We start from the raw sequence: 66034 nt of genomic DNA, 5'->3' as shown, positions 1-66034 counted from the left end.
GTGCATCTATCATCATAAAAGTGCATCTATCATCATAAAAGTGCATCTATCATCATAAAAGTGCATCTGTACATGATAAAAGTGCATCTATCCATCATCAAAGTGCATCTGTCCATCATAAAAGTGCATCTATCATCATAAAAGTGCATCTATCCATCATAAAAGTGCATCTATCATCATAAAAGTGCATCGATCATCATAAAAGTGCATCTGTCCATCATAAAAGTGCATCTGTCCATGATAAAAGTGCATCTATCCATCATAAAAGTGCATCTATCATCATAAAAGTGCATCTATCATCATAAAAGTGCATCTGTCCATCATAAAAGTGCATCTGTCCATCATAAAAGTGCATCTATCCATCATAAAAGTGCATCTATCATCAAAAAAATGCTCCAGGGGTTAATAAAGGCCTGAAGTGAAGTCATGTGTTTGTGTAAGAAAATGATCCATATTTAAAATTTTCATCGACTAAAATAACGTACTCAAGTCGACTTACACCAAAGAACATTTGACGATGTACGATGTAGGATGTAGTAGTAGCGTAAGTTTAGACTTCTCTCGCGGTTAAAAAAACAGGGCACCACCATCAAGTTCAAGTGTTACTCTTTTGGCATAAGTCAACTTGCGTACGGCCGTTGTAGTTATTTTAGTCAATAAAGTTTTAAATATGGATAATTTTCTTACACTAACACATTGCTTCGCTTCAGAAGGCTTTTATTAACCCCTGGAGATGCGTGGAGCACTTTAATCATGAATAGATTTTTTATCTTTAATCACGCTTTGATGGACTTCCAAAAAAATATAAGCATTTACTCCCATTATAAAGCTTGGAAGAGCCAGGACATTTCTTTAATATCTAGGATGGCTTGAGGGTGAGTAAATCATGGGGTAAACTTTTTTTGGATGAAATATCCCTTTAAGAGACTGAATGCCAGTGGGCGGGGCCTATGATGTGATAATGTATAACTATTCGCTGATGTCCTGCTCTGGAGGCGGGCATATGCAAATGTATTTGCTGGTGTTATCAAGGATCCCGCAATATCAAAATGAGCTGTTTTAGGAGCTTGATTAAATAAATGCTTTGTTTTTAAGATCTATAACTTCAGCATCATTAGTATCTGTACATTTAGTTCCAATGACTCATGGGAGGAAGTCTCATGGTTTGCTGGACAAGATCTGTTACACACAGTGTCACACAAGTTTGATCCCTGTCTGAGAAACTCTTTCTGTTTGTTCTCCAGGTCAGTTTGTTGAGAAAGATGAAATCATGTCATTATTAGTGACGGTAGGACAACCTGTGACGCTACACACTGATATCACTGAAATACAGGATAATCAGCGGATATGCTGGAAGTTTGCTGACTCTAAAGAATGCAGTTGCGCTGAATTTACTGTCATCGCTAAATGGGATAAAACACATGATGAGGAATACTTATATAATGAAGAAAGATTCAAAGACTGTTTGAAACTGGATCACAAAACTGGATCTCTCACCATCACTAACATCACACCTAATCTCAGTGGACATTATAAACTCCACATCACCAGCGAGACACAGAAGATCTCAAAGACGTTCAGTGTTGTCGCTCTTGTGAGTTGGTTGAGTCTTTTAAAGTCATAATTGTCTTACTGACGTCTGTAACTGATCAACTATTATATATGGCAAGTGAATGTGAAGAAGAACCCCTAAAGGGACACGGTGGGGGGGAAATTTAGGATGGGAGAAAGAAATATTTTTCAAATCTTCCCTCGCAAAAACTGTTGTGAGCTCGGACAGAGACTTTAATGTCCCGCTGGGAATGTTTCAGAGCTCCATATGTTAACAATGGAGCGTTTCATTTTGAACTTGGACTCAAATATAAAGAAATGCAGTCAGTGCTTAACTCAAGGAGTTGTCCACCACCATGTCCCTTTTAGAGCCTCTGTAGAAACCATCTTTTTGAAATCAAGACACACATGATGATTGATGATTAGATTAATGGGAATATCAATTCAAAACACTTTCCCTGTTTTTACCTTTGATGCTTCTTTGTTTCCTAACAGGTTCCAATAAAAAGAGAGCGCAAACCCCAGAGGAGACTAACCTCTCCTTAACAATGCAGGAGGACCATAAACACTGGATATCCACATTTGAATTCCAAGAAACATTTCTATTTTTACAACCATCTAAAATCCTAAGTGACAAAATCAGTAAAGTTGAGCATGCAACAAAAGCTGACTTAAGAGAGTGTATGTTTTGTCACACTTAATGGTCAGGAGACAGTTTCAGTACTATAATAACCAACAGTATTATAAACCGCTGAACTCTTATCACACTATGAAAAGGCAAGATGAAATGCCTCTGTGTAAAAAAAGGGGGGGGGGGGGGATTCTCCATGATTAATAATTTATTGTTTACATTTTACATTTTATTCAATGCAAATTGCAAACTCAAGGTGCCCTGGAAAGGCAACATACAAAAAAGTAGTTGCGTTTTTCACTGTATAATTAGGAAATAGTTAGGCTGTTTAGGTTTTAGTTACTTTTTTTCTGATGAAATGCTCTTGATGATCATTGTTTTTCCATTAAAGAAAAAGCAAATCTGGGGGAAGAAAATATATTACCAGATGTTGACAACTTGTTTCGGAAAATCAAATCAACTGCAGTTGTTTAATGTGTTCATGCTATTTAGCATGTATAATTGTAAAACAATATTTGTAATATATATATACATTTTAAACTTTAAACTTTTTTCTTTCTTTAAATGTTTCATTAAATATATTTTCTAAATAAATATGCTATGGTTGTTTGTATGATAAGAGCCCCTAAAGGGAAATGGTGATGGAAAAAATATTAGATGGAAGGAAAAATTTGACCATTGCGTTTTCTCGCAAATGTTTTGTGTTCTCCCGAAAAACATTGAGCTCCCTCGCAAAAACACACACAGAAGTTTGATAATGCGTTGAAATGCAAATCAAATTGAATTGTCCTTTGAAAATTACATTTCACATATTGAAATAAAAAAATTGTAAAATGAAAGAAAAAACATTAATGTTGTTAATTGTTTGAAGAAATAAGTCTGTGTACAATTAATTTATTAATTGTTTAAAGTTTAAAATAAAGTTTAAAGTTTAAAATATTCTCTATTATAAGTTTGATCAAGTATGTTTATTAGTTGATGTGTCGATCAATCATAAATACTGTAGCAGACAGCACTGTTGCCCCTCCTACAAGAAGAGAGGCGGTGAAACAAATCAAGACAGTATACAGGTGCGAATTTCCTGAGATAAGAATCTACGGAGCCCCTAAAGGGACATAGAGGTGGGAAAAAAATTAAATGGGAAGAAAAATTATTTGGTAAAATGCTGTCTTTAATCACAAATGTTTTGCATCCCTCCGAGAAACTTTGCGTTCACTTGCAAATATTTTGTGCTCTATGTGAGTGAACGCAAAGTTGACCTCCTCCGGGGCAGGGGCGGAAGGACTAAAAAGGGCACTTTAAAAAAAAATGTATATATATATATATTTTTTAATAAAGCACCTGTATTTAAAGCAGTACCCATCTGTCTGTTGTGTTTTTATATATTTTAATAACTTCCTCACAATTATTTGGAATATCTCGCTCGATGGAGAGCAGCAGTCGGTCAGAGAGCCTCTCTTCATTACCAATGAAAAGATGTTGATTCAATTAGAATGCATAACACATCAAACAAAAATAGGGAAATGATGATAATATTACTAAATATTATTTACTTTACCAAACAAAACAGAGAATCAAGTAATTATGAGGAATTCATGTTTAGTTATGTTGATGTTATAAATTTAATGTATTAATTAAAGTTTTAGCAAAAAATCAGTGACACTTTAGGTTTCATTAGTTAAGTTTGTTAACATGAACTAATACGCTGACTTCACGCAGCCGCCATTTTGAAAGCGAAAGTGAAGGTGCGTTCCATTTGACCGTAAGTGGACTGCGAAGTGGACTTCACAGGGTATTCCGCCATCTTAAGTGAGATTCCAATCCGAAGGGAGCGAACATGTTCAGTTCGAAGGGCACTGCGCACGGCATAGGGAATAAGGGAACATCGATACATCACTTCACAGGAAGTGGAGAGCGACGATCGCCCAACTGTCATTTCGCGCACGTCATCACCAGTCAGAACGGTCATAACTAACGATGGTAATTCCAGCGGGCACCTTGATGTCAATTTGACGTCAAATATTAGACAAAATTTGATCAAGATGCTGCAAAACATAATTTCAAAGTCAGATTATACATCAAGTCCTTCTAGTGGTTAATTGGTGAAAATATTAGGTTTATCCCATACTGAAATTGATTATGTAGGTATATGGGCCAACATGTTTGACATTGAGTTGACGTCAAATCAACGTCGTGTTATAGGCGTTCAGTTGATGTCATATTGACATCACATTGATATCAATGTAAATAGCAATTTTTTTTCTTTACTGGGGCCTCAAAATGCATCCATTCGGCCAGTGGCGGTCTTAACATAGAGGCATAGGTAGGCGGCTGCTTGGGGCCCCCTACCAGCGGTCGTAGTAGGGGGGCCCCCAACCAACCTCAAAAAAAGAAAAGAAAAAAAGAAAAGAAAAAGCCCCTTATCATCATGAACGCTTCAAAAGCATGGTACATTTTATTAATATTCTTAAGAAATACGTTGAAACGTTGAAGTAGTTGTTAAAATTTCCAGTTAATGGTCATCTGTACCTACACATACACCCCCTACTTTCACAATGAAATGGACTAGCCCGTAATTGTGCGCGGCGCGAAAGATAAACACGCAGTGTGACAGGAGGACTGGGAAGTACAAAAACAGAGACGAAGCAAGATGAGTCTAAACCATAGGTCTAAACGTGAAAATGAAAAGTTTCCCAAGCGGCTCAAATAAAAAAAAAAGCGAAAAGACACTGATAAGTATTTGGCAACGCTGCCTAAAGATTACAAACTTTTTTACGGCTACTGTTGGGGATACAGACAGGAAGAACAATGTCCAAAGCGATGAACATGCTGCTAGCTGTGAAGTGGCTCTAGGTGAGGATAACGTTAACACACTCACATGGATATACGTGGATTTGCTTAGATCCAAATGCAGTGCACTTCTCCCCAGTTCGTCCCTCTTACCCCCTCTCACTCACTTAAGTTACTATAAATACTGTTTTGGCGCTTGTAAATGTGACGTGACCCGATCATCTCAACTAGCTAATAGTAAATAAAAACGAATGAACAATGTTGAAAGATACAGTTCAACTTAGCGAAATTCCTCATACATAATATTGATCAATCAGTGTTTTTCAACAGCGGAAAGGGGTCAATAAAACAGCTGGAGAACAATTGTCACATAACATTTACCTCAGGAAAGCCAATTAATGACCATAATATAGGCTATAGCAGGTTTGTTGGCTAGAAAAAAAGAGCTATATAGAGTATTTTGCTAAATATGTGTACTATACATATTTAATATATTTTTACTTATAATGCATTTTTATTACAATAAAAACTTTAATGATATGTTTAATTTGAGATATTTTTAACCTTAAATAATAATACTACCAGCTGATAGGGCTCTCTGTATGTTTACAGCATTATGTGAGTTTTTTTTTCTTGAGAGAAATTAACGCCTATCTTGTGTACCTAATATTTATCCAAATGAGTCAATATTGAATCAAATCACAAGAATTGAATTGAAATCGTGAAATTTGTGTCAAGCAATAATAATAAAAAAATTTAGCTTAGCAGAAATTGTACCATGTGAACATTGTAACATGTTTCTGTTTAGTTACTAAAATGTTTTGACAATCACAAAACTTATTGTGATGCAAGATTTTTCAGGTGATATCTGAAACCTTATTCTCTGTTGGGTTCCATCGTAACTATTAGTTTGTGTAGTGCTACTGTCTGTGTGTTCTCTGCTTTCCATCTTCATTTTGGTATAAATAAGTGTATGCAGGGTTTAAAGGGGAAGGTTTTTTTTCACCTCTCCAACCTTTACTTCCCCGTAGATTAGCTTTACCTGCCTATTCTTTACCTACCATTCAGTCGGTACAATATTTTTTTCGTTCTATTTTAAAGATCGAATGGGGGGCCCCATATATACCTTCGCCTTGGGCCCCCAATTTGCTAAATCCGCCACTGCATTCGGCACATGTTTTGAATCATATGTTCTTTGATTTCTGCATGAAAGTGGACTTTTGTAACTTCTGTGGTTAAAAACATATAAACAAAAACAAAAAACTATTTATAAATAAACATGTAGGCCTATGTAAATTACTGATAATGAAGAGGTGAATAGTATTATATTCTACAAAAAATATACTGATTTGCTTAAAATCAGTAAAAAAAAAAAAAAAAAAAAAAAAAAAAGTAAAGTAAAGTAAAAATAAAATAAATATGCAGCATTTTTGCTGTAACCCCACATAAAGTATGTGACGTGTATATCCTTATTTTTTATATACTTTAAAATTAAAATACATTTGCCATAATTGATAATGAAATTGTAATACCAAGTATATACATATTACAAGTTACAACTACATGTTAATTTATGGAAAATTTACATTTTTCATTAATGTTTTCATAGTGAACATTTTACAATTATTTCGATTTTCTTGTCTTTAACTGATAGATGCAAGGTTCTTAAAAAAAATCATATTTATTTTTCACAAATTCTATTTTCTTTTTATTATGAAAAATGTAGGGCCTACAATGCCCATTCATCTTCTCTATTCCTAATACCACCTGTTGATGGCGCCTTTTTCACATTCTCGGGTTTTTCTGCAGCTGAAGAATGGACTACAATTAATTAATTTATTTTTGTGTGCAATTTGATGCAAACCTAGTATGACATGTTATACATGTATACACGAAAAAAAAAAGAAAAGAAAAAAATATTTGGAGGATTTACGACGTTGATGACCGTTGAAATGCACGTCATCACGTCTTGCGTACAACACAGAGGCTAGTGGCAGTGCGCGCTGAAGTCGTGAAGTCGAAGCAGCTCGATGAGGTTGGCGCTTTTATCAGGTGAGTAATAAACATCTCATTAAATAAAACATAATTGGGTAACTTTGAAAACTTAGAAGATTGTGTTTTGATTAAATATTTGACGTTGCAATGAGTATTTTGTTCTTTTTGGTGAATTGAAATTTCCCGCCAGTTAAAGGGATAGTTCACTTTGAAATTAAATTTTGTTATGTTTTAGCTTACCTGAAGGGCATCCAAGATGTAGGTGTCTTTTTTTCCGCAGTAGTTTCAATTTTGATATTTTTAGGTCAAACCGTTCTTGTCTGTCAGTCATATAATGCAGGTCGATGGTCCCTGTCTCAAAACACAAGCACAGAGTCCAAATTAAAACAATTCCCCATCGTCCAAATTAAACAATTCCCCATCGTAAGTACACACTGATGGCCTAAGACACGAAACGAGCGGTTTGTGTGAGAAACCGAACAGTATTTATATCGTTTTTACCTCTTATAACACAACCACGTCGAAGTGATCTGAAGTCGCGGGCGCTTCCTGCTGTGTGACGTGTGCGCAGACTGGTGCATAGTGTATATACACTAGATGTCGCATTAAAGACATTCGTTCCAATGAACTGCCGTAGCCAAGGCGAAATCTAGTATTACATCTATGCACCAGTCTGCGCACACGTCACACAGCAGGAAGCGCCCGCGACTTCAGATCACTTCGACGTGGTTGTGTTATAAGAGGTAAAAACGATATAAATACTGTTCGGTTTCTCACACAAACCGCTCGTTTCGTGTCTTAGGCCATCAGTGTGTACTTACGATGGGGAATTGTTTAATTTGGACGATGGGGAATTGTTTTAATTTGGACTCTGTGCTTGTGTTTTGAGACAGGGACCATCGACCTGCATTATATGACTGTCAGACAAGAACGGTTTGACCTAAAAATATCAAAATTGAAACTACTGCAGAAAAAAAGACACCTACATCTTGGATGCCCTTCAGGTAAGCTAAAACATACCAAAATTTAATTTCAAAGTGAACTATCCCTTTAATGTACGTTACTGTGAAGGATTCTGAGGTAATTTAACAGAGTTAGATCCATTAAGCAGGTAACTATTGTTTTTTTTTAAATGTCTATTTTGAAATGTCACGAAATGCCCTAACGTTTGAATCTCTTTCCCGATGCGATTCGACAAAACGCAACAAACCAATTATAATTCAAAATTGTGTCCACTATGCGAAATTAACATGACGTACATCATTGTTATGTCTTTATCAGTGCAGTAGTTGGATCGTTGAATCGTCGTATACTGTACACAACGAGTTCGCCGGTAACATTGCGTTCAGAACGACGACTTGCAACTAGTGATGGCCAAATGAAGCGTTTCGAAGCATTATTGCTTTCTGATACAATTGTGTCGAAAATGGTTCATTACTCGAAGCTTCATTCAGATAGAAATTGCAGCACCATCTCCTGATGAAGTAAATGTAATACAACAAAGCTGACAACCATAACGCCCCGTTTATTACGTGTTTACCGAGGTGATCAAAGCTGAAACAGTGTTTGCTGTGAAACTCATTTATGTAGGTGAATTTTACAGATACTAATGAATTTCATGTGTTCACCTTGATAATAAAAGATTAAGCAGGATGTGTCTGTGTAATTATTTCTTTAGACAAGGACAGAAGATCAAAAAGTTTGAAACCATCACAGAAATTCTAATGGTTTATATTAAAATAGTAACCATTGGCTTTTTACCATTTAAACCACTACATAATTCTTTTTTGTAGTGTGTTCGGGACATATTCCATTAGGATTTAATGCCCCCACCAATACAACCCAACACATAGAGACCCACAGAGACTACAATTCCCATTACAACCAATAAATTCCCATGAAAAACATTAAATCCAATAGAATTTCTGTAATGGTTTCTATAGTTTTTTTTTTTTACCTTCACTTTTATAAGAAATACAGCCGCCAGGTTTCAAACCTGCCAACACTGGATTGGGCTGTCAAAGCAGCCATGTGGTTCACTACAGGAGTGAAGCAGTGTGTTTGCTTCAGACGTCATTTTCACGTGACTAGTGACGTAATGATACAAGCTCCGAAGCAGTGGTTCATTGCAAGGACCGTTCGAGTTTGAAGCAAGCTTCGGAGCGTTGGTGTCAGACGTAACATCACTACTTGCAACACGAATGACTCATTTGAACCGCTTCATTTAAGCTATTGAACTTTTCAGTCACTATACGGCATTTGGAGCAGCCATTTTGACGGTATCGCGAAATATTCACCTATTCTGGACGCTGGCGTCCAAATCAAAGAGTTGCTGACCCATCCGGACTCGTGATACCGATAGCCTGCTAAGCTTTTGTAAGCTTTTAATGAAGCTCCGGTGTAGCGTGATGGCAAGTGAATAAGGTAGCTGTAAATGTCACCGAACTCAATGTCAGTAAGTTTTTCTACACATTTAATGCCTGTAAAAAGAACTTGTGGTGCTTCATAAGGATCTATGATTCCTAATTCCTTTATCTTACTCTTGTATATTTCTTTTTGTGATGACATGACGTGAAGAGTTGCCTAGCTGACGGCCGCTGCGCTAGATAGTGGTCAGTGTTCGTCTAAACCAGTGACCGCGACGCTGAAGTGTGTGAGAACAAATGAATAACATAAGTGCGAACCACGAACATTTATTTATTTGGATTAAATATTTAAATATTACATTTTAATCGTTCTGTGTCATTTTTAATTCTCAATCTTTTCACTATTCACATGTTTATGGCCAAAATGCTATAATATTCAAAGTTGACTGTCGTTCTCCTCTACCCTGAGTAGCCTACATTAAATAGCCTAACGTTAGCCTATTTAACATCGTTACAGGCACCTCGCGAGCATTCTTTCATTCAACTATTTTAAAAGACTGGAATAAACACCAGCACACACAAGCAATCTTTTTTTTATTGTCAATTTAATTAAAAAATGTAAACCCAACAGGTATGAAATGTCAGAAAGAGAAAAAAAAAACTGTTAATGGGAAGACGAGCATATATAGGACTGCTGCAGCTTAGTGGATAAATATATTTAGCCTATTTTTTATTCAGATTGCACAGTTGGAAAGAAAATATATTTATAGGAACATTTCAGCAGGCTCAAGATAATTAATGCAGTTACCATTATTCATTATTTTAATCAATTCGCAGCCATAAAACGTGATAATCCGCATTTACATGTATGTAGGTGCGCTGAAGTATTCCGTCAAAATGGCTGACACGCGGCTAGGGGTCACGTGACTGGGAGATCCCTATAGGGAATATAAGAGAGAGAATCATTTAAAATGAATTACAGAGAATGCAAGATGTGAATGAGCTTTGATCATTTAGTAAGACTGGTTAATTCAGTTGGCCATTGTGGGCTGAAAAGTTAGTTGAAGATGATAAAAAGCTTTATTTAAAAAAAAAAAAAAAAAAATCCTGTTTGGTTGAATAAGCAATGTTTTATATAACTTATAACTATGGGATCAAATTCCCGCCAAATATATAGCGGTCGCGTATAAAAAAATAATAAGCGTAAATCAAAAATTTAAAAACACGTAAAAATATATTGCACAAACTGAAAAAAAGAATGCAAAATGATCAGAATAGCAAACAACGTGGTCACGGATCAAAATATAATAAGCGTGAATAAAGAAATAACAAGCATGAATAAAAACTTTAAACACATTAAAAGTTATTTTGCACAAAACTTAAACTTATGGTCATGCTTTGTTAAAAAGTATGGTTTTATTACTGTGTACTTTGTGCTTTCTTGCATTTTCTGCTCATATTTTACTCTTTTGTACGCTTGTGATGTTTTTCTCTTCGCTCTTCTTTCTATGTTCTGCGCTTGCTCTTCCAAATGTTGCAGTTCGAGTTTCATGTAAATTAGGGCGGGCTTAAGCGTCACCATTGGTCCACTAGTTCTAGATTGACAGATACTCCTCTAGCCAATCAATCGAAGAGGGGAGTTGACGTCACACCAATGCGACTCGTGGCTACTGATGCTTACTTGTTATACAGGGGAAGACGACCATCAACAGGACACCTTTAAACTGCATGTGTGCCTGCAACTCAAACTGTTGCCGGTATACGTATACCTGGCAATATGGTATAGTTAAATTCGTCATCCTAACAACGACCTGTTACAGTTATGCCTGTCTGATGATCCATCATTCACCTCTAATGCACTGGACCTGGCACCGCGAACGTCGATCTTCTCCAAGCAGCCACCACCACCTACTGGCCGTTTTACTTTCATATTTAAAATCATATTTAATCAATAACAAGGATGTGTAATGTCGGTCCTGACTCCTGGGTGCAGAGTTTAGCTCCTTCAACCCTAATCAAACACACCTGAACCAGCTAATCATCGTCTTTAGGATATTTAAGACAGGTGAGGTTTTTAATCGGAGTTGACGCTAAACTCTGCAGGACAGCGACACTCTAGAAACAGCGTTACCTATCGCAGATGGAGATGTTACTGTATTCAAATTTTAAGCTATATTTAAAACATTAATTCTAAAGTAATATGCAATTATGTAGCTATGTAATTAAACACAGTAAGTTTGTAATAAACCACTGTATTAAATTCAACTGGTTTCTCTATATCTTCTCTGTAACACAATCATTTTCAATAATCTTGTCAAATTTGGCGAGGTTAATAAAAAAAAGGTAGGCAATACGTAGCGGCGAAAGGTCAAAGTCCTAAAGTCTTCAGACAATGGCCGTTTTTAACTTAGTTTTTGCGACGAATTGTAGTGTTTCATAATTGCAGGATGTTTCGCTAACAGCAGCCTTAACATATTGGCATCATGAGCCAAGTAATATTGTTTAACACCAATTACCTGTGTGCACATTAACATTCTCATGTATCTAAAAAAAAAATGAATTTAATTATTTATGTCCAGAGTTCAGATATAGCTTTACTGCTTGAAAGTCTTTTGTAAAGTTAAATTGAACTGCCGTCTTCCCTTGTAAGTGTAGCACTCCTGAAAAAGAGTATAATGATTAAAGAAAAATGAAACAAAAGAGAGTGCAGCAGTGCTTCTTTGTTGTTATATTTACTCAGAATGAAGTGCTTCACGGGCGCGCACCACCCACTGAAGTGTGCGGTGACGTAATCACGCTGGTATGCCAAGCGAAAATAATTAATTTAATAAATGCACATATCAAAGCACAAATAAGAAATTGAACAGTATATAAAAGTATTAGAAAATAACATTTTAGTATATTATAATGGGATTGAAGAAATTGTACAAACATAAACAGCTTGTACCACGAGTCGCATTAGTGTGACGTCAACTCCCCTCTTCGATTGATTGGCTAGAGGAGTATCTGTCAATCTAGAACTAGTGGACCAATGGTGACGCTTAAGCCCGCCCTAATTTACATGAAACTCGAACTGCAACATTTGGAAGAGCAAGCGCAGAACATAGAAAGAAGAGCGAAGAGAAAAACATCACAAGCGTACAAAAGAGTAAAATATGAGCAGAAAATGCAAGAAAGCACAAAGTACACAGTAATAAAACCATACTTTTTAACAAAGCATGACCATAAGTTTAAGTTTTGTGCAAAATAACTTTTAATGTGTTTAAAGTTTTTATTCATGCTTGTTATTTCTTTATTCACGCTTATTATATTTTGATCCGTGACCACGTTGTTTGCTATTCTTATCATTTTGCATTCTTTTTTTCAGTTTGTGCAATATATTTTTACATGTGTTTTTAAATTTTTGATTCACGCTTATTATTTTTTTATACGTGACCGCTATATATTTGGCGGGAATTTGATCCCATATATAACTTAATAATTGTCATTTTCATCTAATTTTATTAGAAATAATAATTGGTTAAGCCACTTAAAGGTACGGTTGGCCTACGTGTGTGTACAAGTCAAGATCAGGATGACACCACCTCCGCCTCATTAGGTAATGTCTACTGTTATCCCATAAAACGCAACAAGCTCACAGACAGCTATCGCCAAAATAAAAACACATAAAACACAGATCCAATGTTATCAGCCTATAGCCTATGTGCTGTTTGGTGTAACAATGGACCGAGTTCCACATCTTTCCCCTCACCAAACACATAAATACTATTACGATTCTCATGTATTCGATTCGATTTCACAATGCGCTGCCACAGATCTTATATTATTTTATGTGACTAATTACATATTGATATTTGATAATATAATAATACATACAAAGTAATGCATGAGTCCCGCTCTTGACTTACAGAGACAGGGCAGAGCTACATAGGCAGTGCGTTCAGATTTTTTTTTAATGTAAATTATTTTTTTGTAAACACCAAAAAACAACAGCAATATATTCGATGAATGCCATAAGAAAACCAGCAGTAGGCTATAATCGATTATGGTCTGTTACTGGTGAAGTGTCCATGTCTGCATTGCAATGCATCGTAAAAATATTTATTTTAGCACCTCTATATGCTAAATTTAATTTATCGTTTAGGCCTAAGTGTCTATAGATGGATAATACAACTAACGTATTAAAATACTAACAAGGAAGTATCTGGTTTTGACTGAGGTTGAAGCAAAAAGTTCAGTATAGATTTTATTTATTATTTGTCTGTTAATTAATGATGGTATTCCTTACTGCTGAAATGCATGATAATTTGTTTTAATGTTTAAAAATATAACAAAGGCCCATGCATTGTCACTATTACACAACATCTTTGTAAATATATGTAAATGTTTTAGAGATCTATATGGATTCCTCTTATTTTGCAGCTACTTGTGACGCTAAATAATGGCATACCACAGAAACTGGAGGAAACGTCATGCTGAAGTGCTGTCTCTTGCAGATGATGATTCAAATAGCAGTGATGCAGATGGGTTACTGAGGGCTCGGTTCAGTGAGGATGAAACTGACTCTTTGCCACCTTCAGCCGATGGCAACATTTCAGATTATGACTCTGATGCGTTAGTGCTGTCTTCTGACACTGACTCTGAGGTTGCTGACAATTTGTGTGATGATTCTGCAGAGGAAACTGCTCCTGATCTGGGAGAGGAAATTGCAGCATGGGCAGCTACCAACAAATGCAAGCGATCTGGACTAAATGAACTACTTGATATTCTAAGGCGCCAAGGACATCGCCTCCCCAAGGATGCCAGAACCCTGCTGAAAACCCCTAAAAGAGTGGAAGTAGTTGATCTGTGTGGTGGACAATATGCCTACTTTGGTATTGCATCAGGAGTACTGAAGGTTTTATCCCAGAATCCTGTTTTCCATGAAGACCGAATAGATCTGTGCTTTAACATTGATGGCATTCCATTATTTAAATCATCAAGTCTGCAAATGTGGCCAATCCTGTGCAGTTTCCATGATTTTGCACCCTTCATTGTGGCACTCTACTGTGGAAAAGCAAAACCGAGCCCAGTTAAAGATTACCTCTCTGATTTTCTACAGGAGTTGCAGCAACTTATGCAAGATGGCATAGTCCATGGAGAGAAAGCACTGCAAGTGTCTGTAAAAGCCTTTGTTTGTGATGCACCAGCTCGATCATTCCTGAAATGCATAAAGAATCACAATAGCTACTTCGCATGTGAGCGCTGCACAGTTAAAGGCACCTATGTGGGACGAGTTGTTCTTGGTGCTACAGCGCCTGGTGTTGTTGCAAGGTCTGAAGCAGATTTCGGTAGACTTGCCTACAAAGACCATCAAATTGGGAAATCCCCACTGACACTAGCTGGAATTCCATGTGTTCGGCCATTTGCATTGGACTACATGCACTTGGTGTGTTTGGGTGTAGTTAGGAGAATGCTGCACTACATGCAGAGAGGACCCCACACATGCAGACTGTCATTTCAGCAAAGGAGTGACATTTCAGATAAACTAAAGGCATTGAATGGAGAACTACCTAGTGAGTTTGCACGGCAACCTAGGACTTTACTGGAATTGGACAGATGGAAGGCTACGGAACTTAGACAGTTTCTCCTTTATACTGGACCAGTGGTTCTAAGAAAAGTGGTTTCACCTGCTGTATACAAACACTTTCTTTCCTTGATGGTTGCGGTGTCAGTCCTTTTGAATTCGGATGATGCAGACCGTAAGGAACACTTAGACTATGCCCGAGAGCTACTCATGTACTTTGTGAAGAAGTGTGAGGTTATATATGGAAACACCTTCGCTGTATACAATGTTCATTCACTAATTCACTTACCAGATGATGTGGAACACTTCAACTGTTCACTGAATGGGATTTCATGCTTTCCATTTGAGAACTACCTGCAGACTCTAAAGAAAATGGTCAGACAATCTCGCAATCCTATAGCCCAAGTTGCCAAGCGTCTAGCAGAACTAGAAAATTCTACAAAATCTAAGCCTTTTACCAAAGAGAGCTTTACTCGCATATCCACAAGGCCAAGAGATTGTTGTTTCATCCTTCAGAACAAGGACTATGTCTTTGTGAAGGAAATGCATGAAGACGGCACCTTGGTTTGCGATGTGCTACGCCAATGCAACACAGAGAGTTTCTTCACTGATCCTTGTGATTCTAAACTGCTCAACATCGTCCGTGTTAGAGATATCAGTAGAACTACACGTCGACTGATCAGCAAACAGCAGTTGATTCGTAAAGTTGTCTGTCTGCCAGCCAACCCTGGTGAAGCTGACACAGGATTCATTTTGTTCCCCATGTTGCATGAAATAGAACGTAACTGAACTGTAAGTATATCACTGGTATCAACTAATGTTTTTAACTGCTCTTCCATTATCTTTGTGAGGTTGTGGAGGTTGTATATGATGCTTGTTCTGAGAATGTAGGGGAAAATGCTGCCCTTATATAGATTGCATGCAGCATCTTCAGAGAATGATTAAGCTGACCAGTTGTTACAACTGCAATAATATAGCTTTCCTGTAGCTTAGTGGTAAGAGCATTGCATTAACAACGAAAGGTTGTGGGTTCGATCTCAGGGGATTGCACATACCTATGTATAAATGTATAGGATAATGCAATGTAATATACTACTGTCTCATTTACTACTGATTTGTTTTGATTTTTGTATAGGTACATGATGTGGGTCAGGGCGGTTTGGAAAGAGCCAAATGGAGAGGAGGAGGGAGTCATCCCAGAGGTTTGGGTGAAGGACAACATGGTACACTGGCCACCAGGGTCTAATGTAACTAAAGCAGCTAAAGAGATGCGAACGCCAACAAGTACCGTATTTTCCGGACTATAAGTCGCACTTTTTTTCATAGTTTGGCTGGTCCTGCGACTTATATTCAGGTGCGACTTATATATCAAAATTAATTCAGACTGAGATGAACCAAGAGAAAACATTACCGTCTACAGCCGCGAGAGGGCGCTCTAGTTGGCGGAGTTGTTCAGAAGCGACACCATATGAAGAAAATTCAATGGATTCAGTGATGTGGAATGAGATCGCGGGAGCTTGGTGAACTTGTTTACTGGTAACTTGCTTGTTGGACTCCATGGCTTATGTTAATTTAGCCTATTCCGCCTCCCAGGTATATGTTCTTTATGCTATTGTGTAACTTAACTGAATAACTGTTAATGTGTTGCATTAACATACCGGACACCTACTCAACCTGTTGTTCTGTGTGCTACTGTGTAGTTAAATAACTTGCCTTTCCAGATTAAATGTCTGTTCTTGGTCTTCAATTTTGTGAAATAAATTTCTAAATAAATGCGACTTATACTCCAGTGCGACTTATATATGTTTTTTTCCTCTTCATGACGCATTTTTTGACTGATGCGACTTATACTCCGGAGCGACTTATAGTCCGGAAAATACGGTAGCTGGAAAATGTTTCCACTGCTGAAAATCAAATTCAAGTCAAGTGAGTTAACATCCATTTTTTAAAAGCGAAATTGTTTTTTCTACTAATCAAATCAATGAAGGTATTAAAAGCTTGTTTGTTTTCTATTTACTTCAGATAATCCGGAAGTGTGTGAAGCATTCGACCAAACAAGTACTGCAGAGCTCAGTGAGGAAGAATGTGGTCCTGTCAAGAGGGTATCAAAGAAAAAAATATACCCAGGGTTTATTTTAGGTACAGAATACTTGCTCATTTTGACAGGGCCCTAGTTTCTGGTGCTGGAGCATAATATATGTTGTGATACTATGTATGGTAATTATACTGTTGTTTCTCCTCTTACACAGATGAGGATGAGGATGAAAGCAGGATGAAGCAGATCGGTGGGTTTTTGGAACAAAAATATTCATATTTCAAAAGTTACAAACTCAAATCAGCAGCTTCCGGTGACAGCGAGTCTACATTGACCTCCATTGTAGAAAAGGAAACTACAATGCAAGTCAATGTAGACTCGCTGGAAGCTGGTGCACTTCTTCCAGCCATTATTTTCTTAAGTTACAGCTCATTAGTTCTAGCACTCCGTCCGCTTTAAATAAAGTAGAGCCATCGGATTGCTTTTATTTGAATGAATTATCACATTTATTTAAATTCATTATTAAAAGAGAGAGACAGAACTGAAGAGAGAGAGAGAGAGATGTGTGCGCGAGTTACCTGTGTGCGTCTCTTCTTTAAAGTCTAGCAGCTACAGTCCCCTCACTGCTTAAGCATATAGCTAACTTAATGATTCTTTAATGGATTTATTAAAATCATTTCTGAATGACAGGCAACACTGACAGTGACAAGGCAATCTTTATTTGAACTAAAGAACATGTCATTTATTTATTGTTAATTCTTTGTGCCGCTTTTTGTCATTCAACGTCTTCTCCAAGTCTTCTATTTCGTCTTGTGCCTGGGCCCATTTCTCAAAATTGTCACCATACAAATTAAACGATATGCAAAAAATCATCCATTTAGCCTACCTAAATAAACGTTTTCTTATGTGTCTCACTCTGCTTGCAAGCGTAACACTGTTACTATGGTTACCAATGTTTATAATAGCGGATCAATTTTTAACTGTAATCAAACTGACTGGAACTACCTGTGCATTAAACGGTTTTACTGCACACCTTCCAGCCAATCAGAATCGAGTATTTAAACAGCCCATGGTATAGACCCTTTTACAGTTGGTAAACATGGTGACGTATTTGTGTGGGCGGGGCTTAGCTGGAGGCAGAAAGATCCCTCTGGCTGCTTCACTAACGCTAGTTTGCAAGTTTTGTTAGCTTGTTTTTTAACAATGACTGGAGAAAATCCGATTTTGTCTTAATGTGCAAGGTCACTCACTGTCCAGGACCGCGATTGTTATTTGCAAAAATTAATTTTAACGGACGGAACCAGATGACCGTACACGCGCTCAGTCAATGGACGATCTGACAGGATTAACGTTAACGCTAACGTTTTCGAGTGAGCATTTTAAGTATAATTGAACGGACAGGAGTCAATTATTCCTCTTATACCATGGTTGCCACACAACAAAACATTGTTCAAGTGTTTCATTTCAGATTATAATAAATGTTGCCCTGCGGTAGGAAAATCTGACAGGGTAGGACAACTTGAACACCGGTACAGCCCCGCGAGCATAAGATTTTGCTTTGCCGATGCAGCTCGTCTTTCTCTTGGTCTATCTCTGTGGCAACCGGCAGAAAACAGCAGCACATATTCAACAAAACAGTGTTTCCTGAATTCTGCCACTGTTACTGACTGCCTGGGCATATGAACAACATAACATTCACACTAAAGCCTACATCGCATGATAAACATTAATAAGGCATATTTTACATTATTATTAATTATTGTCTGGTATATGTTTGTTTTAATCGGCATCGGTATATTTGCAAGACATCTGCGATACTGCGATACACGATAACATTGTCACATCGCCCAGCCCTAATACCTATACTGTATATATATCTCCAGATCCAAAACAGTGTATATATGCCAATCCTTCATCTTATTGTTACATTTGGTTGTCTTTCATCCCTCAGGTCTGTCCTTTCCAAAACCACCAAGGATTTGAGAAATGTCTAGCCAGGCATTAGGATCAGAAGAAAATGATTATAAATCCAGGTCCAGGAGTCCACTCCATGACTCTCTGCTCCAAAGTTCTCGCTCTCTATGCCAGTGGTCCCACACTCCCAGCCACAGCACTGTACCCCAACAGTCCCACACTCCGCACCACAGCACTTCACGCGAGAGGTCCCACAGTCCGTGCCAGGTGCCCCACACTCCACGCCACACCACTTCACGCCACCGGTCCCAATCTCCAACCCACAGCACCCCACGCCAGCGGTCCCGCACTCCACTCCACACCACTTCACGCCACCGGTCCCAATCTCCAACCCACAGCACCCCACGCCAGCGGTCCCGCACTCCACACCACACCACTTCACGCCACCGGTCTCAATCTCCAAACCACAGCACCCCACGCCAGCGGTCCCGCACACCACACCACTTCACGCCACCGGTCTCAATCTCCAAACCACAGCACCCCACGCCAGCGGTCCCGCACTCCACGCCACCGGTCCAAATCTCCGACTCGCAGCACCCCACGCCAGTGGTCCCGCACTCCACGCCGCGGCTCTTCACGCCCACGGGACAGCTCTCCACACCAGCGCTCCAGCTCTTCTTATGAGTGCTCCCAAAGACCAGCTAGGGGGAACCAGCACAGAGAGGGTGGAGAGCTATTCCCATTAGATAATGGAAGTAAGTATACCACCTCATATTCTTACTGAAAGTGGTATTTTTTGCAAATGAGACAAATATTTTTCATTCCAATTTGACTTTCAGAATTCCAAAGGCGGGTCCTTTATCTTCTTTCTGATATTCGGGCAAAGCTGTCAGAGGTGGGCCAAAACCGTGAGCCCCCAGAGTCTCAGTTCCACCTTGAGAAAATGAACAGCAGGCACGAGCTAAAAAATCTGGAAGGGCAACTGGCCGTTGAAGAAAAGAGGAATGTGATGGTCAGTATAACTATGCCAGGCCAATACTAATACTGTTTTTTTTTTTCTGTGTTTCTGATGGTGAAAAAAATAAAAATTTCTAAATCTTTTCAGGTGTCTCGGTTAGTCAGGATTGGGGGTGCAGACCTTGAGGACTGTGTAAAAAATATGATGAAAAGGTAAATGATACCATGCTTTGGTGCATTTCTCAGATGACTCATGAGTTCATTCACTCAGACAAGCAGAAGAGCCAGATGGCATGTTTAAATAACAGGATTCGGTGTCCACAAGCCCGGATCTGCTTATATGGACTCAATGCAGCCGGACAACAAGTTTAAATCGCAAAATAGACTAAAACTAAGTAAAATAGCAGTGTGCCAAAACGTTGCACGGTACGATACGGCTTGCTTCGGCTCGCTTTAAATTAGGGCTGTAATCTCCCAGTCGATTATTTGGTCGATACGTTCTGGCTCGACCAAAATTTTGATTGGTCAATTTTTTGCTGCATTCATTTCATCAGTTTTGCCGTGTTCATTTCAAAAGTTCCACATTTGTTTTATCAGTTTTGCTGCGTTCGTTAATAAATATAATTTTTTATTAAAGTGATGCCTTTTGTGTTTAAGAGTAAACGCTTTAAGTTAGGGCTGCATAATTAATCGAATTTCTAATCACAATTACGGATGTCACGATTACGTAATCGTTCAAAGCCACGTTTACAAAAGAAAATCCACTATGCGTGCATTTAGAGCATGTTATGTTATGAGAGGCGAATCACGACTTGAGAAAACCCTGCACAATAGGAACTACCAGGCAGTGACGTAAGTGTACGCTGAAATAATCAAGTCTTTCCAGTAAATAATCAAGCTGCAATTAAGTCTTTCACCTCAGAAAAATGGACTTTCATGTCAGCCGTTATATTTGCTCGTAGCGCGCACTCTTCAATTACGCGCGCAAATGCGGCAGCGCATGCTGTGTATTGCTTCACTGTATAAAGTGCAAAAGAATCTACGAGCATGCAACGTCGTTACGTTGTAAATTAGTAAGCCACGGAATAAAAGTAAAATACCAATAAATAGGGGTGGGAATTGGCAAAAATGTGACGATTCGATAGTATTGCGATATTTGGGATAGTTGGGCCATGATTCAATATTGCGATTCTTAACATATTGCGATACAGCAAGTATTGCGATTCGATTCTGCGATATATTGCAATTCATGCCCCCCATATTATTCAAAGGCATTACAAGAAATGAGGAAAATAAGACTGATCAACTCACTTCAAATGTGACATTTAATTCTGTGAACATTATCTTCTACACATTAAGGCCCAATCCCAATTCTATTTTATACCCCTTCGCCTACCCCTAGCCCTTCGCCTACCCCTTGCCCTTCCCCCTTGAAACAGAGTGTCAAGGCGTAGGGGTGAAAATATTCCCCTAAGAAATGGGACACCACTACTACACCGTTACATGTCATTATACATCGTCGCCAGGGGCGTGTCTAGAGCATTTTCAGTGGGGGGGCCATGCTGGGGCACTGCCTCCAAACGGGGTGGCCGCCAGTGACCAAAAAAAAAAAAAAAGCTAAATTCTACAGCATATTACGTAAATCCTATTGATATTATTATTTTATTTTTAACTTGAATAAAGTTACTTGTAACAAATGTAGTAATAAAGCACATTTTTGATTAATTTAGTTTTTGTCATCCCTGTATATATCCATTAAGTTAAATTTGAGAGCCAGTGTTTATTATTTTTAGTGTTTCCATAAAACTAACAAGTTTATAAAATAAAAGCAATTTTAATAATGAGCAATTTTAAAACCCCAGAAGCAGAAACAATGTCAATTATTTTCTTTTAATAAGTAGTTTGGCCATTACAATATACAGTAGTTTTATTCACAATCTCTTTCAAATAATAAATAAATAAATCCCCCCCCACTGTAATAATTCAAATGGTTTGGCAAAAACATCATAGTGTTTCATTCAACATTTCTTTCATATTAATTTACAAAAAAGCTGAGTAACACAGAGTTAAAGTTTTAGCATTGTAACAGTTTAAATGAAAACACCACAGTTTAAAAATAAAATATGGAACCATTACATTGTGCTCTGCTAATATATTAAAGGAGTCATAATGTAGAAATTTCACTTTTCCACGAGAATCAATGTATGTTATGATTGCATAATGATTGTACACTGGCCGGGAAGCCGATATTTAAAAGTGAAGCGTTTGTTTACCTCAGGGTTTGTAAAATAGGCCACGTGCACGCGCACGAAAAAACGAGATTTTGATTTCTTCCCCTTCTTGACGTCAAGACGGGGGAGGATATCCCAAATATGGACACCGCAAACCTATGCCGCGGGAAGCCCGCCCCTCTCCCCCTCAGATTCAGTTTAGTCGACTCGAGAAAGATGGAGAAACCGAGTGTAGCCTACACCTGAGATGCTCTGGGTGACTGCCACAAACAACATGCAAATGTGTTTTATCTACCAAAAACGGACGAAACTATCAGGGAACAGTGGAGGAAATTCATTTTTAATGACGCTGTCCCAACAACTCTTTCAAGTGGCGTATCGTTAGGTGTGTGTGCTAAACATTTTACACCGGATCATTTACAAATTTGGGGCAAAATCAGGCGAACTTGGCCTCGAAGCTCCGTTTGGGAAAAGGTGCCATCCCAACCATCAGGGACTTGCCAGAAATTGAAAAGGTAAGACTGTGTTTGTATTGCTCTACTGTGGTTAACAAATAGCAGCTAACTGCTAATGCGGCTATTGTATGTAACGTTACCTGCGAGATAAACACGGGGAATGGACTCTACGAATGCTAGTCACATCTTTCCACTTTGTTTTACACTAGCAGCTACAGTAGTGACGGTACAGGAGTCCATGCTCAGTGGCTAAAACTGTTTAAATGCAAGTATAACATCACGTTGCATGTCTAAAGAAGAAAAATATTGAATGTCTAAATAACCATAACGTGAAACAAGGCAAAAACACCACATGATAGTAAAAATCTCAAAACCACTGTAAGCTAAAAAAAAAAAAAAAAAAAACTACATCTCCGTTAATGTAATCTACATTAAATAAAAGGTAAATTTATGTGGGAGAAAATAGCAACACACGTTTTTGCTCATTACTGATGTTAATGTATGTCTCAGTCAAAATGATTGTCTTTACCATTCAGAGACACCTTGATGTAGACGTCCTTCCATCGTTCCATCTTCACTTTCCAGCTCTGGTTCAGAGTCCGGCTCAAACATGTACGGTTGAATCCCATATGTCGCGGCCGGGTTCATTGACACTTTGCGCCATGATGTCATTGTCAGTTTGTAATGATATGCTAAAGAGTTACCTGCGGTGTCAACCCCCCTCCTTCCTGCAACCAATCAACGCGCCCCTCATTTGCATTATTATAATGACCGTCCACGACAGCCAAAACATCGCATCAGATCTCGCGAGACAATAATGCCTTTAGAAATAAGGGTCTGAGGGGCTCTGTGTTGATTTTTTTTCCACTTTTCTTTTTTAGAAGTGCCTGAAAGACTATAATAGAGCATTGGGTACCAAAGTTAAAACAACATTATGACTCCTTTAAAGAACAGTCTTTAGTTTAGAAACAATAATACCTGCCAACTTTTGAGTTTAGCTTGGAGTGAGGGGGGGGGGGGTTATATAATAAGTGTATTGTGATTGTCACTAACATTTTAGTAACTAAACTGAATTGTATTAGGTTTAGTGACAACATGTTACAATGTTTACATGGTACAATTTCTGGTAAGCTACGCTTTTTTATTATTTCAATTCAATTATTGTGATTTGATTTAATATTGACTCATTTGGATAAATATTAGGTAGGCTACACAAGATTATTTTTTCTCAAGAAAAAAACAACTCACCTATGAGCCCTGTCAGCTGGTAGTAGGCTATTATTTAAGGTTAAAAACAACTCAAATTAAATATAATGCATTTTTTTTATTATAATAACAACTTTATTTAATGATACAAGTAAAAATATAATAAATATGTAATATAGAACACATATTTAGCTAAATACTCTCTATAGCTATTTTTTTTCTTGCCAACTATGTGCTAACTTATAGCATAGGCTATATTATGTTTATTAAATGGCTTTCCTGAGGTAAATGTGACATAATTGTTCTCCAGCTATGTTATTGACCTCTTCACACTGATGAAAAACACTGATTGATCGATATTATGTATGAGGAATATACATTTCGGTAAGTTGTACTGTATCTTTGTGTTCATTCATGTTTTTTTACTATTATTAGCTAGTAGATATGATCGGTTCACGTCACATTTACAAGCGCCAAAACGGTATTTATTGTTTGAATTTCGTAATAAAATTGACAGAATCTGAGAGCTGAGTTTTTTATATCATAAAGTAACTTGCTCTGTTTAGTCTGTCGGTCTCCGTGGCCTCTTTGCTTCGCGATTTTTCTGTTCGTGTGAAAACTGCGCGTGTCTCACGGTGAATGCGTGAGAGTTGGCAGCTCTAGCAGAAAGAGAGGAAAACAGTCGAAAAAGAAAGAAGGCAGACCTCAACTAAAACAGCTGGAACTTCTGGAACTAAAACTTCTGTTTCGGTGGTGACTGGCAGCTCTGTTTGGTATTTTGACTTCACACTCTTGATTGATAAAGTAAAAGTCCAAGTCCGCGACGACCGTTGTTTCTCTGGCGCTGCACTTCTTTGAATCGCGAACTTCAGAAGAGTCTATAAACTGATTGGCCGTAAAATGAACCAATCACAAGACATCTATAGGGGGGGGGCACCTGGGGTGGCCAATCGAATTTCAGGGGGGGCCGGTGCCCCCCCTGGCCACCACGTAGACCCGCCCCTGATCGTCGCTAGCGCCTACGTCACAGGAGATGCGCCAATGTTTATCACACACTTCTAAGATGCCGTCGTCAGCTGCGTGAGTTACAGCTATTTTTTTGCATTTTTCTTCTGAAGTTTTCAGAAAAAAACGGAGATGACGATATCTTCGACGCCTAATGCTGCGTTCACACAACGTGAATAGAGCGTCTGGCGCGAGTGATTTCAATGTTAAGACGCGTTTACGCGCGTCTGGAGGTCTTGCTGCGCGAATGAGGCGTTTAGCGCGACGCGGTGGACCCGAATTCCCCTCATTCGCGCGTCCACTTCGCTTCAAACTTTTGCTTTTTACACGCGTCATATTGTTAACGAACTTTAAAGGGGTCATATAATGGTACATGCACTTTTACAAGTTGATAGCACAGAAATGTCTGTTGGCAGTGCCTGTACACAACCATCCTATCATGATTAAAATCCATCCAGTGGTTTTGTTTTAATCTCCTTATATGTTTGACCATCTATGAAATCAAGCCGTTCGATATTGTGACGTCATAAGATCGTACGCCCCTCCCGCGATTGTGATTGACAGCCGTGCTTCAACACAAGACCCGCCCTGAGCAAGCTGTGACAGCCGTCGTCATAGTAGTCCGCCATTGTTGATATGCTGGAGGAGAATGGCGTCTACGCGATTGTGGTGCTCTGTTCTTAGATGTAATAAGGAACACAGCAGTCATTTGGATGTTCCTAAATCCGAGCCGTTGAAGATGCAGTGGCTGAGTTTTGTTTTTGAAGGATATGCCCAAAGGATTGACGCGGGGATTCCCTCACAGGGATTCCCCACGATCGTCCATGCTTTCATGTTTACGCGAATCATTTCACACCAGACAGCTTTACAAACGAGAAAAAACGGATCGGTACCAACGTGTTCCTGCTGAACCTCCAGAAGATGTGAGTGTAATGTTTTATTAACCTTTATATTAGTATTTATATTAATCTTTGCGAAATTTGCAAACCTTGCTGCAGGCTTCACAATGAATGCGTCTAAGGTTTACACTCAGGTACATTACGGCATGTTTTCTATGTAGGCCTACGACGTTCTCAATATAATTCATAATCCCACGTTTATAATGAACAACGCGTGGTTATTGTGTTACAAACGGTGTACGCACAGAACAGAGGGGCGGGGTCAGCAAAGCTCATTATCATTTAAAGACACATGCACTGAAACGGCGTGCTGAAAACAGAGCTGTTTTTGACCAGGTAAAATGAGTGTTTTCTTACAATACTAATGAGAATTTTTAATTAAAGTATATTACAAACTTTTAATTTAGACCCTAAAGAATCATATTAGCTTGTACAAAAATGGCATTATATGACCCCTTTAACGATTTTTTTGCAACCGTTTCTTTGAAGAACATGGCCGTAAATATGAACACAAGATTGAATGTGACATAAAGAAAATGATTATTGGCAGTCATGTTGCCTCTGTAGCCGGTGTATGCAGGTACATTTCTCATACCCCTTCGTTTGAAGTGTGGTCCCGAAAAATCTTCGTTTCAAGGGCTATCTGGCCCCTTCCCCTTACCCCTACCCCTCCAACCAAAAGAGAATTGAGACAGCCCTACCCCTTCACGGGAACGCGCAAAACGGAGGGGTAGGGCCAAGGGGTAGGGGCAAGGGGTGAATTGGGATTGAGCCTAACTGAAGTGCAAAAACTTTTATATATATAATTCCACCAAATCAGCTTCTCATTGTAAAATGGCACAGCTTTTTATATATCTAAATGCACATTCTTAAAATCAGTCAATCAATCATTATATTATGATAATCAAGCATTAGCCTATTTAATGATACAACTTCAGTAATTAGAACTAAAGATAATAGTAATAACTAGAATGTACATTTCCTGAAGAAAATGTGAAGTGGTGCTTGCAGTGGCAAAACTCGCCACTCGGTTGCTAGAGTGTGGTACATGATTGCATACGAACTAACAAACATGTCTGTACGATGTTGTGGTGCTGAGATATGGCTTATTCATGTTGTTCAGGTGGTTGCTAGGGTGTTGCTAGGGTGTTCTATGTGGTTGCTAGGGCTTTGCTAGGTGGTTGCAAGGGTGTTCTGGGTGGTTGCTAGGGTTGTTGCTAGGCAGTTGCTAGGGTATTCTGGGTGGTTGCTATGGTGTTGCTAGGCGGTTGCTAGGGTGTTCTGGGTGGTTGCTAGGGCGTTGCTAGGCGGTTGCTAGGGTATTCTGAGTAGTTGCTATGATGTTGCTAGTCGGTTGCTAGGGTATTCTGGATGGTTGCTAGGGCGTTGCTAGGCAGTTGCTAGGGTATTCTGGGTGGTTGTTATGGTGTTGCTAGGCGGTTGCTAGGGTATTCTGGGGGGTTGCTAGGCAGTTGCTAGGGTATTCTGGGTGGTTGCTAGGGCGTTGCTAGGCAGTTGCTAGGGTATTCTGGGTGGTTGCTATGGTGTTGCTAGGCAGTTGCTATGGTATATTGGGTGGATGCTAGGGCGTTGCTAGGCAGTTGCTAGGGTGTTCTGGGTGGTTGCTAGGCAGTTGCTAGGGTGTTCTGGGTGGTTGCTAGGGTGTTGCTAGGCAGTTGCTAGGGTATTCTGGGTGGTTGCTAGGCGGTTGCTAGGGTGTTCTGGGTGGTTGCTAGGGCGTTCTGGGTGGTTGCTAGGGCGTTGCTAGGCAGTTGCTAGGGTATTCTGGGTGGTTGCTATGGTGTTGCTAGGCGGATGCTATGGTATTTTGGGTGGATGCTATGGTGTTGCTAGGCAGTTGCTATGGTATATTGGGTGGATGCTAGGGCGTTGCTAGGCAGTTGCTAGGGTGTTCTGGGTGGTTGCTAGGCAGTTGCTAGGGTGTTCTGGGTGGTTGCTAGGGTGTTGCTAGGCAGTTGCTAGGGTATTCTGGGTGGTTGCTAGGCGGTTGCTAGGGTGTTCTGGGTGGTTGCTAGGGCGTTGCTAGGCAGTTGCTAGGGTATTCTGGGTGGTTGCTATGGTGTTGCTAGGCGGATGCTATGGTATTTTGGGTGGATGCTAGGGCGTTGCTAGGCAGTTGCTAGGGTGTTCTGGGTGGTTGCTAGGCAGTTGCTAGGGTGTTCTGGGTGGTTGCTAGGGTGTGGCTAGGCAGTTGCTAGGGTATTCTGGGTGGTTGCTAGGCGGTTGCTAGGGTATTCTTGGTGGTTGCTATGGTGTTGCTAGGCGGTTGCTAGGGTATTCTTGGTGGTTGCTAGGGCGTTGCTAGGCAGTTGCTAGGGTATTCTGGGTGGTTGCTATGGTGTTGCTAGGTGGTTGCTAGGGTATTCTGGGTGGTTGCTATGGTGTTGCTAGGTGGTTGCTAGGGTATTCTGGTTGGTTGCTAGGCAGTTGCTAGGTGGTTGCTAGGGTATTCTTGGTGGTTGCTAGGGCGTTGCTAGGTAGTTACTAGGGTGTTCTGGGTGGTTGCTATGGTGTTGCTAGGCAGTTGCTATGGTATATTGGGTGGATGCTAGGGCGTTGCTAGGCAGTTGCTTGGGTGTTCTGGGTGGTTGCTAGGCAGTTGCTAGGTGTTCTGGGGGTTGCTAGACAGTTGCTAGGGTGTTCTGGGTGGTTGCTACGGTATTTTTGGTGGTTACTAGAGCGTTTCTAGATGTTGCTAGGGTGTTCAGGATGGTTGCTAAGGTATTTTTTAGTTGCTATGGTGTTACTAGGTGGTTGATAATTGTCAAAGATGGTTACTATGGAGTTTTTATAGAGTTATTAAAATCTTTAATAACGAGTGCCTTCAGTACGGCACTCGGCCTGCGGCCTCGTGCCTATGGCCAAATAGGCACAAGTATGGAGCAATATCGCAAGGCCACGAGTGTAATATTGCGTTAAAAAATACAAAAAAATGTAAAAAACATTTTTTTTTTGTTTAGGGTGGTTGCTAGGGAGCTCTTAGTGGTTGCTAGGGTGCTGAAACTGGTTGCTAGGGTGTGGCTATGAAGATTTTAGGCCATTACTTATTGGCTGCTTGATAATATAAATCCTCTGAGGGAGAGAGAGAGGGAGAGACGCAGGGGTGTCAGGCCCTTTGGAGTCTGTGTGTGTGAAAACGTCGGTTGGGATTCAAATATTTTTAGAACTCCCAATGTAAAGTCAATGGGACTTTTTTGGCCGCTTTTTCGTCCGCTGTGCGAACATCGTACACCCAATCGCTTAGAAAAGTCATAGCACACCTCTCCTCAATGAGCCGCTCGATTTGACGCCTCACTCAGGGGTCTGTGACAAACGGTGCGGGGCGCATTACGCGCCGAACTTTTGTCCGGAATAATAAGAATAAGAACTAGAATGTACATTTCCTGAAGAAAATGTGAAGTGGTGCTTGCAGTGGCAAAATTCGCCACTGGGCAGATGCTAACACAATTGACATGTTGTGATACCATGATATACCACATTTTAGCATTATTTACCACGATTTACCATGTTTCTAAGATGATTTATTACGATTTAACATATTCCAGCATGATTTACTATGATTAACATGTTGTTAGAATGATGCTAGCAGGATTAGCATGTTGGTTGGATGATGCTAGCATGATTAGCATGTTGCTAGCATGCTTTTAACAAGATGCTAGCATGATTAGCATGTTGCTAGCATGCTTTTAACAAGATGCTAGCATGATTAGCATGTTGTTAGCATGCTTTTAACAAGATGCTAGCATGATTAGCATGTTGTTAGCATGTTTTTAGCTAGATGCTAACATGATTAGCATTTTGCTAACATGATTAGCATGTTGCTAACATTATGCTAGCTTGATTATCATGTTGTTAGCATGATGCTAGCTTTATTAGCATGTTGGTAGCCTAATGCTAGCATGATTAGCATGTTGCTAGCATTATGCTAGCTTGATTAGCATGTTGCTAGCATGGTTAACATGTTGCTAGCATGATGCTAGCTTGATTAGCATGTTGCTAGCATAATGCTAGCATGATTAGCATGTTGCTAGCATGATGCTAGCTTGATTAGCATGTTGCTAGCATAATGTTAGCATGATTAGCATTTTGCTAGCATGATGCTAGCTTGATTAGCATGTTGGTAGCATAATGCTAGCATGATTAGCATGTTGCTAGCATGATGCTAACATGATTAGCATGTTGCTAGCATGATGCTAGCTTGATTAGCATGTTGCTAGCATGATGTTAGCATGATTAGCATTTTGCTAGCATGTTTTTAGCTAGATGCTAACAGGATTAGCATGTTGCTAGCATGATGCTAGCTTGATTAGCATGTTGCTAGCATGATTAGCATGTTGCTAACATGATGCTAGCTTGATTAGCATGTTGCTAGCATGATGCTAGCTTGATTAGCATGTTGCCAGCATGTTTTTAGCAAGATGCTGTTGCCAGGTGGTTGCTAGGGTGTTCTGGGTGGTTGCTATGGTGTTGCTAGGCAGTTGCTAAGGTGTTCTGGGTGGTTGCTAGGCAGTTGCTAGGGTATTCTTGGTGGTTGATAGGGCGTTGCTAGGTGGTTGCTAGGGTGTTCTGGGTGGTTGCTATGGTGTTGCTAGGCAGTTGCTATGGTATTCTGGGTGGATACTAGGGCATTGCTAGGCAGTTGCTAGGGTGTTCTGGTTGGTTGCTAGGTGTTCTGGGTGGTTGCTAGGCAGTTGCTAGGTGTTCTAGGTGGTTGCTAGGCAGTTGCTAGGGTGTTCTGGGTGCTTGCTAGAGTTTTTTGTGGTTACTAGAGCATTTCTAGACGTTGCTAGGGTGTTCAGGGTGGTTGCTAAGGTGTTTTTGTTAGTTGCTATGGTGTTACTAGGTGGTTGGTAGTTGTCAAATATGGTTACTATGGAGTTTTTACAGAGTTCTTAAAATCTTTAATAACGAGTGCCTTCTGTACGGCACTCGGCCTGCGGCCTCGTGCCTATGGCCGAATAGGCACAAGCATGGAGCAATATCGCAAGGCCACGAGAGTAAAATTGCTTTAAAAAATAAAAAAAATAAAAAAAAATGTTTTTTTTTGGTTTAGGGTGGTTGCTAGGGAGCTCTTAGTGGTTGCTAGGGTGCTGAAACTGGTTGCTAGGGTGTGGCTATGAAGATTTTAGGCCATTACTTATTGGCTGCTTGATAATATAAATCCTCTGAGGGAGAGAGAGAGGGAGAGATGCAGGGGTGTCAGGCCCTTTGGAGTCTGTGTGTGTGAAAACGTCGGTTGGGATTCAAATATTTTTAGAACTCCCAATGTAAAGTCAATGGGACTTTTTTGGCCGCTTTTTCGTCCGCTGTGCGAACATCGTACACCCAATCGCTTAGAAAAGTCATAGCACACCTCTCCTCAATGAGCCGCTCGATTTGACGCCTCACTCAGGGGTCTGTGACAAACGGTGCGGGGCGCATTACGCGCCGAACTTTTGTCCGGAATAATAAGAATAAGAATAATAACTAGAATGTACATTTCCTGAAGAAAATGTGAAGTGGTGCTTGCAGTGGCAAAATTCGGCACTCGGTTGCTAGGGTGTTGTACATGATCGCATACGAGCCAACAACCATGTCTGTACGCTGTTGTGGAGCTGAAATATGGCTTCTTTATGTTGCAATATGGTTGCTAGGTGGCTGTAAACGGTTGCTAGGGTGTGAATACAAAGTTACCATGGTGAAATTTACAGACTGTTTCCCAACCAAAACTAAAGAGCCAACCCCCATCTCTATATGATGTTCTGATGCAGAGACATGGGTCTTGATAAACGGTTGCTAGGGTCCTCTGTTTGGTTGCCAGGGAGTGACTTGGCAGATACCAATGATGAAACTGCAAAGGCTTCTTGTCACTCTGAATGATATAAACCAACTCCCATGCCTCTATGACATTCAGAATGGAAGATATCCCTCCTTGGATTTTGGTTGCTAGGGTACTCTGTTTGGTTGCTAGAGAGTGGCTTGGCAGCTGCCAATGATGAAATTCCAAAGGCTTCTTGTCAGTATGAATGATATAAACCAACTCCCATGCCTGTGTGACATTCAGTAAGGAAGATATTCCTCTTTGGAATTTGGTTGCTAGGGTACTCTGTTTGGTTGATATGGAGTTGCTTGGCAGCTGCCAATCATGAAACACCAAAGGCTTCTTGTCAATATGAATGATATAAACCAACTCCCATGCCTCTGTGACAGTCAGAATGGAAGATATCCCTCTCTGGAGTTTGGTTGCTAGGGTCCTCTGTTTGGTTGCTATGGAGTGGCTTGGCAGCTGTTAATGATGAAACTGCATAAGTTTCTTGTCAGTATGAATGAAAATAAACCAACTCCCATCTCTATACGATGTTCTGATGCAGAGATATAGGTCTTGCTAAACGGTTGCTAGGGTACTCTGTTTGGTTGCTAGGGAGTGGCTTGGCAGCTGCCAATGATGAAATTAAAAAGGCTTCTTGTCACTATGAATGATAAAAAACCAACTCCCATGCATCTGTGACATACAGAATGGAAGATATCCCTCTTTGGATTTTTGTTGCTAGGGTACTCTGTTTGGTTGCTAGGGAGTAGCTTGGCAGCTGCCAACCATAAAACTCCAGAGGCTGCTTGTCAGTTTGAATGATATAAACCAACTCCCAGCTCTATACGATGTTCTGATACAGAGAAATTATTTTTGCTAAATGGTTGCTAGGGTACTCTGTTTGGTTGCTAGGGAGTGGCTTGGCAGCTGCCAGTGATGAAACTGCAAAGGCTTCTTGTCACTATGAATGATATAAACCAACTCCCATTTCTTTGTGACATTCAAAATGGAAGATAACCCTCTTTGGATTTTGGTTGCTAGGGTACTCTGTCTGGTTGCTATGGAGTGGCTTGGCAGCTGCCAATAATGAAACTCCAAAGGCTGGTTGTCAGTATGAATGAAACAAACCAACTCCCATGCCTCTGTGACATTCGGAATGGAAGATATCCCTCTTTGCATTTTGGTTGCTAGGGTACTCTGTTTGGTTGCTATGGAGTTGTTTGGCAGCTGCTAATGATGAAACTGTAAAGGCTTATTGTCAGTATGAATGATATAAACCAACTCCCATCTCTATACGATGTTCTGATGCGGAGATATAGGTCTTGCAAAACGGTTGCTAGGGTACTCAAGTTTGGTTGCTATGGAGTGGCTTGGCAGCTGCCAATGATGAAACTGAAAAGGCTTTGTGTCACTATGAATGATATAAACCAACTCCCATTTCTCTGTGACATTCAGAATGGCAGATATCCCTCTTTGCATTTTGGTTGCTAGGGTACTCTGTTTGGTTGCTATGGAGTTGTTTGGCAGCTGCTAATGATGAAACTGTAAAGGCTTATTGTCAGTATGAATGATATAAACCAACTCCCATCTCTATACGATGTTCTGATGCGGAGATATAGGTCTTGCAAAACGGTTGCTAGGGTACTCAAGTTTGGTTGCTATGGAGTGGCTTGGCAGCTGCCAATGACGAAACTGCAAAGCCTTCTTGTCACTATGAATGATATAAACCAACTCCCATGCCTCTGTGACATTCAGAATGGAAGATATCCCTCTTTGAATTTTGGTTGCTAGGGTAATCTGTTTGGTTGCTATGGAGTTGCTTGACAGCTGCCATTGATGAAACTGCAAAGGCTTTTTGTTACTATGAATGATATAAACCAACTTCCATGCCTCTGTGACATTCAGAATAGAAGATATCCATCTAGGATTTTGGTTGCTAAGGTGCTCAACAATGGTTGCTAGGGAGGGGCTAGGAAGTGTTGAGGTGATTCATGATTGGCCATTTGATGCCCTGAGTGAAACGAGACCACCTTGGTGTTTCTATGATCTACTAGAGCGTTTCTAGACGTTGCTAGGGTGTTCAGGATGGTTGCTAAGGTATTTTTGGTAGTTGCTATTTTGTTACTAGGTGGTTGGTAGTTGTCAAAGATGGTTACTATGGAGTTTTTATAGAGTTATTAAAATCTTTAATAACGAGTGCCTTCAGTACGGCACTCGGCCTGCGGCCTCGTGCCTATGGCTGAATAGGCACAAGCATGGAGCAATATCGCAAGGCCACGAGTGTAATATTGCGTTAAAAAATACAAAAAAATGTAAAAAAAATTTTTTTTTGGTTTAGGGTGGTTGCTAGGGAGCTCTTAGTGGTTGCTAGGGTGCTAAAACTGGTTGCTAGGGTGTGGCTATGAAGATTTTAGGCCATTACTTATTGGCTGCTTGATAATATAATCCTCTGAGGGAGAGAGAGAGGGAGAGACGCAGGGGTGTCAGGCCCTTTGGAGTGGTGTGTGTGTGAAAACGTCGGTTGGGATTCAAATATTTTTAGAATGCCCAATGTAAAGTCAATGGGGACTTTTTTGGCCGCTTTTTCGTCCGCTGTGCGAACATCGTACACCCGATCGCTTAGAAAAGTCATAGCACACCTCTCCTCAATGAGCCGGTTGATTTGACACTTCACTCAGGGGTCTGTGACAAACGGTGCGGGGCGAGTTTCGCGCCAAACTTTGTCCAGAATAATAATAATAAGAACTAGAATGTACATTTCCTGAAGAAAATGTGAAGTGGTGCTTGCAGTGGCAAAACTCTCCACTTGGTTGCTAGGGTGTTGTACATGATTGCATTCGAGCCAACAACCATGTCTGTACAATGTTGTGGAGCTGAAATATGGCTTCTATATGTTGCAATATGGTTGCTAGGTGGCTCTAAACGGTTGCTAGGGTGTGAAATCAGTTACTATGGTGATAGTTACAGACAGTTTCCCAACCAAAACAAAAGAGCCAACCCCCATCTCTATGTGATGTTCTGATGCAGAGACATGGGTCATGATAAACGGTTGCTAGGGTCCTCTGTTTGGTTGCCAGGGAGTGACTTGGCAGGTGCCAATGATGAAACTCCAAAGGCTGATTGTCAGTATAAATGATTTAAACCAACTCCCATGCCTCTGTGACATTCAGAATGGAAGATATCCCTCTTTGGAATTTGGTTGCTAGGGTCCTCTGTTTGGTTGCAAGGGAGTGACTTGGCAGGTGCCAATCATAAAACTCCAAAGGCTGCTTGTCATAATGAATGATATAAACCAACTCCCATGCCTGTGTGACTTTCAGAATGGAAGATATCCCTCTTTGGATTTTGGTTACTAGGGTACTCTGTTTGGTTGCTATGGAGTTACTTGGCAGCTGCCAATGATGAAATTCCAAAGGTTTCTTGTCAGTATGAATGATATAAACCAACTCCCATGCCTCTGTGACATTCAGAATGGAAGAGATCCCTGTTTGGATTTTGGTTGCTAGGGTACTCTGTTTGGTTGTTATGGAGTTGCTTGGCAGCTGCCAATCATGAAACACCAAAGGCTTCTTGTCAGTATGAATGACATAAACCAACTCCCATGCCTCTGTGACATTCAGAATGGAAGATATCCCTCTTTGAATTTTGGTTGCTAGGGTAATCTGTTTGGTTGCTATGGAGTTGCTTGACAGCTGCCATTGATGAAACTGCAACGGCTTTTTGTTACTATGAAGGATATAAACCAACTCCCATGCCTCTGTGACATTCAGACTGGAAGATATCCCTCTTTGGATTTTGGTTGCTAGGGTACTATGATTGGTTGCTAGGGAGTGGCTTGGCAGCTGCCAATCATGAAACTCCAAAGGCTTCTTGTCAATATTGAATTATATAAACCTTCCCCCATCTCTATACGATGCTCTGATACAGAGATATAGGCCTTGCTAAATAGTTGCTAGGGTACTCTGTTTGGTTGCTATGGAGTGGCTTGGCAGCTGCTAATGATGAACTCCAAAGGCTGCTTTTCAGTATGAATGACATAAACAAACTCCCATGCCTCTGTGACATTCAGAATGGAAGATATCCCTCTTTGAATTTTGGTTGCTAGGGTAATCTGTTTGGTTGCTATGGAGTTGCTTGACAGCTGCCATTGATGAAACTGCAAAGGCTTTTTGTTACTATGAATGATATAAACCAACTTCCATGCCTCTGTGACATTCAGAATAGAAGATATCCCTCTAGGATTTTGGTTGCTAAGGTGCTCGACAATGGTTGCTAGGGAGGGGCTAGGAAGTGTTGAGGTGATTCATGATTGGCCATTTGATGCCCTGAGTGAAACGAGACCACCTTGGTGTTTCTATGATCTACTAGAGCGTTTCTAGACGTTGCTAGGGTGTTCAGGATGGTTGCTAAGGTATTTTTGGTAGTTGCTATTTTGTTACTAGGTGGTTGGTAGTTGTCAAAGATGGTTACTATGGAGTTTTTATAGAGTTATTAAAATCTTTAATAACGAGTGCCTTCAGTACGGCACTCGGCCTGCGGCCTCGTGCCTATGGCTGAATAGGCACAAGCATGGAGCAATATCGCAAGGCCACGAGTGTAATATTGCGTTAAAAAATACAAAAAAATGTAAAAAAAAAATTTTTTTGGTTTAGGGTGGTTGCTAGGGAGCTCTTAGTGGTTGCTAGGGTGCTAAAACTGGTTGCTAGGGTGTGGCTATGAAGATTTTAGGCCATTACTTATTGGCTGCTTGATAATATAAATCCTCTGAGGGAGAGAGAGAGGGAGAGACGCAGGGCTGTCAGGCCCTTTGGAGTGGTGTGTGTGTGTGAAAACGTCGGTTGGGATTCAAATATTTTTAGAATGCCCAATGTAAAGTCAATGGGGACTTTTTTGGCCGCTTTTTCGTCCGCTGTGCGAACATCGTACACCCGATCGCTTAGAAAAGTCATAGCACACCTCTCCTCAATGAGCCGGTCGATTTGACACTTTACTCAGGGGTCTGTGACAAACGGTGCGGGGCGCATTACGCGCCAAACTTTGTCCAGAATAATAATAATAATAATAATAATAAGAATAATAAGTATGAGCAATAACAATAGTGATGCCTTGCTTTCAGCAAGCACCACTAACTAGAATGTACATTTCCTGAAGAAAATGTGAAGTGGTGCTTGCAGTGGCAAAACTCTCCACTCGGTTGCTAGGGTGTTGTACATGATTGCATTCGAGCCAACAACCATGTCTGTACGATGTTGTGTAGCTGAAATATGGCTTCTATATGTTGCAATATGGTTGCTAGGTGGTTCTAAATGGTTGCTAGGGTGTGAATACACAGTTACCATGGTGATATTTACAGACTGTTTCCCAACCGAAACAAAAGAGCCAACCCCCATCTCTATACGATGTTCTGATGCAGAGACATGGGTCTTGATAAACGGTTGCTAGGGTACTCTGTTTGGTTGCTATGGAGTTGCTTGTCAGCTGCCAATGGTGAAACTGCACAGGCTTCTTGTCACTATGAATGATATAAACCAACTCCCATGCCTCTGTGACATTCAGACTGGAAGATATCCCTCTTTGGATTTTGGTTGCTAGGGTAATCTGTTTGGTTGCTATGGAGTTGCTTTGCAGCTGCCAATGATGAAACTGCAAACTGTTCTTGTCAGAATGAATGATATAAACCAACTCCCATGCCTCTATGACATTCAGAATGGAAGATATGCCTCTTTGTATTTTGGTTGCTAGTGTACTCTGTTGGTTGCTAGGGAGTGGCTTGGCAGCTGCCAATCATGAAACTCCAAAGGCTGCTTGTCAGTAGGAATGATATAAACCAACTCCCATCTCTATACGATGTTCTGATACAGAGATATTCGTTTTGCTAAACGGTTGCTAGGGTACTCTGTTTGGTTGCTAGGGAGTGGCTTGGCAGTTGCCAATGATGAAACTGCAAAGGCTTCTTGTCACTATGAATGATATAAACCAACTCTCATTTCTCTGTGACATTCAGAATGGCAGATATCCCTCTTTGGATTTTGGTTGCTAGGGTACTCTGTTTGGTTGCTATGGAGTGGCTTGGCAGATGCCAATGATGAAACTGCAAAGGCTTCTTGTCACTATGAATGATATAAACCAACTCCCATGTCTCTGTAACATTCAGAATGGAAGATATGCCTCTTTGGATTTTGGTTTCTAGGGTACTCTGTTTGGTTGCTATGGAGTTACTTGGCAGCTGCCAATGATGAAATTCCAAAGGCTTCTTGTCAGTATGAATGATATAAACCAACTCCCATGCCTCTGTGACATTCAGAATGGAAGATATCCCTCTTTGGATTTTGGTTGCTAAGGTGCTCGACAATGGTTGCTAGGGAGGGGCTTGGAAGTGTTGAGGTGATTCATGATTGGCTGTTTACTGCCCCGAGTCAAATGAGACCACCCCCATGTTTCTATGACAATTCAGTCTGGAGATATCTCTTTGAATTCTTTCAATGGAAGTCTATGGAACTTGTTGCTAAGGGGCTCTAAATGGTTGCTAGGGCGTGGCTTGATAGCTTCACAATGATCCTGAGAGACTGATTGGTCGTCTGAGTAAAATGAGCCCTCCCCCTTGTCTCTATGACACTGTGATCCAGAGCTACGTTCAATACAAAGTCCCTATGCAATTTACCATAGTAGGAAAAGCATGTGTATTTCACGGGACGTTCCTTCCCCATAGTAAGTCAATGGGGCAACTTTGGGCATCTCCTGCCCCCCAGGGGTGCAACTTTTACCCCATTGTGTGGTATGTTCTAACAGAGCCTGTCAGCCTCTTCAAATGTGGCAAATCACACATTTCTGCGAAATCCTCGCTCAGAGCTACGTGTGGTCAAAGTTCGTCGCAATGTTAAGTCAATGGGACTTTTTTGGCCGCTTTTTCGCCCCTGGGGCGAACACCGCACCCCCGATCGCTTATAAAAGTCATAGCACACCTCTCCTTAATGAGCCGGTCGATTTGACACCTCATTCATGGGTCTGAGACAAACGGTGCGGGGCGAGTTACGCGCCAAACTTTGTCCAGAATAATAATAATAATAATAACTAGAATGTACATTTCCTGAAGAAAATGTGAAGTGGTGCTTGCAGTGGCAAAACTCGCCACTGGGCAGATGCTAACACAATTAACATGTTGTGATACCATGATATACCACGTTTTAGCATTATTTACCACGATTTACCATATTTCTAAGATGATTTACTACGATTTACCACATTCCAGCATGATTTACTATGATTAACATGTTGTTAGAATGATGCTAGCATGATTAGCATGTTGTTAATATGATTAGCATGATGCTAGCATGCTTTTAACAAGATGTTAGCATGATTAGCATTTTGCTAGCATGTTTTTAGCTAGATGCTAACAGGATTAGCATGTTGCTAGCATTATGCTAGCTTGAATAACATGTTGTTAACATGATGCTAGCTTGATTAGCATGTTGCTAGCATGATGCTAGCTTGATTAGCATGTTGGTAACATGATGCTAGCATGATTAGCATGATGCTAGCTTGATTAGCATTTTGGTAGCATGATGCTAACATGATTAGCATGTTGCTATCATGCTTTTAACAAGATGTTAGCATGATTAGCATTTTGCTAGCATGATGCTAGCTTGATTAGCATGTTGGTAGCATAATGCTAGCATGATTAGCATGTTGCTAGCATGATGCTAACATGATTAGCATGTTGCTAGCATGATGCTAGCTTGATTAGCATGTTGTTAGCATGATGCTAGCTTGATTAGCATGTTGCTAGCATGATGCTAACTTGATTAGCATGTTGCTAGCATGATGTTAGCATGATTAGCATTTTGCTAGCATGTTTTTAGCTAGATGCTAACAGGATTAGCATGTTGCTAGCATGATGCTAGCTTGATTAGCATGTTGCCAGCATGTTTTTAGCAAGATGCTGTTGCCAGGTGGTTGCTAGGGTGTTCTGGGTGGTTGCTATGGTGTTGCTAGGCAGTTGCTAAGGTGTTCTGGGTGGTTGCTAGGCAGTTGCTAGGGTATTCTTGGTGGTTGCTAGGGCGTTGCTAGGTGGTTGCTAGGGTGTTCTGGGTGGTTGCTATGGTGTTGCTAGGCAGTTGCTATGGTATTCTGGGTGGATACTAGGGCATTGCTAGGCAGTTGCTAGGGTGTTCTGGTTGGTTGCTAGGTGTTCTGGGTGGTTGCTAGGCAGTTGCTAGGTGTTCTAGGTGGTTGCTAGGCAGTTGCTAGGGTGTTCTGGGTGCTTGCTAGAGTTTTTTGTGGTTACTAGAGCATTTCTAGACGTTGCTAGGGTGTTCAGGGTGGTTGCTAAGGTGTTTTTGTTAGTTGCTATGGTGTTACTAGGTGGTTGGTAGTTGTCAAATATGGTTACTATGGAGTTTTTATAGAGTTCTTAAAATCTTTAATAACGAGTGCCTTCTGTACGGCACTCGGCCTGCGGCCTCGTGCCTATGGCCGAATAGGCACAAGCATGGAGCAATATCGCAAGGCCACGAGAGTAAAATTGCTTTAAAAAATAAAAAAAATTAAAAAAAATGTTTTTTTTTGGTTTAGGGTGGTTGCTAGGGAGCTCTTAGTGGTTGCTAGGGTGCTGAAACTGGTTGCTAGGGTGTGGCTATGAAGATTTTAGGCCATTACTTATTGGCTGCTTGATAATATAAATCCTCTGAGGGAGAGAGAGAGGGAGAGATGCAGGGGTGTCAGGCCCTTTGGAGTCTGTGTGTGTGAAAACGTCGGTTGGGATTCAAATATTTTTAGAACTCCCAATGTAAAGTCAATGGGACTTTTTTGGCCGCTTTTTCGTCCGCTGTGCGAACATCGTACACCCGATCGCTTAGAAAAGTCATAGCACACCTCTCCTCAATGAGCCGCTCGATTTGACGCCTCACTCAGGGGTCTGTGACAAACGGTGCGGGGCGCATTACGCGCCGAACTTTTGTCCGGAATAATAAGAATAAGAACTAGAATGTACATTTCCTGAAGAAAATGTGAAATGGTGCTTGCAGTGGCAAAACTCGCCACTTGGTTGCTAGAGTGTGGTACATGATTGCATACGAGCCAACAAACATGTCTGTACGATGTTCTGCTGCTGAGATATGGCTTATTCGTGTTGTTCAGGTGGTTGCTAGGGTGTTGCTAGGGTGTTCTGGGTGGTTGATAGGCAGTTGCTAGGGTATTCTGGTTGGTTGCTAGGGTGTCGCTAGGCAGTTGCTAGGGTATTCTGGGTGGTTGCTAGGGCATTGCTAGGCAGTAGCTAGGGTGTTCTGGGTGGTTGCTAGGTGGTTGCTAGCGCGTTTTGGGTGATTGCTAGGCGGTTGCTAATGTGTTCTGGGTGGTTGCTAGGCAGTTGCTATGGTATTCTGGGTGGTTGCTAGGGCGTTGCTAGGCAGTTGCTAGGGTGTTCTGGGTGGTTGCTAGGGCGTTGCTAGGCAGTTGCTAGGGTGTTCTGGGTGGTTGCTAGGGCGTTGCTAGGCAATTGCTAGGGTGTTATGGGTGGTTGCTAGGCGGTTGCTTGGGTATTCTTGGTGGTTGCTAGGGCGTTGCTAGGCAGTTGCTAGGGTGTTCTGGGTGGTTGCTAGGGTGTTCTGGGTGGTTGATATGGTGTTGTTAGGCGGTTGCTAGGGTATTCTGGGTGGTTGCTAGGGCGTTGCTAGGTAGTTGCTAGGGTGTTCTTGGTGGTTTCTAGGCGGTTGCTAGGGTATTCTGGGTCGTTGCTAGGATGTTCTGGGTGGTTGCTAGGGCGTTGCTAGGGTGTTCTGGGTGGTTGCTAGGGCGTTGCTAGGCAGTTGCTAAGGTGTTCTGGGTGGTTGCTAGGCGGTTGCTAGGGTGTTCTGGTTGGTTGCTAGGCATTTGCTAGGGCGTTGCTAGGTGGTTGCTAGGGTGTTCTGGGTGGTTGCTAGGTGGTTGCTAGGGTGTTCTGGGTGGTTGCTAGGGCGTTGCTAGGCAGTTGCTAGGGTGTTCTGGGTGGTTGCTAGGCGGTTGCTAGGGTGTTCTGGGTGGTTGCTAGGGTGTTGCTAGGCAGTTGCTAGGGTGTTCTGGGCGGTTGCTAGGCGGTTGCTAGGGTGTTCTGGGTGGTTGCTATGGTGTTGTTAGGCGGTTGCTAGGGTATTCTGGGTGGTTGCTAGGGCGTTGCTAGGCAGTTGCTAGGGTGTTCTGGGTGGTTGCTATGGTGTTGCTAGGTGGTTGGTAGGGTATTTTGGGTGGTTGCTAGGCGGTTGCTAGGCAGTTGCTAGGGTGTTCAGGGCGGTTGCTAAGGTATTATGGGTGGTTACTATGGTGTTACTAAGTGGTTGGTAGTTGTCACTGATGATTACTATTGCAGTTCTTAGCATTTTCTTGGCATGATTTAGCACTTACCTAATCGCTATTAGCATGTAGCTATTCACAGCTAGCATGTGTAACATGTTGGGATTCCTCTTTGCTAGCATGAGTCAAAAGAGCCAACCCCCATCTCTATACGATGTTCTGATGCAGAGAAATAGGTCTTGTAAAATGGTTGCTAGGGTACTTTGTTTGGTTGCTAGGGAGTGGCTTGGCAGCTGCCAATCATGAAACTCCATAGGCTGCTTGTCAGTGTGAATGATATAAACCAACTCCCATTCCTCTGTGACATTCAGAATGAAAGATATCCCTCTATGGATTTTGGTTGCTAAGGTGCTCGACAATGGTTGCTATGGCGGGGCTAGCAAGTGTTGTGGTGTCTCATGAATGGCTGTTTGCTGCCCTGAGTCAAACTTGTCTTAACCCCATCTCTTTAAGATGTTCTGATGCAGAGATATAGGTCTTGTAAAATGGTTGCTAGGGTACTCTGTTTGGTTGCTATGGAGTTGCTTGGCAGCTGCCAATGATGAAACTGCAAAGGCTTCTTGTCACTATGAATGATATAAACCAACTCCCATGCCTCTATGACATTCAGAATGGAAGATATCCCTCTTTGGATTTTGGTTGCTAAGGTGCTCGACAATGGTTGCTAGGGAGGGGCTAGGAAGTGTTGAGGTGATTCATGATTGGCTGTTTGCTGCCCCGAGTCAACTGAGACCACCTCCATGTTTCTATGACAATTCAGTCCAGAGATATCCATTTGATCTCTTTCAATGGAAGTCTATGGGACCTGTTGCTAAGGTGTTCTAAATGGTTGCTAGGGCGTGGCTTGATAGATTCACAATGATCCTGAGAGACTGATTGGTCGTCTGAGTAAAATGAGCCCGCCCCCTTGTCTCTATGACACTGTGATCCAGAGCTATGTTCAATACAAAATCCCTATGCAATTTACCATAGTAGGAAAAGCATGTGTGTTTCACGGGACATTCCTTCCCCATAGTAAGTCAATGGGGCAACTTTGGGACGCTCCTGCCCCCCAGGGGTGCAACTTTTACCCCATTGTGAGGTATGTTCTTACTGAGCCTGTCAGCCTCTTCAAATGTGGCAAATCACACGTTTCTGCGAAATCCTCGCTCAGAGCTACGTGTGGTCAAAGTTCGTCGCAATGTTAAGTCAATGGGACTTTTTTGGCCGCTTTTTCGCCCCTGGGGCGAACACCGCACCCCCGATCGCTTATAAAAGTCATAGCACACCTCTCCTTAATGAGCCGGTCGATTTGACACCTCACTCAGGGGTCTGAGACAAACGGTGCGGGGCGAGTTTCGCGCCAAACTTTGTCCAGAATAATAATAAGAAGAACTAGAATGTACATTTCCTGAAGAAAATGTGAAGTGGTGCTTGCAGTGGCAAAACTCTCCACTTGGTTGCTAGGGTGTTGTACATGATTGCATTCGAGCCAACAACCATGTCTGTACAATGTTGTGGAGCTGAAATATGGCTTCTATATGTTGCAATATGGTTGCTAGGTGGCTCTAAACGGTTGCTAGGGTGTGAAATCAGTTACCATGGTGATAGTTACAGACAGTTTCCCAACCAAAACAAAAGAGCCAACCCCCATCTCTATGTGATGTTCTGATGCAGAGACATGGGTCATGATAAACGGTTGCTAGGGTCCTCTGTTTGGTTGCCAGGGAGTGACTTGGCAGGTGCCAATGATGAAACTCCAAAGGCTGATTGTCAGTATAAATGATTTAAACCAACTCCCATGCCTCTGTGACATTCAGAATGGAAGATATCCCTCTTTGGAATTTGGTTGCTAGGGTCCTCTGTTTGGTTGCAAGGGAGTGACTTGGCAGGTGCCAATCATAAAACTCCAAAGGCTGCTTGTCATAATGAATGATATAAACCAACTCCCATGCCTGTGTGACTTTCAGAATGGAAGATATCCCTCTTTGGATTTTGGTTACTAGGGTACTCTGTTTGGTTGCTATGGAGTTACTTGGCAGCTGCCAATGATGAAATTCCAAAGGTTTCTTGTCAGTATGAATGATATAAACCAACTCCCATGCCTCTGTGACATTCAGAATGGAAGAGATCCCTGTTTGGATTTTGGTTGCTAGGGTACTCTGTTTGGTTGTTATGGAGTTGCTTGGCAGCTGCCAATCATGAAACACCAAAGGCTTCTTGTCAGTATGAATGACATAAACCAACTCCCATGCCTCTGTGACATTCAGAATGGAAGATATCCCTCTTTGAATTTTGGTTGCTAGGGTAATCTGTTTGGTTGCTATGGAGTTGCTTGACAGCTGCCATTGATGAAACTGCAACGGCTTTTTGTTACTATGAAGGATATAAACCAACTCCCATGCCTCTGTGACATTCAGACTGGAAGATATCCCTCTTTGGATTTTGGTTGCTAGGGTACTATGATTGGTTGCTAGGGAGTGGCTTGGCAGCTGCCAATCATGAAACTCCAAAGGCTTCTTGTCAATATTGAATTATATAAACCTTCCCCCATCTCTATACGATGCTCTGATACAGAGATATAGGCCTTGCTAAATAGTTGCTAGGGTACTCTGTTTGGTTGCTATGGAGTGGCTTGGCAGCTGCTAATGATGAACTCCAAAGGCTGCTTTTCAGTATGAATGACATAAACAAACTCCCATGCCTCTGTGACATTCAGAATGGAAGATATCCCTCTTTGAATTTTGGTTGCTAGGGTAATCTGTTTGGTTGCTATGGAGTTGCTTGACAGCTGCCATTGATGAAACTGCAAAGGCTTTTTGTTACTATGAATGATATAAACCAACTTCCATGCCTCTGTGACATTCAGAATAGAAGATATCCCTCTAGGATTTTGGTTGCTAAGGTGCTCGACAATGGTTGCTAGGGAGGGGCTAGGAAGTGTTGAGGTGATTCATGATTGGCCATTTGATGCCCTGAGTGAAACGAGACCACCTTGGTGTTTCTATGATCTACTAGAGCGTTTCTAGACGTTGCTAGGGTGTTCAGGATGGTTGCTAAGGTATTTTTGGTAGTTGCTATTTTGTTACTAGGTGGTTGGTAGTTGTCAAAGATGGTTACTATGGAGTTTTTATAGAGTTATTAAAATCTTTAATAACGAGTGCCTTCAGTACGGCACTCGGCCTGCGGCCTCGTGCCTATGGCTGAATAGGCACAAGCATGGAGCAATATCGCAAGGCCACGAGTGTAATATTGCGTTAAAAAATACAAAAAAATGTAAAAAAAAATTTTTTTTGGTTTAGGGTGGTTGCTAGGGAGCTCTTAGTGGTTGCTAGGGTGCTAAAACTGGTTGCTAGGGTGTGGCTATGAAGATTTTAGGCCATTACTTATTGGCTGCTTGATAATATAAATCCTCTGAGGGAGAGAGAGAGGGAGAGACGCAGGGCTGTCAGGCCCTTTGGAGTGGTGTGTGTGTGAAAACGTCGGTTGGGATTCAAATATTTTTAGAATGCCCAATGTAAAGTCAATGGGGACTTTTTTGGCCGCTTTTTCGTCCGCTGTGCGAACATCGTACACCCGATCGCTTAGAAAAGTCATAGCACACCTCTCCTCAATGAGCCGGTCGATTTGACACTTTACTCAGGGGTCTGTGACAAACGGTGCGGGGCGCATTACGCGCCAAACTTTGTCCAGAATAATAATAATAATAATAATAATAATAATAATAAGAATAATAAGTATGAGCAATAACAATAGTGATGCCTTGCTTTCAGCAAGCACCACTAATAATAAGTATGCAAGAGAACACTAATGATGCCTTGCTTTCAGCAAGCACCATTAATAAGTATGAGCAATAACAATAGTGATGCCTTGCTTTCAGCAAGCACCACTAATAATAAGTATGCAAGAGAACACTAATGATGCCTTGCTTTCAGCAAGCACCATTAATAAGTATGCAAGAGAACACTAATGATGCCTTGCTTTCAGCAAGCACCATTAATAATAAGTATGAGCAATAACAATAGTGATGCCTTGCTTTCAGCAAGCACCACTAATAATAAGTATGAGCAATAACAATAGTGATGCTTTCAAAAAAGCACCACTAATTATTAAAAGATAATCCTACTAAAAATTCTACTACTAATGACAATATACAACCATAGTCTATAAAAAAAATATAGTATAGGCCTACAATACATGAGCTGCTGGGTTCATGAATGTTAATCACCTTGACAGCGTTCGTTCGCTCTGATTTGCTGAAATTAAAACAGGGATGAGTGCCATCCAGTAAGATTGCCGTTTGCGCATTAGTTCGCCCATTAGCGATAACTCCTTCCATGGTGGAACATTCTTCTGTCCGGTCAACCACATCTCTCACAACATTCAAAATGAATACTTGACCGCAAAACACACTAACCCTTTCTCTTTCTCTCAACATGTAGTGGTCTTGCTTTTGTTAAAACCAGTAACTTTGTATTAGCACCTATAGTGCAGCAGATTAGTAAAAAATCATTCACTTTGGTATAGAAGCATGAAATTTGGCACAGATACTCTCTAAGGGCCACTATTTTGGAAAAAGGCGTTGGCCACTCAAAAATTCAATATATCATTGCTATTCAATGCTTATTATATCAATTATTCAAACAGTGATCCAAGCATAAAATTTGATACAAATATACTCTCTAAAGCAGGGGTTCCCAAACTTTTTCATTCGAGGACCCACCTAGACAAGTATAATCAATCTCAAGACCCACTTGCACTGGTGCTACCAACTTTCTCAGTTGGTCGCACCAGCATGATTTGGTCGCACATTTTATTTTTATTTTTTTTGCTACATGCCATGGGATTAATCAATGCATGCTGATGGTCTTAATATACCCTAGTTTTGCACTGATGTAAAAAGACTGACAGTGACAAGACCTCATGTTAGCAAAATATTTTAAACTTTTAATTCTTAAAAAAAACTTTAAAAAAAACATGAATGTTCTTTAATGTTTGATTATAATTTTACCGTCTTCACATAGGGATGGGAAATGATAAGATTTTATCAATAATAATAATGCCACTGACGATTCTGATTGTCGAACCGATTCTTTAACGATTCTCTTATCGATTCTTGATAGCACTGTGTGGAAAAATTTCATATGCTTTTCAAAAAAAAAACAAGGGGTTTTATTTATTTTAAAGCTTAAGCTTGAGTAAGCAAACTGTAGGCTACTTTTTATGTAATTTATGTAATAAATAGAACCTTATTGTAAAGTGTTACTGATTATACACCGATTCAGACGTCTCCTGAGTTCACTGTTGGAAAGATCAGTTGTTTTAACCATTCATTAAAATGAATCGGTTCAAAGGAGTCATTAGTTCGCAAATTGGAAGTGTGCATGTGCGCGTTGTGTGATTTTTCCCAGCAGTTAGGACATGGACATCCAAGATTTGTGTCAACACAGAAAACATTTCATCACTGGATAGTTTTTTTTTTTTTTTTCGTTTAATTAAAGTGTTGTTTTATGTCAGCTGAATGTCTGGGACGCTTTTCAGAGAAGATAAGGCAACTTATTTAGCACAATTCATACCCAGCAGTAATTCAGGAAAAAAAAAATCTCCGAATGCTCCACATGAAACTTTGGTCTTCCGACCTTTCACCACCGTGTCGATTTATTTTGATTAATATGTGCGAGGGAGAGAGAGAGCAAGACAGCGCTTAGTTTGGAGACGGTGAAGTCTTGTTTACACTTTCGCCTGGCTCCGAAGAGAGAGAGAGCGCGCGCGCGCGACCGAGTCTCTCTCTCTCTGCTCGACGTTCTTTCAGTTAAACATGCACTGTGACAAGCGCAGCAGTTCATCTAATTACTCACCGATCAAATAAGATTTTGGCGGGACAAAAATTCAGAGTCGTTTGGTCATTAATCGGACTGGTTTTGTTTCACTCATTGTAACGTAAATTTAGCTGCAGCTAAGTGCCTTTGTGCGACCCACCTTTTCTCACTGTGCGACCCACAGTTTGAAAACCACTGCTCTAAAGGACATGTTAATAGAAAAAGATGCTTGTCCCTCAAAAATTCAAGATGGCCGCCATTTTTAAAGGTGGCCACTAGGGGTGTAACGATTCATCGACTACATCGATGTATCGATTTATATTCCTACGATCCAACTGGATCGATCTGTGCTCGGCAAGTTGGCTGTCCGGACGACATATATCGATCTAATATCGTTTTAAAAGGTAATGAATCGATTATATCGATATTAGGAAATAGCGCATTGGATTTAATCACGTCAGACTTTATATGGATGTTTTTTCTTTGCACTTTTAATGATAAAGGCGTTAAACGTGACTCGATTCAGTCTGCCTATCTTTGTCGTCGTCGCCATGCGTGACGCGCCAGCAGCAGCGCGAAGACAACAGTCAAGTGGCGCAAAGTCTCTCACCTCAGATAAACAGATTTTCCTGTCCTCTCAGCCGCTGTACTGCAGGAGCGCGCACTCTTCAATCGCACGCGCAAATGCGCCGGCGCGCGCTGTATCACTTCACTAAAGTCATACGAGAATGCAACGTCGTAAATTAGTAAGTTAAGAAATAAAAGTAAAATACCAATAAATTACGTTATTGGTACGTCATGTGTGTTGCTATTTATCAGGAGCAGTTTCCATGTTTCTTTACCAGTTCTTCTAAGTATTGTGTATCATCATGGCCTAACTGTTGTTTGTTTCCATAACAAAATGCCACTTACTGGTTATTTTGTATATTTTTATATGACTGTGGTGGCTCATACCAAGATTGTATTAACACAAACTAGTTTGGGACTGCTATTTAAATAGCTTAACCTCGCAGTGCCTACTGTCTATCAGTATTTGTCATATTCTTATTTTTTATTTTTTTGTTAAGTAAAGGGGGACAGAACTTGTGTGTCAACAATTTTTGTGTAAACAAATTATTATAATTATAATATAAGTATTATAATAGGCCTATAAAATTCCTAAAAAGGTGGGTCGCGGCTTGATGACCATGGGGAAATGTGGGTCCCATGGCCAAACTATTCAAAACACCATTCAATGTTGTGATAATCGTAATTAATAATCACAATTACAATTTCAAGGGAATAATCAACAATTATCATTTTTGTCATAATCGTTCAGTCCTACCTATTAAAATAAAATGTGAATGCATTTGACATTAATTTGTGTTTTAGGCCTACTTGTTTGTTTATATCCATAATTAATTGATACCTAATTACCTTACAAGAATTTTTGGCTAAAAAGTCACTGAATCGATTTCAAGTCAATGAATCGTTTCGGATCGTATCGTTCTAAATGAACCAATATCGTCCTTGAATCGTATCGACAACCATGAATCGCGATACGAATCGAATCGTTGTTAAAACGAATCGTTACACCCCTAGTGGCCACTGTTCCTGTCGAATATTAAGGTGAGACATGGCAGGCAAAAACATTGTTTGTTTTTTTTACTGGTCAATTTTGAGATTTTTGGATATTTGTCTTCAATAACATGTCTTCTTTCAGACTTAGGTGAAAAAAAGTCCAAAAAACACATTTAGATCTTTATTTTACTAAACTTTGTCTGTTTCGCGTAAATTCAACAAAAGTTGTCGTTGTAAATCCTCCCGCCGATCCGCAATCTCTGTCTGCTCTCTGTCTTCACAGGCACTGCTGGAAAGCTCTCTCTTCACTGTACAATGCTGTCGGATCCAAATATGGTCATTTCCTTTTTATCAGCAACCAATCGCGAAAGTAAAAGGGCTGAATGCGCGATCTCATTGGCTGATGATAAATCTTTAAAGGGGACATATCATGCTAAATGCACTTTTTTAGCCCTTAAATGCATTTTGTTGTATATTTGGAGTGTTTAGAAGTACAGAAAAGATGAAATTATTCTCTTCAGGTGCTTCGTTGATATCTTTATATTCTGTTTTGGTCATATTTTTCAACCTGTTCCGATTTTTCTGTTATCTATGACGTTTTTTGAACTATAACGTCACAGTATTTGCAGCGGAACTGCCAAATAAGGACATTGACTTCCGGCCCAACACTTCGAGCAATCCGCCATTATTATTTCTCGCTGCAATTTTGTAGTCCAAGCTAAAGGATGCAGAAGTTACGAGAGGGTAAGTTAAAATGTTCGGTTGTTGGATGTAGTAACCCACACGCTTCATTACACCGTCTAATGTAGATGAACTGCCGCGCTTGTGGCGCATGTTTGACTGAAAGAACGAGCAGAGAGAGAGACTCGGTCGCGCGCGCACGTGCGCGCTTACTCTCTCTCTTCAGAGAGGCAAAAGTGTAAACAAGACATCACCGTCCCCAAACTAGACGCTGTCTTGCTCTCTCTCCCTCGCACATACTAATCAAAATAAATCGACACGGTGGTAAAAGGTCGGAAGACCAAAGTTTCGTGTGTAACAGTTAAATACAGTAACACACCATTGCGATACATCCATATGAAGACGTTGTTCTGCAGGTTCGTCGTCTTCATTTTTATCTCGCTCCGGCTCGAACATGTAAGGCTGGCTGGACAAGTCTTCCGTTGTTGACATTTTGTGAATAACGTGTGAATACAGGGGTGCAAACAGCGCGCTTTTCGGCGCCTCCCGCTTTTTTCACGTCAGTTTGGGTGACTTGTGTGAATCGTGCAGATCCGAAGAGTTTTTTTTAAGGGGGGGGGGGGTCTGATTATAATTTAACCAACAGTAATTCTGGATTGCGTCCACCAACAAGTAAATAGGAAATAAGCGAATCAGAACACTGCGCGCCAAACCAGCAGTATGTGCGCAAGCGTGAACCACTAGTGTTTCTGTCTCACTCTCACTCTGGAAGTCTGGATCTGCCACTGCATCACATTTCTCTCTGCGTGGCGTTGAGTGTCCGTTTTTATGTCGGCTCTCATGTTAACTGGTTAGAGCTTGTGTTAGAGCACAATGCCTGCGTGACACACACACTTCTCCAGCCACGCCGAAACCACGTGCTAGAAATAGAACCGCAACCGACGCCTATTTTTCACGCGACACGCAAGAGTGTTGGAAGTTTTCAGACAAAATAGAAGGCGCAAATACATATTAATAAATTACATTTTGATGCTTGAAAGTCTCTCGGTTTTTGACAAATGCATATATAATTGTAATTTAAAAAATAGGCCTAATTATCGATTTTCAAATATTGCCCCTGTCAATAGGCCTACAGAACGAAATATTCTGTAGCCTATTTTGCCGTCAATACTGCCGACGTTGTCTTTGCTGTATCAGGCTATACATATTATGTTTAACATCCAAATGTAGATGGTCTGTCGGCGCACAGAGCCACGCAGTCGCAGACAGCATGTGAAGTTCGTGAACACCGAATTCCCTTTTCTTTCTTATCTATTTGTGTTTGAACAGACATGTGCACGAAAAAATAAGCCAGTGTCCGTCTCAACGAGTTTCCCCGTAAACGCAGTCAAAATAAAACGGATGCGTGTCATTACCGGTATTAGATAGGTGCATTCGTCTTAAAGGGACAGCACCCAATATACCTGCAGCTGTTTGTGTCACCAAAGTTAATCAAACAACAAAAGAGAAAGAGAAAAATCACGTTTTGTCAAAAGATAAACTGTATTAATACTTAATACAGTTAATTTACCTGAAAAACATAAAGCACTGCTTTATTTCTCGTGTATTTGTGTTTTATTGTATTTATATTTGTATTTTGTTTATTAGTTTCTATCCAAATGCACTAGGCCTAACCTACACAATTACCCCAATCATCCTAGAATTATTAATTCTTTACAAAAAGAGCTATTCAAATCATCAGGTGAAATTGTTTTCAGGAAGTAGCAGTAAAGCAAGAAGAAGAAGTGCAAGATAGTTTTTCTAAATTTCATTTGACTCTATGTGCCTATAGGGGTGGGTTGGGGATGGTGGCAATGTAGTATCTGGATATTTGCCGCGGGACGAGGGCTTCGATTACCTCTCTCTTTTTTGACCATACATGTGTTTGCACCCCTGGTGTGAATAAAAAGTTTATGTGCCACTAGATAATCCTATCTCTGCTACCAGACTACAAAAATGGCCGAACAGGGTGGAGTTGAACCTCTGCAACCTGGAGAGGGGGCGGGGTATGAAGTGTCTCAATTGTATTTAAAGAGACCGCACCAAAACGAGTTGATCTCAGACGCACGTCAGAAAAGGGGTAGAAAGGGGGCTTGTGGAGCTATAATAATGAGGAATTCAGACCCAAGCATTGCAGTTCCGCTTTATATAGACTACAAATGTATGATTTATATGAAAAAAGGAACAATTTAAAAGCATGATATGTCTCCTTTAAAGCCCGTTTTCTCAAAATGACCTTTCTCTCATAGCCTACTCCAAGTCTGAAATCTCCACTTCAGTAGCACCTATATACACCAATCTTTCCAGTCTTCTACCTAGTTATATTATGAAGACATTTACAGAGGGATCTGTAAATATATTATTCTTAGCCTGATTTATATAACATTTTATTCCAAAAAACATGGCGAAAATCATTTTTTAAGGCTATTGACAGTATATTATGATTTACAGGATAACAAAAGTAGATATCCCAGGGCTCCAGACTGCGACCAAATGGTCGCATTTTGCGACCAAAATTTGAGTGTGTGCGACTAAATTTTACATCCAGTCGCACATGTGCGACCAGTAAATTTCATCTCGTTCATAGTGGGCGACAACCGACATCGCGTCTGCGATGCTTTGTTTACGACATCACGACAAGAAGACTAGCATGTTTAATTTTTTAACGGTCCTCCATGAAGGGTTCCGAGTGAATGAGTGTGTGTGTGTGTGTGTGTGTGTGTGTGCGCGCGAGTGAATGAGTGTGTGTGTGTGTGTGTGCGCGCCCGCGCGCAAGTGAGTGAGTGAATGAGTGAGCGAGCGAGAGAGAGTGAGAGAGTGTGTGCGCGAGTGAGTGAGTGAGTGAGTGCGTGCGTGCGTGCGTTAGTCTATGTGCGTGTACAGTATGTGAGTGAGTGCGTGTGTACATGTGCGAGTGAATATGTATGTGAGACGGCTCGAGATGACTGGTCGTAAAGCAATGTGTAGTCTGACAATGTTTCTTGTCCAGGACATGACAAGATTTCTAGGAGTCGAAATTGTGTAATCTGATACATTGACTATAGTAACAGACAAAAAAATTGCATATTCTGAACCAGGCATAACTATAACTATGGTATACTGTGGTTATGAAAGTAGCCTACACATCTTTTTACAGCACTTCAAAACTATATCCTATTAAAATGTTTTTTTTTTTTTTTTTTATGTGTCGACCAAAACATTTTTGTTCATCCTTTAAAGATTGTCTCTATTTATAAAACAAAGTTTCAAGAAGTAGGAAAACTATTTTTTTAAAAAAGAAGACTAAATTACCATTGTAAACAGCTGCTGAGGGTGCTTATTGGCTATTTTCACTCCCTAATATCTATTTTGTCACTCATTTTGCTTTTGAAATAATATTAAGACATTATGAAGGATAATAATTAAATTTAACTTTATCTATACACCTCAAATTTAGCTCAGTGCTTTGTCATCCCACAGTGCTACCAAATACTTTCTGTAGAACTTAGAGCCGCGGCCCTCAGATGTTAGTCTGGAGCCCTGTGATCTTAAAATAAAACTGCACCATAATTTCTGTACGCTTAATCTATTTATTATCAAAGCATTTGTCTGTAATAGTAATTTAGGGGGAAAATGTGAAGGTGTGCCCCTAAATTTTCTGCTTGCGCTCCTAAAATTTTAAGTCAGGGGCTACAGCGCTCCTAATAAAAAAAGTTAGTCTGGAGCCCTGTATCCATAAATGCCTCTGTATTTTTTCCCCATCTAATATGTGAACACAATGAAAAAATAATTTTTAATCTGGCTTTATCCAATACTCAGATTTCGTTTTTTTTAAATACAAATTAGCGCATATTTAATTAGATATTGCCTAATTTGCTAATTTAAACATTAAATTACAGAAAACTTTTAATACATTTTTTTCTCATCTTAATGTAGGTAATCAACTGGGAAAGTTTCATAGTGATATCTGCTAGTTTTTTTATTTTTACCCTATTCACCCGTAGTGTCTCGCCTTAATTATTTAAATTGTTAAAATGGTGATGCAAGCATACAATTAGGCAGAAATACTCTTCAAGGAACACTCTTTTGGAAAAAGGTATGTGCCACTCAAAAATTCAGGATGGCCACCATTTTCAAGATGGCCACCATTTCTGTCAAATAGTTATAATGTCTGCTTTGTCTGCCTCCTCTTCTTTGACCTGTCCAGCTTAGTTAAACTTGCCAGGGATATAAAATCCCCGCCGGCATAGCTCTCAGGTTCAATGGAGTTCATACACAAGCCTCTTCACCACGGCAAGGTGTAGTCCACAGAGAGGAAGGGCCACTGTTAGAAAAAAGGATACGCTACTGGTACAGGTTGCACAAACAGTGGGGAGAACAAGTATTGGATACACTGCTGATTTTGAAGGTTTTCCTACTTACAAAGCATGTAGAGGTCTGTAATTTTTATCATAGGTACACTTCAACTGTGAGAGACGGAAATCCAGAAAATCACATTGTATGATTTTTAAATAATTAATTTGCATTTTATTGCGTGACATAAGTATTTGATCACCTACCAACCAGTAAGAATTCCGACTCTCACAGACCTGTTAGTTTTTCTTTAAGAAGCCCTCCGGTTCTCCACTCATTACCTGTATTAACGGCACCTGTTTGAACTCGTTACCTGTATACCTGTACACACACTCAATCAAACAGACTCTAACCTCTCCACAATGGCCAAGGCCAGAGAGCTTTGTAAGGACATCAGGGATAAAATTGTAGACCTGCTCAAGGCTGGGATGGGCTACAGGACAATAGGCAAGCAGCTTGGTGAGAAGGCAACAACTGTTGGCGCAATTATTAGAAAATGGAAGAAGTTCAAGATGACGGTCAATCTCCCTCCATCTGGGGCACCATGCAAAATCTCACCTCGTGGGGCATCAATGATCATGAGGAAGGTGAGGGATCAGCCCAGAACTACACGGCAGAACCTGGTCAATGACCTGAAGAGAGCAGGGACGACAGTCTCAAAGAAAACCTTTAGTAGTAACACACTACGCCGTCATGGATTAAAATCCTGCAGTGCACGCAAGGTCCCCCTGCTCAAGCCGAAGCATGTCCAGGCCCGTCTGAAGTTTGCCAATGACCATCTGGATGATCCAGAGGAGGAATGGGAGAAGGTCATGTGGTCTGATGAGACAAAAATAGAGCTTTTTGGTCTAAACTCCACTCGCCGTGTTTGGAGGAAGAAGGATGAGTACAACCCCAAGAACACCATCCCAACCGTGAAGCATGGAGGTGGAAACATCATTCTTTGGGGATGCTTTTCTGCAAAGGGGACAGGACGACTGCACCGTATTGAGGGGAGGATGGATGGGGCCATGTATTGCGAGATCTTGGCCAACAACCTCCTTCCCTTAGTAAGAGCATTGAAGATGGGTCGTGGCTGGGTCTTCCAGCAGGACAACGACCCGAAACACACAGGCAGGGCAACTAAGGAGTGGCTCAGTAAGAAGCATCTCAAGGTCCTGGAGTGGCCTAGCCAGTCTCCAGACTTGAACCCAATAGAAGATCTTTGGAGGAGCTGAAAGTCCGTATTGCCCAGCGACAGCCCCGACACCTGCAGGATCTGGAGAAGGTCTGTATGGAGGAGTGGGCCAGAACCCCTGCTGCAGTGTGTGCAAACCTGGTCAAGAACTACAGGAAACGTATGATCTCTGTAATTGCAAACAAAGGTTTCTGTACCAAATATTAAGTTCTGCTTTTCTGATGTATCAAATACTTATGTCTTGCAATAAAATGCAAATTAATTACTTAAAAATCATACAATGTGATTTTCTGGATTTTTGTTTTAGATTCCGTCACTCACAGTTGAAGAGTACCTATGATAAAAATTACAGACTTCTACATGCTTTGTAAGTGGGAAAACCTGCAAAATCAGCAGTGTATCAAATACTTGTTCTCCCCACTGTATCTACGAGAGGGAAGGCGGAAGGACCATCAGAATTAAGACTGGTTTCAACAATATAGGTGACCAGTTCAGAAAGAGCCATAAGAAAGATGGCTGGTTGAATCGTTTCACTCTGTGACTCTTTCTCAAGCCTTCTGAGGTGGAGTTTCTCTCTGTTGTAAAGATGAATGAGACACAAATGATGGTATTTCAGCTCCTGTGCAATGGCATCAGCACCACTTAGTTGAGACAATAATTTAGCATCATTCAGTGTTTGTGCACATTCATGTAGTCTGTCATTCAGTTGCAGTGTCATTACCTGACGTAGGTCAGATTCAGGAGATATGTTATCACAAAAAAAGCAAACCTGATCATCTAGACTTTTCTGCATCATGGTTCTGCGATGCTTTGTTTGGCCTTCATCTGTCTCACTACATTGAGCATCGGATTGTTGCTTCTGGGCACGAAGTAACTTTGTGTTGTTGAACCGAAGTCGACAATTGTAGTGATACTTCGCTTGGTTCCTTCTCAAAGTAGCTTCTATACCACCACCTTCATCCAGTCGTTCCAGGTCCAGGGTCATTGGCATTTTGTTCATCTTGTGAAAGAGTGGAATGTTGTTGGCAATCATTTTATAGCCATCATGTTAAAAACATGATGGGTAGGTGGTGATTGGAGGGGTTCCTTTGTGTCTGTCTGACAAAGACAACATTTCATCCAATCAGTTGGCCTCTTGGCTGACATGGGATTTTCATTTGCCATTTTGGAGGTTTGTTGTCTGATTAAGGCCGAGGGGTTATCCTTTTACCACCTCAATCATAGACACAGTACACATTCAGGTATGGGATACACCTAGGTACGGGTCACCTACACCTAGCCCGATCGTTCATCCAGTGCCATTTAAGTCCCGTGTGATCTGTACACCTTCCAGGTAAGCATACATGAACAAGTCATGTATTGCCCCGCTTACCCTTGGCTCGGCTCTCCCACGCTGGCACAACCTGTCAATTCGGGTGCGGTTTAGGGACACTAAACTTAGCTATACTATTACTACTAGTCAAGAACTACAGTGAAAGTAAAACTAGATTAGCTGAAACTGAATCCCATGCTGAGTTCCACAGCAGTGAAGTCACCAGTGTGCCCTGGTTGTGTAATGACGTTCACTCTATTAAACAAAACCTTCCTTAACACATTAAATTGAGCTCTGACAGAAATGGTGGCCATCTTGAAAATGGTCGCCATCTTGAATTTTTGAGTGGCACACATCTTTTTCCATGATAATGTTCCTTTAAGAATATTTGTACCAAATTTCATGATAGCATCACCATTTGAAAAAAAAAAAAAATTAAGGATTCAAGAAAAATGGCGGCCATCTTGAAAAATGGTTGCCATCTTGAATTTTTGAGGGACAAGCACAATTTTCCAAAAAAAACATTCTGAAGAGAGTATTTTCACAAAATGTTATGCCTACATCACTGTTTGAACGATTGACATAATGAGCATTTGACAGAAATAGCGGCCATCTTGAAAAAATGGCCGCCATGTTGAATTTTTGGATGGCCAGCGCCTTTTTCCCAAAGAGTGACCCTTAGAGAGTATCTGTGACAAATTTCATGCTTCTATACCAATTTGAACGATTCTCTTGAAATATGCCATTAATCTGCTGCACTACTACTGTATTATTTCTCATGTATGACATATCGCTTATTGCTTCCTGAACTCTTTGTGTTTTGGATAAAAGCATTTGCTAAATGACTTAATGTAAATATAAATGTAAACTCATTAGAACCCATTATAATTCAAAATTTTGTGCGAATGCACCACACAGAAAAAATTAGATGTAGGGGTATAATTTGTAAATCAGACAAAGTCCGTAGATAATACTAATCTGAGCAGTGCACTATTGTTGTAGAAATGATGATGATTCAGGAAATGCACCAAGTGATGGTGAAAAACTGTTAAGACATTCCTTTTCAGCTTGAAGGCTCAGCTGTTCTGGTCACTTAGTTGTATTGTTCAATAATCTTAACAATTAATGATTACTGATATTACTTGGTTGTCTTTTTTTCTTTTGTCAGAGTTCTTACCAATAGAGTGATGGCAACAATGAACATGGACGGCTCAGGGGTGAAGAAGGCGTTTGGAAAAACACGGCTATGCCGTGTTATAATAGGTACTACATTACTTTTTTATGGTTAGATGATGTACTGTTGTATCTATCCAGTGTTACCCATTGTGCGGCAAACTTTTAGCCATCACAGATGCACAGTGGCAATACTGTAGGGGTGTAACAATTAATTGTGCAATTATTATGCTCAGTTTCTCAATAAATTACGGTCAAATGCTGCCACATCCAAAAGCCAGAGGACGCTCTCATGCATAAACTTAAAATATGCAGTTGTTTATCTACAAATTTTCAGACAATATTAAAAGCACAGGTTTTGAATGTGTGAATTATGTTATACCTATGCCACCTTAGATGGGTAGCACTTATCATCAGTTTAATTTTTCATCCGAAAAACGAAAAGTTGGACATTGAAAAATTGGATTCAGTTTTTCTGTTTTCCTGCTGTTGCAGCTTTTCGTATAGGACAAGTGTGTTCACGACAAGTTGAGGTTTTCGCGGTCCAATGTGTATACATCCAGATTTAGAATTCAAAGAGTCAAGATGAGTTTCCATGGTAATCAGTTGCTCTTGCTTGCGTCACGACACGCCCATGCTCGCACCCGCGCTGCATCCATCATTTTCATTGAGGTCGCAATGAGTTCAAAACGGCAAAAAACTCTTCACTCCATTTTCCCGAAAAATCACTGTAAGTTTTCATGTGGTATCCGAATTGTGTTGCACATTGATGAATAACTCTGCCTATTTCTCGAGCTGAATAATTAACAAGTTTTGTTGGAAATTGAAAATATTCTCTATACCCGCACAAACGTGCGCTTATTTTCAGTCTTTTTTTATTCGTAATGTCTTTTATTTTCACAGATATGTAATCAACGCCCTTCAAATTAGAATAAAGATGGTGATTGTTAATGCTGAATTTGGATTTTCATGCATTAACAGCCACTATATCTGCTTGAATCAGGCAGCGTTGTAACGTGTAGCCTACATGTTTACCATATAGCCTATAATTCGGTAACACTTTACAATTGTTAGATAAAATTTTTTGTAGACAAACTATAGACGAATCCGGCGAAACTACCGGAAGTAAGCGGGCGCCATTACTGAGCTGTTGCTGGGTAGCGTTGCGCCATTGCCTCCTATTGGTTTGGTTGCGTCCACTGGAATAAACAGCCCGCGATTTACGACTGTCACTAACGTTACACCTACAACTTTACTATTCTTCCTCTGCAGAGTTATTTGTACGATCTTGTACGAGTATGAGTGTTGTTAATGGTCTGTGAAAATCGGACAGGTCCTTTTAGAACTAACGTTATGTGTTTATCATCTGGTAGAGTGTGCATTATTTAGCTAACCAAACCATCCGGAGCTCAGATCATTTTGACCCTCTTTCAGTGACCTGTAGTTGGCATTTTGTTGATCATCGGATGCCAGGCGAAGGAGAAAATACTCTTGAATACCTTTAAAACAACCGAAGGGGCGCGTTGGGGCAGTAGTAACATTACTTATATCTGTTGTTAATGTTTGATTTGCTTGACTGTGACTCTCACTCTGAGAACCAACAACGCTAGCAGTTAGCTGTACCACCCTTTCCTTTTGAAATGTGAAAATGAGATAAATAATGGTCACAAATGAAAAACATGAATTTGTTTATTTGATATTCATTTATTTATTGTTGCCAAATGGACAGATCTTTTTATAGTTTCCTCGTTAGCTAGCCTAGCTAGCATAGTTATTGCCAAGTTATTTTCATAAATAATCTGTAAGATCGTTTGTACCTTCATCTGTGACTGGAGCCCACTGTCTAACATCATCAACCCAACGAGTCATACTGCCTGGCTGTAGCTGTCATCGAGGGAATTACTTTGTGGATTTACAGTACATGTACAAGTGATGCTTGCTGAAAAATGTATGCTGTATTTTAATGTCTTAAAATGAGTGCTAATTGTGGCTTTATATTCATTAAGGTGCTGTACAGCAGTCAAACCTTCTGCGTCAGAGGCTGAAATAAAGAAATACATGGGCAGCTATCTCCGGTCTGCTCCTGATAGATATGGGGGTATGGGACGGCAAAAGGGGAAATTGGCCGTTGAGGTCTGTTCAGACTCTGAATAAGTAGAATGCACCTATTGTTTATCTACAATGTTTCTGTTCATTAACTTGTTTTATTTTAATTTAACTTGCTCTTTGTTTTTAAATGTCTTGAGAGCTTTGATATAAAAACCTGTAATATGTAATAGGGCCGCAACGACGCGTCGACGTCATCGATTACGTCGACTATCAAAATACGTCGACACGCATGAAATGCGTCGACGCGTCACATTAATTATTTACGTTTAAATATCGGGTAATGGCAGCTTCTGCTTCATGGTGAAAATGACAGACCACGATCATCCAAAGTATGGGAATACTTTAAACTACGGTTTTTAAAAGTTGTGTATGCACATGTAGACCTGCACTCCCGCGGGACCCAACGCAACAGAGTGCGGCGCGGAAATATGGATCTGATGGCCGAGTGCGGGCGCGGGTGGTAATGCACCCGTGTGTGTGTGTGTGCTGGCTGCGGGAGAATAAAACGATTCGCGAGACTCCCGCAAAATAGAATTATCTATAGATTGAACATCTATAAACAAATAAATTGTCATTCATCTGTTGCACAAAAGCAACAATAACAAACAAAATAGAAACGATTTACAGGCCAGAGTCTCTTATCTATTTATAACATGTTTGCAGCGTTGAACAATGTAGCCAATCACAGACAGATGTGTTGATTTCTTGAACGCAAATCAGATGCATTTATAGAATCCCCTCACCGCTCAAAATGGACTTTTTGTTCAGTGCTGAATTCTGCATACTGGCAAATCATCTGCTTATAGCAAACAAAGTGTAGATATTTTGAAAGATGAATTGTGCAGCCAGTTTCATTTATAATAACAGAGATTTGTGAGATCGCGATGAACTGAGATGTCAGCTTTTTAGAAATTATTAAGGGAGAAATCCGTCCCGTGCAGGTCTCTAATGACTTTATAAACAAACGACTAACGTTATATTTACATTAACAGTAGCCTAGGCTGCAATCTAGTGTATGTGAACCTTTTTGCAGATAAACACAAGTGCATTTTCGGACAAGTTAATTGAGTAAATCATACTCCCACTAAAGTAATTAATAACAGACTATATTAAACACGTTTCCTAAATAGGCCTGTGACTGTATCTTACATTTTATGAAACAGTAGCATTAGTTAAAAATAAAGCTTAAAATGCTTCCTGTTCGCATATTTCATAATAAAATGACAATTACCCTTTCTGAATTTTTTTTTTTTGTCATCATTCATAGATTTCATGTTAAAATAATATACAGATGCACTATCCTCTTCAAAATACAGCTGATATATTGTTGTACTTATTTATTGTAAAGTTTGCCAATGGATAAATCAGCTAATACCAAAAATAATCATTAGATTCATCGGAAAAATAATCGTTAGATTAGTCGACTAATCGAAGAAATAATCGATAGATTAATCGACAACAAATATAATCGTTAGATGCAGCCCTAATATGTAATATGTTGTTGTGATGACACAAAATGTAATGCAGTTATCATTTAAGATTTATAGTAGATTAAAATCTATGTATAAAATTCTGATATAAACCAGTGGATTTAATAAAAAACATCTTGCATTTAATACTGTTTTGTCATTATTCTTATGGTCTAGAATAGGACATCAATGTGTTCAAAAATGTAAAAAAAAATGCAAATCAAATGAATGTCAAAACTTGACGTCAATTTAATGTCAAGTTTTGACATCGATTTGATTTGCATTTTTGACCAATTCTTTGATGACTATGTTTGACGTCAATTTGATGTCTATTTGACATCAATTGCCCGCTGTTCATACATTTCGCCATTGTTATACAAATGACAGTATTTTTAACGGTTATTGTTGTGAATATCACATATACTATTTTTAGGGCTGGGTACCGAGTTTCGATACTTTTTAGGTACCGATCGAATTGCCTCGATACCATCGAGTATCGAAAAATGACATGTTGTTCGGTACCTAAGGGGTTAACTCGTCAACGTCAGTGCTCAAAAAATACATATGAAATGCACAACGACACACATAAAGTCGCTCACGAACATACATGTGTAGAGTTTGAGTAACTCTTCATACACGAGAAGCGCGCCGCGGAATTCTTTCTCCGCGCACATACTCATATGAAACGCGCGCGCACACACAAACTCTCCACCTCCACGCGCATACGAGACGCGAGCAGCACACACACAAAGCTCGCGCACATACTCAATGAGACGCGGGCACACACACACAATCTCTCCGCGAACATATTCTTGAGACGCGAGCACACACACATAATACCTTAAAGATGTGGAAAAGTCGATCAAAAGTGTTTATCCAGGCTCGATGCCAACAGCGCACTATGATTTGCGGTAAAATAATTGCTGCAAAGACCGGTACCACGACAAATATGATGAAGACCTTGACAAATACACGGCCACGGAGTAAACATAATAGCAGAAACTTGCTTCGCCTTCGACTCGTAAATGAAGAGGTAACTTGTTGATCACTCTGACAGTGTTTATATTGCAATAATAACCTTGAGTGTACACTGCCGTTCAAAAATGTGTTGGTTAGTCAGATTTTTGCATTAAAGTTATAAAAAGTGACATTAAAACGTGTAATTTTACAAAATATTTCATTTTTAAATAAATGCTGTTCTTTTGACATTTTTATTCATCAAAGAATCATGAAAAAAATGTATCATATAGTTTCCAAAATATTAAGCAGCAAACTGTTTTCATATTTCTGTAGGATCATGTGACACTGAAGTAATGATTTTGAAAATTCAGCTTTGACATCACAAAAAAAAATACATTTTGAAATATATTCAAATAAGATTTTAAATTGTAATACTATTTCACAATATTGCAAGTTTTACTGTATTTTTTATTTAAAAAAAAAATCAGCTTTGGAGAGCATGAGCTCTTTATAAAACATTTTTTGTTCCTTTGTGCACTGGCTAAGGAGCATGAGTAAAACTGAAAAAATAAAACCAACATTTTCTGAGGTAATGTGTTATGTAATCTTGTTAAAATGGATTTCATAAAATTGGTATCGAAAAAAGTATCGTTAGGAACCGGTATCGAAACTGAGGTATCGAAAATGGCACCGGATCGAAAGATTTTGAACGATACCCAGCCCTAACTATTTTTGATAATTAGAATTTACCTCAGTGAATGCAGCCAGCTTAGCTAGTTTGTAAAGTGAAGTGAAAAAGTAAAGTGATTTTATTTTAGGTAGTTGTAAAATAGTGCAATATAATTGTAAATATATAATATAATAATAAAAATTTAAATATGAATGTAGTCCTATATATTTTTATGTTATATCATAATCTGCGCGACTCCGTCGTTGACTTTCTTTGATGACGTTTGCAGGCCCAGGTGAAAAGGAAATATATTTAAATTGTGCTTATTTTGATATACTTAATGTATTTTAAGTGTACTGTATTAATTATATATTTAATTGTGTTATTTTGAGACATCTTAAAGTATACTAAATGTACTTTAATATGTATTTAAGTTCAATTTTAAGGTAATAGTAATATATTTTAATATACTTAATTGTGTTAAAATGGACCTATTTTAAGTACATTTAGTGTAATTTAATAGCACTTCTTTAAATTGTATTTTTAATACACTTTAAATATGTTTTAGAACTACAGCTTAAGTATATTTTTAGCTTCACATTAATGTGTTCCCAGTATATTTTAAATATAATATCAGCTTATTAATAATGTATTAGAAAAACACTATAAGAGCCACTATTAGTATAATAAAAATACATTTTTATAAAACCATTCAGTATGAAAATAATATATTTTAATGTATTACAAATACAGTGAAAAATTATCATTCCGTAAAAAACACTAAAAAAATATTTGTATAAAACACACACACACACTTTGAAAGCTAGTAAACTTTAACATACTACACCCAGTGTACATCAGTACAGCAGCATATGTAAAGTGTACAAAAAAAATACATTAACATAAAATACAGTGATCTGCAGAGGTATTATAAACAACAACAAAAAAAGTAACTTGAGTCAAATCTAACTACAGTCAATAAAGTGCAGTCATTAATAGCTGCAAACAGTTACAGTACTGTTACAACTCAAACCATCTTCATCCTTCAAGTGAATTGGAGTGATTGGTCTTTGAGTTTGCCTCATTGTTGCATTTCCTTCGAATCAGTGCTCGCACCTCAGACGTGTTGGAAATTGTTTGATCTCAGTGTCTGTGAAAGGGGAAAAGAGGAGTTTATTTTTATATTAAAGCAAAATTAACCTCTGTTAAAAAAGTAACTGTTCCCTTTCAAAAGGGAACTTGCACTGCTTCGATGATGCTATTGGGGAACGATGTTCTCTAGTCGCCTCTTTAATACTTCTGAGTCGCACTAGTAGTGTCATAGGCTGTCGGCAGTTAAATTCTGTTGCCGTGATTGTACAGCTTTTCAAACACCGGTTCACATGGAGGGTGTTCCCCATAGCGTCATCGATGCAGTGTCTCATTCCCTGTTCTCAGGGAACAGAGGTCGTAACCTAGACGATTTTTATTACAACACAGTATGATGTTTTGACATTTCCCTCTGTTGTACATACAAGCTGAAAAAGACGTACTGTTAAATGTATTATGAATGCATTAAAGTACATTTCTTTTGTACTAAAAACATACTTAAGTAAATATTTAATACATTTAATTGTAAGTCTTTTTCGCCTGGTAAAAATGGAATTCTTTAACATGGCATGTAATGCTTAGTTCATATTTTAACAGTAGACATTCAATATAAAATGTTAATGTAATTCAGAAAAGGAGTTAATAAAATATATTTTGAACAACTGTGAAGTCTACATGGTATGTCACTGTATCACAGCAAAAAACAGGGTTCGTACACCTTTTCCAAGGTCAAATTCAAGCACTTTTCAAGCACTTTCAGGGTCCATTTTAAAGCTTTTTCCAGCACCTTACACCACCGTTAATTACATACCAATTATTTAGCGTTTTTATCACATTAAAAGAGATAATGCTATAAACAGACAAAATTGTGTTTCGTAATCAGATATTTAAGCAAATCACAAGATTAATTTTTTCAAAATGTATCTAAGTAGATAATGCATAATACTTTTCATTATATTAATGTCCAAATATTGCTTCTCAGATCATTTTCAGGCTGTAAAAGTGAAGTAATTTCAAGGGCTGAAAATTTGTGGTAAAAAAATAAAAATAAAAAAATATCGAAATTCTGTTCAGTATCACGATATTTTGCGCATGCAATTATATCGATACAGTAGCGCAAAGTATTGCAATATTTAATTATAAAATTATCTGTTTTACTTTCGGGTTATAGGGCCGTGACGGAGGGAGGTTTTTTTTACCACTGTCAAAAAAGTGGTAATTATGGAAGCTTGTTTCCGCCACAAAATAAAAAAAATAAAAGATAATTGCGACTTTTTATCTCACAATTGCGAGTTTACATCTTGCAATTCTGACTTTATTTCTCAGAAATGCGAGATATAAAGTCACAATTTGTGAAATAAAGTCAGAATTCTGAGATATAAAGTCAGAATTGCGTGAAATAAAGTCACAATTGCGTGTTATAAAGTCAGAATTCTGAGATATAAAGTCAGAATTGCGTGAAATAGTCACAATTGCGTGTTATAAAGTCAGAATTCAGACTTTTTTTCTCGCAATTGCGACTTTATATCTCAGAATTCTGACTTTATATCTCCCAATTGCGTGATATAAAGTCAGAATTGCATGATATAAAGTCGCAATTGCGTGTTATAAAGTCAGAATTGTGAGATATAAACTATTCTAAGGTAAAAAAAAAAAAGTCCCGTCTTTTTTTTTTCCTTAGAATTGGACTTTATATCTCACAATTCTGAGAAAAGATGTCAGAATTGCGTGATATAAACTCACAATTGTGTGTTATAAAGTCAGAATTGCGTGATAAAAAGTCAGAATTCTGAGAAATAAAGTCAGAATTGCGTGATATAAAGTCGCAATTGCGAGAAAAAAAGTCAGAATTCTGACTTTATAAGACGCAATTGCGACTTTATATCGCAATTCTGAGAAAAGATGTCAGAATTGCGAGATATAAACTCGCAA

General features: G+C 39.9%; 1 protein-coding gene across 3 annotated transcripts; it reads left to right on the top strand.

Annotated features, from left to right (window-relative positions):
* Positions 1-9221: 9221 nt before the first annotated feature.
* On the top strand, positions 9222-61528 carry LOC308702298 (uncharacterized protein). Of its 3 annotated transcripts, XM_081385009.1 has the most exons (9): positions 16144-16435; positions 16768-16825; positions 16922-17038; positions 17149-17184; positions 18886-19603; positions 19688-19860; positions 19954-20018; positions 57801-57895; positions 59812-61528. In XM_081385009.1, exons 5-9 carry the CDS (start codon positions 18952-18954, stop codon positions 59853-59855), a joined length of 1029 nt encoding a protein of 342 aa, XP_081241135.1. In that variant the 5' UTR covers positions 16144-16435; positions 16768-16825; positions 16922-17038; positions 17149-17184; positions 18886-18951; the 3' UTR covers positions 59856-61528. The 3 variants fall into 3 exon arrangements, 2 of the variants coding, with proteins under 2 accessions (XP_081241135.1, XP_081241134.1); XM_081385008.1 differs by having other exon boundaries at positions 16144-16825; XR_014031571.1 differs by lacking the exons at positions 19688-19860; positions 19954-20018; positions 57801-57895; positions 59812-61528 and adding exons at positions 9222-9422; positions 13756-15691 and having other exon boundaries at positions 16035-16825; positions 18886-18949.
* Positions 61529-66034: the final 4506 nt, after the last annotated feature.

Source organism: Scardinius erythrophthalmus, assembly GCF_964197995.2.
Source record: "Scardinius erythrophthalmus genome assembly, chromosome: 14".
Classification (NCBI taxonomy): Eukaryota; Metazoa; Chordata; class Actinopteri; order Cypriniformes; family Leuciscidae; genus Scardinius; species Scardinius erythrophthalmus.
Note: the sequence above shows the minus strand (reverse complement) of the source record. Positions and strands in the feature narration are given on the sequence as shown.

Coding starts and splice junctions, on each gene's coding strand:
- LOC308702298 (XM_081385009.1), top strand. CDS start 18,952: ATGATTATAAATCCAGGTCCAGGAGTCCACTCCATGACTCTCTGCTCC. Junction 19,861..19,953: donor AAGAAAAGAGGAATGTGATG/GTCAGTATAACT, acceptor AAATCTTTTCAG/GTGTCTCGGTTAGTCAGGAT. Junction 20,019..57,800: donor GTAAAAAATATGATGAAAAG/GTAAATGATACC, acceptor TTCTTTTGTCAG/AGTTCTTACCAATAGAGTGA.